Source organism: Vanacampus margaritifer, chromosome 1 (genome assembly GCF_051991255.1).
Source record: "Vanacampus margaritifer isolate UIUO_Vmar chromosome 1, RoL_Vmar_1.0, whole genome shotgun sequence".
Lineage (NCBI taxonomy): Eukaryota > Metazoa > Chordata > Actinopteri > Syngnathiformes > Syngnathidae > Vanacampus > Vanacampus margaritifer.
Window position 1 is genome coordinate 47550053 of NC_135432.1, and position 72089 is coordinate 47622141.

Here is a 72089-nt window from a genome sequence, read left to right on the forward strand (position 1 = left end):
GATATCGATAATGACTTGGTATCAATAATATCGATATTTGGATCAATCCGCCCACCACTAATGGGGGTTGTCAAGCACGCTAGAGTGGTAATGAGGGCATGCGTAGCTGACTACTTTGACAGTTTTGTTTCATGTTATTTTTCATTGTGCTATATGTAAAATGTGAAGAAATACGTAGATTGAATCAACACTATATGTATATTATATGCCAGTGACGTGCTGTGAGGTTCAGTATTGGAGTTAGATTTACAAATTGATGAGCCAAATAGAAAACTATCAGAAAGCTAAAATATCCATCCATCCATTTTCTTGACCGCTTTTCCTCACATGGGTCGCGGGGTGCTGGAGCCTATCCCAGCTGGCTTCGGGCAGTAGGCGGGGTACACCCTGAACTGGTTGCCAGCCAATCGCAGGGCACACAGAGACGAACAACCATACTCACAATCACACCTATGGACAATTTGGAGTGTTCAATTAACCTGCCATGCATGTCTTTGGAATGTGGGAGGAAACCGGAGTACCTGGCGAAAACCCACGCAAGCACGGGGAGAACATGCAAACTCCACCCAGGAAGGCCGAAGCCCGGACTCAATCTCACGTCCTCTGCACTGGGAGGTGGACGTGCTAACCAGTCAGCCACCGTGCTGCCCAAGCTAAAATATTTTAAACACAAACCATTCATCACCATATTTTCCATACTATAAGTCTAAAAAACTGAGTAAAAAATGCCTCGGAGTTTGAACTCATTTTCGGAGTTCGAACACCCAAGCAAAGCAAGCTAAGCCGAACGTACCTTGAAAACGGGTAGTCGAGTGAAGACGAGAGAAGCCGAGCAATGCCGAATGCTCACGTTGCGGTAGTTGAGACGATGAACTGCTCAGTTCCAGTCAGATCGTGAATACTCCCGGAGATGCTCCATACATTCGCGAGTGCATTTGGATTTTTCCACGACAATTTTCTTCGCCATGAGCCCAAAGAAAGACAACAGTGCCAGTGGCAGCAAAGAAAAACATACAGTGCTACGAACCACAGTGGAATTAGGAAGGAGATTATCACGCCATTGTAACTATTGTGACTACTTCTGTAAATACTGGCACGAGGAGAGGATGTTGTCACTTGTTTCATAGTCTGATCTGATTTTAGATCAGGTTTAGAATATTTTATTCAACTGTACTTGTAGGTGAGTTATCCATTAGAATAAAATAAATAAATAAACAACTCACTTTCCTGCAAAAATTCTTATTATCTTCTGCTTCAAAAGTAATCAAAATTATCTTTATTGGCCAAGTATTTAAAAACACAAGGAATTTGTTTCCTTGTTATTTACATTTTATAAAAATACAAGGACACTGTGGCAATGTTATACTTGTTGTCTGGGCTTATCCGGCAGTTGCATTGGTCACACTAAGATGGTCTTTTTGGTTCCCTACCTTGTTAGCCATGCTCTGAACCTCATTTTTTATAGCAGAGCATAAATGTCTTAATCTCAAGGTAAAATGAACCAATCTATTGCACCATACATACTCGAGCCATAGCTGTATAAACATAATGTGAGCTGTTGAACTTGGACTGTGAAGAGCAGCAATACAGATGTAACATAATGAAATGATGACATTTAAAAGGTGGCTCGATGGCTTTTTGTTGTTGTGTGTTTCAAGCAACTAGCGTGAAGTTTAACTTGAAACAATCACATTGTTTTCTTTATGATGTTGCATGTGTTCTTTTCCCACAATTTGCTGTCAAATGTGTTGTCATGATACTGTTATTGCCATTCGTACTTTGAAAGACATAACCAGTAAGGTTTTTATTGGCCCTCAGCACCAAATGAGCATCATATATCTGCTGTAGTTGATGGGGTTGTTAATCAGTAGCAATGACTCATTGATATGTTGGCTGCTTGCTAGAATTCCACATCCATTACAATATCAACATGCTTCCATTTCCCCACGACCTCTTGGTGTTTTCATCTGTTCAACCATGAAGGACAGTGCAACAAATGATGAGGAGAGTGAAAAGTGTGTTGCAACATATATCAGGCTAAAATTCCTTCTTTTCTGAGCAAGAATGTAACTTGTAGAGTGAGATGAAACCACTGCTGTCTGGTCTCCAACTAGTTGAGCCCAAGTAACATACTGTTGTGCTTTTGCTGTATATCTCACATCAGTGTTTACAGAACTTCAGACCTCAACAATGTCTTCGAGCCATGTTTTGCATTTACTGTACAGTTGTTGAAAATGGGCCATAAAACGATTCCCCCGACAGGAATTCATCACTCCCAATGAACTGTACTTTGAGTTTATATTGTTTTATATTTAATGAGGGATGTCAACAAATTCCTCTGGGCTCTAATTTTTCAAGAATTTACTTCTAAGGCTACTGAAGTCTAAAGACATAAACATTACTTGTCTAAAAATATTTAGGCCCCCACTGGGAGGTTTCCTGAGGTCATCTGTCAGAACAAGTACAACAGATTCTGGGGAAGAACTCAATGTGCCACTCTGGACTCAATACTTCAAATTGTTCTTTCATTTTTCAAATTAATCCAATTTACATTTGGGTACAGAGGTCATAAAAATGTCACCCATTTAGTACAAATTAATTAATATGAGAAGTGCAGAATGGGGAAAAAGTACATAATGAAATAAAAGTTAAAGCAGCATTATTTGTCACATGTACAGGTCCAGAAAAAATTGTTTCTGCATCCTTGAGGCAATATGGGCAGCAGCTGAGTTGTGACTGATTGGGGACCAAATCCAGATCTTGCCGTGGTCAAGGGAATTGACTGAAAAGCACCCTTTATAGTTCTGGTTGGGAAAATTCAGTATGTGTCCTTTAACATGGCATTGTCATCTTCGTTAGAAACCACTTACAAGATGAAGGGGGAAAAAAGTCTCCTCACCATGATTCAGTCCTAACATGTCATTGATTAGTAGGGGTGGGAATCTTTCACTGTCTCACGACTCGATTCCTATTTTTGTGTCTGCGATTTGATTCAGAATCATATTTCGGTTCAGAAACGATTTTTGATTCAAAATTATTTGATTGACAATGATTTCTGGTTCAGTTTATAGATGTGCAAATAATTGTCATGATCTACTCCAGTCTGACCCGCTAATGCTAATTAGCATGGTACTCGCGGCACTATATGCTCTTCCTACACTGCAAAAAAAACAAAACTTTTATTGGCATAACATGATAGTGACCTTTTTCCTTCTACTCTCTAATGTGGCTACAACTTAACAGTGTATCAGAACGCGTGGAACCACACTGCCCCTAAGTGGCCAAATCGTGTACAATATGAACAGCGCTCCCAATAAAGGCACACGCAAACAAGGGCAAGAAACAATTTAAATAAAATAAATTTTGGGACATTTAAAATTGATTCAGAATCATACTAAATGAAACTAGTGATTCTTATGAGAATTGATTTTTTGACACACCCCTATTGATGACTTATTTGTGTGTAGTGCTTTACTTTATGGTTGAATATGGGCAACCAGTTCAGGGTGTACCCCGCCTACTGCCCGAAGCCAGCTGGGATAGGTTCCAGCGCCCCTCGCGACCCTTGTGACGACAATGAAAATGGATGGATGGATGAATTTGGGCATGAAGCGGTGAGAATGAGAGTGATCCATGTACGCTGTAACTTATCATGGTAAGATTTCCTACAGGTGTGTGTCTTGTTGCATGCCATGTTGTCTTTTGTGCGTATGTTACGCTATGAGTAAGAATCCTGCACTACACACTGTTAGATCTTGCTCCACCCCTCACTAAGATTTGAAATCGGTGCTCAAAGGGGGTGTTGCCTGGAGGAACGTTGGGTTGCGAATGGGGGCGTTGAGCGTGGTCTGGCTGTGATTGACAGCAGCAACTCTCTAAAGCCTGGTTTATACTTCTGCGTTTGCTCTTGCGTTAATGACCGGCGTACATCACGTGATCGACGCCAGTCATTAATGACAAGTACTGCGTCGCTCGTGGCGGGGTGCTGCGCACACGTCTTTAAATCTTGTACGCCTTAGATGGCGGGACGTAGCATCGCTCGTGATTGGTCAATTCGATGCCGTACTCAGCTTTTCTTTTTTTTTCTCTCCCCCCCGGATAGTTTCCGTGAAGGCAACTGTGTTTGTAAGCGCAGGTGGCGCAAATCCACTTCCCACCCGGGAGAATTGTGGGGCCCACCCGTTCAAGTGGGGCCATTTTTTGGGCCCCACAAGCTTAGACCTCTTTTTGAGAGTCAAGACTTGGTTTTAGAGTTTAGGTTTGAATTGGGTTATGGTTGAAGTTTGGGTAAGGAATAGGAGATGGCAATATTTTTTTATGGTTGGGGTTAGGAGAAAGGGCTAGGAAATGCATTATGTCAATGAGATGGCCCCACAAAGATAGTGTGACAAGGAAAAAACCTGTATTCACAGCACAGAGCTGTTGTGTTTTAGCGAGTGCCGGCAGCAACAAATTGGCATTAAATAATTGCCATGATGATGAGCCAACTCTCCCACCAGCTGTGTTTCTTGTTCCTGAAACGAAAAACAACAAATTGGTTCTAAAATGCTGAGGAATCTGCACTTTGTGGCGTCCTAACCAATGGCAGCCGTAGCGACACCCCGACTTGGAGTGAAACTGCAGCAAAACCTGATGTGTATTGTGATGTGTATTGGGCATGTGTGAAGAAGGCAAACGCACGAGCTGGGCGCCGCCGTAATGTCTCCGCCGTAGCCCGACGCAGAAGCATAACGAGGCCTTTAGAAGGCGTTTAAGGAGGCGTGTACGAGACTGAGCCGGTGAGTGGCATAGGCAATTACGTCACGGTCCACAAGTGACGTAGTCGGCCACTTCTTGTGTAATGAAACACGGTTTTTACCCCAAATTCAAGCTTTCAACAAACATGCACTAAAATGTCAAAACAATGACCAGAACATGTAGACACGATTAGTAGACACTAGATACCAGTTTATACAGTTTATCAGCAAAAAAAAGCAATCAAATATATTTGTTGTGAAGAATGAGCTGTAATTTTAGTGCCCTTGAGTAAATCTGCAGTAAAATACTGTATATTTGAATCTCTAAACTTACTCACCGTGGGTTTTTAAAAATCTTGCTCAGAAAACAAGTGTAGTTCTTTCGACAGCTGTGGAGATAACAAAGCTCAAGTCCAAATCTTGAGCAACGCCTTACCTCCAGCAAAGCCAATGATCGCAACTAAACTCCAACAGACAACCCAAACAATATAGAATTATGCATAGAAACAAAATGTAGACAACAAGTTGGAGTATACTAATAGTTTCAATATTTCCCTCAAACAATATACATTTTGAATGTCTGTATTCATTTGTCGGAGTGTGGCTTACCCCTGATAAAGTCCGCAAAATCATCATAGTCATGTGCAATACTTACTACACAACAGTTTCAAAAAACAAACATACTGATACTTTTTCATACTGATACCGAAACGAGTACTCAACCCTTTGGTACTCACTGATACAGATTCCAAGTACCGATACCACTACTACTTTTGATTAGGGCTTCGTATTGATAGATATTATAACATTTTTAGTACTTCATTTTATTTTATTAACCATTGTTACACATTATTAACATTTTAATTCTTTATATTAACCTTGTCGAAATGTTTTGTGTCCTGTGCAGAGCAGATGGTGTTGATTTCGGTATAATCTGACCTTAAACTGGGTCATACTATTTAGTCTAAAAAAGTTCCTTCTCAGCGCTTTGTGCGAAAACACATTTGGTCCTTGAGAACAGAATCTGTTTTGAACACCCACACCTAACTCTGTTTTTGCCATCGCTCACGGAAAAGTACCAGAGAGTATGTTTTGTCTACAAATGAAAGAGAGGAGGTCTTTTTAACTATAAGAAACCGTTGTGCACGCGGAAGAGCTACATTTGACGCTCTGAATCCCACCTGTTTAAGTGATGATTAGAGGCAGTTATTTGTCCAGAGATTCTCTGTTTTTTATTAAATCATTTTTGCAAAAGGTGTATTTTTCTTACATTAAATCTATCTTCATTTTTGGAACACGCAAAGAGGACAAAATTCTAGATTCCTCTTTGAAGAAGTGTGATGAAGGATGAAATGGAAAATATTTCATAATTCTAAATCAATAATTGCAAATATAAATTAAAAAGATTCAGAATTGTCTTAAAGTCCAATAAGTCAGGTCTTTCATAAATGTAAGAAAATACTTTTAAATTCATGTGAAATAGTAAATTTCAAGAAAACAATAAGATACAAAATATGTCCTCTAAAATTAAATGTTCTTATACATTTATGGGAAAATTAGATATTAAAATAATCGATTCATGGTTTGATGAATAGATATAAGGCTCAAAAAGGAAAATTGATTCAATATCGATTGTTTGATTTTTAAAACCCAGCCCTACTTTTGATGCATAAAATTTCTCAAAAAACAATGACGGATCGTTTTAAATAAAGACTTATCCCAATATAGCAAATGTCCTTAAAATGGCATCAAATTAATAGCATTTTTTTATTATACAGCTATCATAGCGCTGGACTGTATTTTGTCTTGAACCTTGAATTGGAAGGAAATGTTAATAACTGGACCTCAGTGACTTTTAATTAAATCACCTGTCCTAGACTTTCTTTTGACAACAAGAAATAGTATCCAAGCGATCATGTTGTGTCTCCTGGAAGTCTACCATTTTATTTCGGTTGTGAAGTTTTGTAATGATTCACAAATCACAGTGTGATTCATAATGATATGAATGATAATGATACAGTTGGATAGAAAGTGGAGTAAAAATAGCACATTGAACAGTTAGCGTCCTGTTTTTTGTGGTGACCTATAAATGTTGTCCATTTATAATAGGGATAGACCGATGATCGGCCGGGCTGATTATCGGTGCCGATATTCAGCATTTTAACGAATATCTGCATCGGCCATTTTGAAGAATCATATGGCCGATAAAAGATCTTTTTTTTTTTTAAGTGTTAACTTCAGGGAACTAATTTGAATTAATTTTTTTTAAGATTCTGCTCACCCTGGGAACTCTCTGCACCTTCTGTTTTTGTTTGAAATTAAAACTAAGACAAGCAAAAATTTAATACTTCAGTTATTTTTACATTTTGGAATACTTTATTTACTGTAGAAAACAACTGTTTAAAGTAGCACTAAGGAACTTTTTACTTTTTGTTGGAATTTGAAAACAAAGATGTTTATTGACTAAGATTTTTTTTTTAACTCCAATATTTTACAAACACTAAAAGTTGTTCAATAAATATATGCTTTTATAGTAATTAAGAGCTGGAGTTTGTATTTTTTCAAAATTTTGATGCCAATATTTTCCCTTTTAGTGAACATGAATATTGGCTCCAAATATTGGTATTGGCGTCCTTTGACTACAAATAATCTGTATCGGCCCTGAAAACATCATATCGGTCTATCTCTAATTTATAACACAAATGGTATGCATAGGTGTAAAAGTCTCTATGTAGCTGAGATGTAGGTCAATCACCAAAAGGGGTTGATAGTTCATACTTGTTCCAGCTGCATGTAGAAGGAAATGTGTCCTGGGAATGCTTAACTCAAAGTGTTCAACTCCACCGCGGACACAGTCCTATTCCTTTTTCTTCACCTCCATACGGAGCAGCGGCCTCCATTTATCACAGCCAGCCTTGGCCCAGGGCTAGTGACACACTGGGACTATGCTTGTCATCTAGACCATATATTATGTCAGTTAAAGCAGATTTTTTTTTTATTAGCTAGATGATAGATAGTTTTTTTTTTTCTCTCCATGAGAGAAAACGCAAGTTTGAACGTGGGAATGCGCAGACTCTCCTTATTGCCTGGTTTGGAGGATTAGGAGTTTCAATGTGTTGAAACGCAGAAAGATTAGCGCCAAGTGTATCCAGTTTCTGAGAATGATTTTTACTCAAACATATGACTTGTCTTCCTCAGAAATAAAGACATACAGAGGTGAGTCTTTGGTGGTAAAAGCTTTTGAGGTGAGGGGTGAGCATTTATTGTAACGCCCGATTTACACTGACTGTGGAACGGCCGCAGTGCGTTTTCCGTACGGCGTTGCGTCACCTGTCCGTGTCCGGAAATCTGCACACGCCAGACCACATGATCACGGGAGTTCACGCTGGAGAGTTGAGTTCACGCGATGACAACCGTGCATATAGAGTCCTATTGATAAACATTAGCCACGCTTGCCTGTTGTCACATCGATATGCTTTTGGACATTTTTTTTGTGACTTCTACCATGTACGTTTTGTCTGTAAATAGTGTTATTTTGTCATGTTTAATTTAATCTGAGCTCGTTTTTTTGTCTTAAATGTCCGACTCATGTCATACTATGTAGTTAGCTAGCTTCCCACCCCAACAAAATGAGTTCGCATATGATTTTATTTTGAGATATACCGAACCTACCTTTATGCCGACGCTCGACTTCCTGTCCGGCTCATGTAATTTCTACAGCTTAATGAAAATCCGCAAGCGTTCCGTATGCGGCATAGGGAAAAAATAAGAACGCTTGCGGAAACCTTCCACAGCGCCGCATCCCTTCCGCACCGCATACGCAACGCACTGCAGCTGGTGTGAATTGGCACGCAGACTCGAATGCTTTCTGCTCCTTGCGACGTCAGTACGGAAAATGCACCGCGTCCGTTCTGCAGTCAGTATAAGTTGGCCATAAGAGTTTAAGAATACACAAATAAACATTTCATGTTGTCGCCACTAATTCCATGGATCATAACTGTTTGTTCTTTTTCTTGTGCTCTGCTACTTTCACTGCTTCTACACATTAATGAGGGGACTTTGTATTAAATATTAACAAAAGCAAATACTAAACAGTCTTGTGTCGAACCATCATAACATTTAAATTTTCTTTATGAGACCAAAAGCATTTGAGATATAGCATCCAATGATAAGTTATTGTTAAAGTACTTATCACAGGCCACACCAAATGGCAAATAATCTTTTAATTTACATAAATTATTAAATCCCATTTTCTAGTGCAGTAAGATGATCTTATTTAAGCAAGAAAATACCACAAGGAGCAAGAATAAATTCCCCAATCTTTGTCTGATGCCTCAGAAGATGAATTGTAAGCTTAATTTGATCTTCAGTGCTGAGGCTGATTTCAACTGTTGAGAGGTCAATCTTCCTGAACTTTTAAAGGGTTCAATTCTCAGATGATGGCTTTACCTGCAATTGGAATTGACTTTTCACTGATATTTTAACAGTTCCTGAAAGTTATTTGTTAGTTAGTTAGTTAGTTTTTTGGGGAGTCAGGGGGCTAGATTTGGTCTCACGACAAGTAAATTTACTCATGAACTGCATTTTTTAGTATTTTGTATGTAGATTCTTTCAAATTTGATGGGTGGGATTTAACATGTCCTCCACACACAACACTGGATTATAGCCATAGGCTAATTTCCATCCGTTGTCCCCAGGCAGATCACAGAAACAGAAACAAAACATCAAGGAGAAAAAGGACAATATACAGCATTGCACTCCACATGTTAGAACAGAGATGTAGCACGTTTGTTTTGTTTTTGTGTTTTTTTCTATTTATATTTAAAAAGAATATCGTTTGTATGTGATGTACATTTGAGACAGGCGAACTTTACGAGCTTACTTAAAGGCAACAAGCAAAGCTAGCGATGAATTGTGGGTAATGGAGTGCAGTGCGCTCTGTGTGTAGCTAGTACTTGCTTTTGCTTCGTTGGTGCTACTGTTGTGTGAGAATGATGAGCGGAAAGACTGTAATAGTGACCGGCGCTAATAGCGGCATCGGAAACGCCACAACGGCGGGCATTGTGAAACTCGGCGGCCGGGTTATAATGGCCTGCAGGGACGTAAACAGTGCCGAGGAGACTGCGAGGGAGATTCGACGAGAGACTTGTGCAGACAGCGAACTCTTAGTTGCCAAAGAGCTGGACCTTGCTTCACTTGCATCTATACGCACTTTCTGCCAAAGCATAAATGAGGTATTTTCCGCGGAAATCCGTCTTTTTCTTAGCTTGTAGCTTCAAAATATACAGAAATAAATACAAAGTAGACAGTGGGTATTTTGCCGTGACAGGCAACCCTCCTCCTAGCACTATTTTTTTTTTGTGTGCCGTGAACGGCTCTGATTGGTCAATCGCCGGGTCACTGGGCGTGATTCCTGCTTCGCTTCATGTGTTTCAGTGTCTTTTGACGAGGTTTTCGTTTTGTCTAGCCGCAGAAAATGGGCTGCTATATCGGCAGTACCAGCCTAGCCATAACCGTCAGAGCATAGGCTAATATTTTTATTTAATTTATTTATTCCATAGCATACTATGGAGGACCAAAAATCCCTAAATAAATAAATGAATAAAAGTGAAAATAAAAACGGAGGTAAAAAATAATTCAATAAATACAATATATATATATATATATATAAATTAAAAAAATAGATATATGCATAAATAAATAAAAAATATTAAAAATAAATACAAAAATAAATGTGGAAATGAATACAAAATAAATAACTATATAAGTAGATTTAAATATCAATGAAGAGGACCAAAATGCCTAAATAACGAAATAAATAAAAGTGAAAATAAAAACTAATATAAAAATATAATTCAATAAATACAAATATATATATATATATATATATATATATATATATATATATATATATATATATATATATATATATATAAATGGAAATTAAAAGCAACCAAAATATATATATATATATATATATATATATATATATATATATATATATATATATATATATATATATATATATATATATATATATATAAATAAAAGTAAAAATAAATCCAAAATAAATGTGGAAATAAATATATAAGTAGATTTAAATATCAATCAAGAGGACCAAATATGCCTAAATAAATAAAAGGGAAAATAAAAACGGATATAAAAATATAATTCAATAAATGCAAAAAATATATATATATAAATGGAAATACATATATATATGTATATGTGTATATATATATATATATATGTGTATATGTATATGTGTATATATATATATATGTGTGTATGTATATATATGTGTGTATATATATATGTATATATGTGTGTATATATATATATATATATATACACACATATATACATATATATATACACACATATATGTATGTGTATATATATATATATATGTGTGTGTATATGTATACATATATGTATACATATATATATGTATGTATACATATATATGTATGTATATATATATATGTGTATATATATGTATGTATGTGTATATATATGTATGTATGTATGTATATATATGTATGTATGTATGTATACATATATGTATGTATGTATACATATATGTATGTATACATATATGTATGTATGTATACATATATATGTCTGTATGTATACATATATATATGTATACATATATGTATGTATGTATACATATATATATGTCTGTATGTATACATATATATATGTATACATATATGTATGTATGTATATATGTATGTATGTATATATATATATATATATATGTATATATGTATATATATGTGTGTGTATATATATATGTATATGTATATATATGTGTGTGTATATATATATGTATGTGTTAGAAAAACAACCAAATTGTGACAATTTGGCCAACACCAGAACTATAAAAAGATCTCCAGCTGAGCTAGCCATGAGCCATCAAAACAAAAGCCTTTGAGGCAAGAGTTTGTAATGTAAATTTGAATCCTGTTCAGGCAACTTAAAGTGAGAAAAACAACTCAAGCAGATGTAAATTAAGATACTGCAGCGGAGGACTTTTAGGGTCAGGAAGAGAAGAAAATCTTTTTTTTTTTTAAACAACCCCATTGCAGGTCACAAATCTTCCAAATATCTGCCATCTCAACTAGTAAAAGAAACGAGTTATAATCAGAAAAACAAAACAAAATCCCTACTTTAAACCAACCAAAAAGTATTCTTAAAATGCTAACTAACCTCACCTCTTCTACAGAGTAGTGGGGGCTTTGTAAAAACACAGCAGGCAACTTTGCAGATCATGATCCAATTAAAAATCAGTGCTGCGACCTAAATCAAAAATTTAACCAGCAAATTCGCCGTAAGTGTTCCATATCTGAGTCCACTCTGAGAAGCCAGTTATAAAAGAGAAATGGGAAAAAACTAGAAGGCCAAATTCAACAAGCATCAAACAACGGAAAATATAGTATTTAAAGATTAGAATAAATTTTATACTTCCCTAATTCACATAAGCTGTTCTCAATTTCCGAAACTGCGTTGCTATAGATCACATCTCCTTTCTGACATAGTACAGAGTGCAAATGTCTACAAACAGAATACAACATACGACCTCAGGCACCAAACTCAGATGATTCTAGAACTTTGAGTCCACAACCGGAGTTCATATTCCTTCCTGTCCTTGTCGATAGCAGTTTATGCAGGGCAAAGTTCAAAGTGGGCACTGGGCTTTGTGTACTGGAGTTCTCAGGAAAAGTTCATCATGGCAGAATCGATGATAATCCTGTCTGCTCAAAAAGTTGCTGGACATTCTGCTCAAACAATGCATAAGAGTCATTGAACAGTCACAGGACAAGCGGATTTACAGTGTACCATCCTTTTCGCAGTCCGTGTGGTCACTTCCCCCCCGAAAGTGACCATTGTTCAGTTCGCCTTCCACTCTGAACATCAAGCATAGCAGGAGAATGCTGTTCATTCCATTTCCAGCACTTTTTGGTTGAGTCACCCAAGTGAAACACCTTTCAGTCAAAGATTGAACCTGCCTGAAACATTTATACACTCGGAACAGACAGAGGGAGATGAGATCATAGCAAGAGAACACTGCTTGTTGTCATTCAATTTCCAAGAAAAAATAAAATAAAAAATTCCCCCAAAATATTTTGTTTTTCAAACCCCTAATTTTTTCATTTTGTGGTTTTATTTGAATTTGATCACTACACTATAGCAAGTAGTAGTACTATATTTACGCATATGTCTACCATAGACATCTTCATTACGTGTTACCTAAAATTTAAGAAACATGTGACAGCTGTCAGTCACCCTGGCCACTTGGATGGAAGTCCTTTCCAGACTTCTAGAATGGGACTCAGATAAAGACAAAGGTTAAATCATTTTCACACCTACGAATAAGTTATCAGAGATGCAGGGGAAATATAAAAATCAAAAATGAAAAGTCTATTTCAATTAAAATTTGGTTTTATTACTTATTCAACTATATTACACAGATCTGATTTTAAAAATAATATGATAGTGGCCTGTAGTTAACACCTCGACCTCTATATCCTTCCGCATAACAGGAACAATTTGATTTTAACAGATTAGCCTTAGAAGACCCCTGCTATTCACACACACAACAGACTACAAGTCTCCCAAATGGAGACAATGGGAGAGAGGACTAAACTTATCACACCCCCTGTCCTTTTTATTTAGTTTAATTTAATTTTAACAGACAACAGTACAAATCACCACCTTCTTAAAACAGCAGCTCACGGCCCCCATCCTTTCAAAATATGCAGATTTCCTGCTTACCATTCTTTTCACCCTTTTTTTTTCACACACTTAAAAATCACTGTCTTAAACAAACTTACACTTCCATTCACTTAACTTCTGCACTTTTCTCATCTCCACAAAGGCAGTGAGGAGAAACAGACCAAATGGCCATTTTGATTTCTAAAATCTCGCTAGAACATCACACAACACACCTTTCCCATAATTAAAAATTGTTGGCATCACATCCACTGGGGAGGGAAAGGCCGCCCTCAGTTCCCGAAACAACACCTCCGCGATCTCCGCCAGGGGCGTTTCTCTCCCCAGCTGGCGGGTGCCAGCTGCCCCCTTGACCTGCTCTCCTCACTATCGCCCCTCCTCTCTTCCTCACTCAGCGCTCTGAGCATCTGCCGCTGCTCACGTAACATCACCTCACCTTCCTCATCACTCTCCACTTCCCCCTCGCGGTGATCAGCGTTGCTGGGCGTTGCCTGCCCCCGTCTCTGTGTCCCTGTCACCATTTTCTCTAGCATCCCTCTTTCCTCAGTCTGCACCTTATGTCCATCAAACAACTTCCCCTGTGCCTTCTCCCTTATCAGCTTCGGAGTCCTCTTATTCCCTGCACTAGTGGTGCCCCCGTCTCCTGCTAACACCGCCCCTGACGTGCGCACGGGCGACTCACTCCCCCGCAGCCTTTTCCTCTCATTATTCACAGCCTGTTCGATCAACTGTATTGTTGCTGGCGTCATCCGTGACCCGTCATCTTCCACATCTAAAACCATTCTGCCCCCCAAAGTGACTACGGGGGCCATCACTGACGCCGTCGGATACGGAGGGGGCGCAAATACATACTGTCCCGAGCTCGGCAACTGTGGATAAACGCCTCTAAAACATTCCGCCTTTTCTCCCTTATCAATCACTTCATCCTCTTTCTTTTCCTCTTTCTTTTCCTCTCTTATCGCTGCCAGCGCAGTCGCAATAGTCGCCAATTGGTGAATGCCCCGTCTATCTTTCTCTACATCTTCAACTTCTTTTCCAAGTTTATGACGCTTTCGCCATCCGACTCGGCTCTGTTCCTCCTCCATATCTTGAATATTTGCCAACATTCTGCTTTCCTTTTTCTGTAACTGCCATGTCCCATGTTCCAGGTTCTCCGCGAAACAATTCATCCTTCTTTAATTTCCGAAACAACTTCTGACACCGGTCTCTTTCCTTCTTAATTCTCTTACTTTCTATTCCACTAATCAACTGTGATTCCAGCTTAGCGTAATGACCATTAATCTCCGACCAGACTTCAGGGGACCCGAGACCCTCATCACACTTTCTCTTCTCTGCCATCCTTAAATCCACTTGCGCGTGTCCTAATCACTTCTCCTGCAGTTCAATTTTAGTTTTTACATTCACACCGCTTCCACACTGATACGTAAATCCCAGATTTTAAACCGTATCGATACGTAAATCCCAGATTTTAAACCGTATCTAACCACGAATAGTTCCAAACTATTCTAGTAGGTAAATCCCAGATTTTATACCCTACTAATGTCCACACTGTTACACTTTTACGCCATTCCGCTCCTCCTTTCTCTTATAATTTAGCGTTGCCAATGTGCAGAATTTGAAAAGGAATCTGCTTACCTTATTTGACTGTGGATCCAAGAGAAAAGACGGTCGGAGGTATGGCTTCTTTATCAGGTCGTCACCTGGTGTGGACGTGGATCCCAGATCCCCGAGTCCCAGACTCTTGTGTTTTTTCTCGAAGTCCCAGACTTCTTTTTTACCTCTCTTGCATCACGTCGGGGTCACCATAAATTGTTGGAATTTATTTCTATATTAATATAAACTTAAGTTAATAATCGGACTCCAATTTGTGACCTTACCAAACTATCACCCATCCAACAATAGCATGCTCGTTCTGCAATAGAAAGGTATCAGGAAGCCGGCATTTTCACACATGAGTGGATTTATTCCTAACACTCAAATCTAATACATAACAGCTGGGGTCCCGGGTCCCTATCAATACAATTCTATACGTCTCTGTCTCAAGCAGCCAACGTAGTCTCATCCGAGTTGCCCCAGTGAATAGTTATACTACACAATATTTAAATGACACAGAAACAAAGGCATCCTGACATTATTCTATTGGCTATGTGTTTTCTGCAGTTTAACTTTAGCTTGCTTTTCATTGGCCGATCTTCATCCGCAGCGTCACTGGGTGGCTTCTCCTGTTTTGTACTTTTCTGCCCAGGTGTAAAACAAATGTGGTTTACAACCTACTCTGACCTTATCGCGGCTCTGCATCTCCCCCTGCAATTAGCATCCTTTGTTCTGCAACATTCCATTCCTAAAACCCCCACTTGCACAAACTCTTAGATTCCTTTAGTGTATATATATATGTGTGTGTATACGTATATATATAGATATGTATACATATATGTATGTATGTATACATATATATATGTATGTATGTATACATATATATATTTTCCCTTCTTCAACCTGCTATCCTGGAGCTTATTTAAGAGCCCCGAACAAGGAGCTCAAACGTCTCTACATTTAGCCTGCAGCCCAGATGTAGAGAATGTCCAGGGCAAGTTCTTTTCAGACTGTCGGCCTCAGGTTCTTCTTGTCAAGGCCAACGACTGCGAGGTTGCCAGTAAATTGTGGGACATAAGTGAAGTCCTGGTTGGAATTGTTAAATGATTTTAAGGATGTGCCAATAATGACAAATTCTTTCCACACAAATGTTCTTATTATATATTTTTTATTATATGTTGTTATTATTACTTCTTCCCTTAATTAATAAAATATTTTGTTTTGCCATCATATGAATTATTCATATCGCCTTCATGTACATCAGATGTGAATAATCTAACACGGATTGCAATTTTTACGTTTTACTGCTTTGTTTAAAAAGCAATATGTAAGAAGCTGCTTGATAATGGAAAAAATGATTATGACGATTATTTTGGTAATAATTGAAATCACGGTTATTCAAATGATTATATTTTGGTACAAAACAAGAAAATGTTTAAACATTTAAAAATATTAAGACACTATAAATATTAGGGCTGGGTTTAAGATATTGATATATCGAATCTATATCGCGTTTCATAGCCCAACATTAATTCGCCAAACCCTGTATCGATACTTTTAATTCAGCTTTTTCCGGTAAATTCATGTGCCCGAGGCAAGCACTTACTTGTTCAAAACCTCGTGTGAGCATTGTTCAAATGTGCTCTTATGTTATTCAGAATACCCCAAAAGGAGCCCAGTGTTTACAAAGAAAGGAAAAAGCTCAAGCATGAGCTGCTCCGAGCTGCTGATTGCTATGTAAATGACTACGTTTTAATGCAAGCGGATCGCATTGCGGGTCTCCCTCTCGAAAATTGCACACATGCAAACACACACTATTTAAACGGTTGCACTATGGAAAAGCTTTTCTTTTTGCAGTAGTTTTAAATGGCTTACTTTAACTGAAATTCACATTAGAGCCAAAAGTAGAGTCCTGATCGTTTACTGTGCCTTTTGCTGCTCTAAATAGTAAATAAGTCATACTACACTATAACTTACACAAGACTACGGACTACTTCTTCTACTTCCATTTGATGGTCGTCAAATACTTTTGGTTCATTAGCACCCCCTTCTTCAGCATAGATACCTATGGCTTTGGAGAAGGCCACTGGCGGTAATGCATGACTACTACTACTTTCTTATCGTGGTTGGCAGGTGCTTTTGGTCTATTACTGCCACATTATTAAACGGAGTGCATGCATGTGGCAGTAATTAAACTGTACTGTAAATAAAAGAAAAAGTGAAAGACTGAACACAAATACCCCCGAAAGAGGTATGGTAAGAAATTGGGCATACAAACACAAAATGTGGATGCATAATTATGCACTATGACTGTGTCTCTTATGTCAATTTGTTTTTATTTAGTAATTAACCACTGGAACCTTAGCATAAAAACTGTCACAGGAATGTGAATGTCGTGATTTGCCAGAGTGTTTTTGCCACTTTATTTACATAGCGCTGTAGTTGTAATTGATTTCAATTATTATTTGTTTTGATCAGGTCATGTTCAATAAAATATACATGATTAATGTAACTACATTGGATTCAATTATAAATATAAATATTCATATTTTTTTACGAATGCTCCAAGCAAGAGAAATAAGTTTCTACTATTTGCAACATTGGTAATTCTGAGAATGTCTTCTAAATAAAAGTACAATTGGTACTGCATGAAATCCTTAACTGAATTGAAAATCGTGAATCGAATCGGGCCATTCTGAATCAAATTGATTTTGGACATCTGAGTCGCTACTCAGGCCCTAATAAGTATGTAAGTTCCTTATGGACCAAACAAAATGTATTAAGTTAGCCATTTTAAAATAAAAGTACAAATTTAAACTCAAAATTAATAATCTAGTATTTTTGTTTACGATTATGCCGGATTTTTAATTGTGGAGTGTAATAATTGAAATTGTAATTGAATTTCAATTAACTCAATCACTACCAGCCATTTTCGCTGAAGCAACCCCCTTTGCTCCCTGCTGTTTTACTAGATTTTGACAGATTATGCAAGGTCCACAGAGCATTGTGTTATAGTGCTATAAAAACATGGAACTTACTAAAATAAAGATTTGAGTCTCTTCTTTCATCAGAATTTTTTTAAATTTCTATCTGTTTCCGTTTTGCAGCAATTAGCATTAGAATATAGCGAAGTTTCATCATTATTCAAAACAGTGGGGAAAAGAGCTTTTTGCAACATGGCGCTGGTTGATCTCTTATACTCTGCTGCCACCTAGTGGCCGTTTTTGTAATAACTACCATTGCTTCAAGCATTCTCTTCAGTTATGAGGCTGCATCCAAGCCTTCTGTATGCGCTAGCATTAAAAAAAAAACATAAATACGTTTTGGGGAGCAATTGCACAGCCCTATGTGAGATAAAAAAACTTAGGAACGTTATTCTCACTTCCACCCTTTATTTGTGTGCAGAGCACAGGTCAGAGTTTAGGTTACAGTGGACATAAAAAGTCCCCACACCCATGTTCAAATGCCATTTTTTGTGATGTGAAAAATAACCCCAAATAATTTCAAAACTGTGTCAACCGTTAATGTGACATGTTTTAGTCTTTTTTAAAGGTGCATTGCAGAGTTTAAAAGGTTAATGTTAAAGTTATTTCGACATAACACATGCTCCACCAATGCCCAGTTGAGTACAAAGAGCCCTGACATTTTAACTGTGACTGTGCCTATCAGGACATAGTAGTGTGTTAGCTAGCGTACGATATAATTGGGATGGAAACTGAAAAAAACAAGAGGAGGCAAAGGCCAAATGCCTGGTCCGACTCCAGTTTATTTGAGTGCACATGCTCGCATGCGCACCATGCACAAAATTGACAACGTGGCTCAGAGGTCAGTGGTCGTCTCCCAATGCAAAGGTTGTGGGTTCGATCCCATGCCATTGTTACCACACCGAAGTATCCTTGAGCAAGATACTGAACCCCTTGTTGTTCCTGATGCTGCGTGCGTCATCAGTAGGTGAATGAGTAGTCGAATGTAAAGCGCTTTAAGGGCCTTGTAAAGGTGGAAAAGTACTATATAAATGAAGTACTATTTACCATGTTTGACTCTTTATTCGGTGATGAGCTTTGTTTGCGTCAAACATACCTTTTGGAGTTACAGCCAAAACGTTCAACCGTGGTCTCATTGGACCAGAATAAATATTGTTTCGCATATTTTTATATATTTTGTCTCATCTGTTCTACTAGACACAAATATATGTGTGTATATAATATAATATACTTTTATGAACACAAGTACTGTATACAATAGGGGTGTGCCCAAAAATTTATTCTGATAAGAATCGCAATTCTCATTTTGTACGATTCAGAATTGATTTTAAATGACCCAAAATTGATTTTATTTAAATTATTTTATACTGTCTTGCCCTTGTTTGTGTGTGCCTGAATTGGGAGCGCTGTTCATGTTGTACACAATTTGGCCACTTAGGGGTAGTGTGGTTCCGAGCATTCTGATACATTGCTAAGTTGTAGCCACATTAGAGAGTAGAAGGAAAAAGTCACGATCAAGTAATGCCAATAAAAGGCTTTTGGGGTTTTGTTTTTGCAGCGTAGGAAGAGCATATGTTGGTGAGTAATGTTAACCATGCTCCTCTGTATACATTCCTGAAGCGCTTCGTATGAATAGCCGTTCTTTTGAGTGGTAAAAGTGCCGTGAGAAGCGCGCTAATTAGCAATTGCGAGTCAAACTGGAGTAGATCATGACGATTCTTTGCAAAACTATAAATTGAATCAAAAATCATTGTCAATCAAATAATTTTGAATCAAAAATCGTTCTGAATCGAATCGCAGACCCAAAAATAGGAATCGAATCATGAGACAAAGATTCCCACCCCTAGTATACAGTACAGTGGAAAAAGTTCTTACTTTCTTTTGTGTGTGTGTGTATAGTGTACATATTATATAAAATATACTGTATATGATATGTATACATATACAAAGTACAACTTTAGAACTTATGTACAACAACAAATCATTTCCACACATCATGTTGTGTTGGAAGGAATTCTGCACACATTCTAATAAGAGCAGGGATGCCATTTGCCTGTGCATTGGGTGAAAGAGGTGAGCGTGAACAAGCTGAGAAGAGAGAGCCCATTAATCATCTGGAAGAGTTTAGTGTAAAGTAGCAAGAGAGTTGTGCGGGGCCCAGGGGCCTTCCGCTTACTGCTTGCTTGGCCAGAGGGATTTGTTTACTTTAACCAATTCAAACGGTCAGGAGAAGACCAGACAAGGACTGGACCTGTTCTTCACAGTCCCTCAGAACAACTAGCTAGCACTCGCCAATGCCTCCCCCGCAATTCTTTATCTTCTGCTGTCTGTTGTCTTTTTTTTTCTTTTTTTTACAGTTCAAAAAGTGAACAAGCATATTTCCTTACAATGTTGTGTTTCAGATTATGCCAGGTCAAGGTTCTATGGAGGTCAGGCTCCGCCAATCACACCAAAGTGCTCAAGCCTAAATGTTCTTTATAAGGAGGCAGAGCTCAGAACAAGAACATTTTGTTGAATAAAAAAAAATCTGAAGACAATTTATTGTTGGGTCTGCGAAACTGCGTTTTTACATCATACATCAAATGTCATAAAAAAAGTCATGGCAACACTTTTTTTTATGTTGTTCGTGTGGCCACCATAGAAGTGAGTCGGTGATGAAAAATATGACAACTAAAAAACTTTTTTGTGGTGTGGGAAAAAGTTACATACACCATCACATCCTGGCTGTACAGTCGACAACTGTATGGCTAAAGTGTCTCAAGGGAATTAAACCTGCTATTGTTTTTACATTTTTATTATTAATGGCCATTCAGTTATTTTTACACTTCTTTTAAGAGCACAATGCAGTCTCCACTTTTTCCTTCCCAATTATTCTACAGTCTATCACACATTTTAAGTTTCCAAGTCAGAAAAGCTGTGCAGTTTGGAGATAATTGCCCCGTAGATTAAACACAATGGAAAACGAATTGAGGGATACCCATTGAGTGTATCTAAACACTCATCTCCAGCCAATCTTTAATGTGATGAGACTGATTGAGAAAATGACAGCAGGGGCAAAGATTTGTTTCTGCTTTTTTTGTTGTTGTCAAAAGATTTCTGCAGATTAATAAAAATTGACAATGTTACCGCCACTACTTTGTGCATAGCAGATATATTGAGCAGAGAACTCATGGCCTTTTTTTCTTTTTGAGGATACTGGATCCACCTGGCTGATTGGACTGTGACCCTCAGAAGTTACTCGTTGTTAATATCACAAGGAATAGTGTAGACGTTTGTGCCGCCCGCCCACTCCCTTTGCTCTCAAAGAATTGTCTGCAGAACATCACTGAATCTGCATCTGGCAGTGTGCCCTGACCCTCATACTTCCTGATATGTGTGAAAAATGACTTTCTTCTCTTCCTGTGAACGTTTCACAGCACTGTGGACTATGTTAACATCCTTCTTTTATGTCTCTCACACGCACGTGCACACACGCTCACATCACATACCTCACTCCATGTCTACAAAACGTGTTGGGGAATTCCAAGAGATGAAATTTATTGCTAAAAGACCTGAGAGCAGGAGAGATGGTCAAGGCCTTGTTTGAAAAGTTGTGTTCTGGCTCTCTCTGTTGTTGTAAATAGGAACAGGAATTGTGGGAAAATGTATCAAGGATTAATGACTTGAGAAGTGAACATCTCATGTTAAAAAAATACAATAAAAACAAAATATAAAATAAATAAAAATTCCAGCTGGGTCACCAATGGTGTAGTGCAGCGGTCACCAACATGGTAGGAGCCCCACAATTATCCTATTGATTATTCTATTGAATAAATTAGTAGTAAAAAAATCATTATTATTATTATTTTGTTAATCCACTAAGGTTGAATTGAGTAGATATAAGTACTCAGAATTTATTATCTTCTATGAATATTATGTATTATTAAACACCAACAAAATTAGCCTTTGCTAAACGGGTAGCAATTGTGATTAGCATTAGCGCGCTGGCGAGTACCACTTCAGGTAAACAAACACTAACTACCATTTACTTTACACATACATCATGATATCTACATTACACATGTAATAGTGTCTTAAAAGTCACTTACGGACGATGCTTCAACATCATTCCATGAGTAAACAAGGGTAGAGCTAGCTGTTAGCTACACGAGCAGGGCTGGACTGGGACTCATTTTCAGCCCTGGAGTTTCAGGGCTCAGACCGGCCCACTTTACTTAACATTTTAATGAACATACACAATTTTACAGTTTGTGTATCAATGTAAAATAGATGAGCATTCCCTTCAATGATATCCATATTGCATTTGATCAAAATGGTAATTTACAATTGAATGCTCTTACAAGAGCGCAGTCTTTGTTTATTTAAACAAGTATGTGAACATAAAAGGCTGAGCTCAGAACAAGAACATTTTGTTGAAAAAAAAAAAATCAGAAGACAATTTATTGTTGGATTTCAAAACAAATGTGTGGGCTGTACGGATGGCAGAAATGGAACATTGAAACGATCAAATCATTTGAAACGATTGATTCACAAAAAGAATCGATCTTTTGGAACATTCGAAGCATCTCCCCACAGTGACATCTGGTGGCCAAGTTTAAAATATTACAATCAAACAGTAGATCAGTGTTGCCAGCTCCCCAGTAAGGAAACTAACTATTGGCTGTCTGTCATCACCTAATTTACACAACTGGCAATCGGCCTATAATTGTAATGGACGCCATAAGAGAGAGAAATAATATACAAAAACGGAATAACCCCCACCCCGTCAAAATAAGCATAGAAGTACAAATGAGCTTTTTGTTGCTGATACTTGGTTTGTTTTTAATTTTGCCTCTCAATATGACTTAAATGCTTTTAATGAAAGCTCCAGTGTTATCACATTTAATCCAAAACTACATTTCAACAGGCTACATTTCAATGGCTTTTTTTTCCTTTGCGACAGGGCATCAAGTTTTGACAGAAAGTATTAGAGAGGAAAAAGAGTGACCTGCAAAAACATGATAACCTTAGCAGGAATTGAACTCTGATTACAGACCTTATTCTCAGTCCATTGTCCAAGCGTGTTACCACTAAACCAACCACCGCGTTCTAAACCATCAAGAGGATGTTGAAATTTTATCATGTAGGGCGATGAATCAGTGGCAATTTTAATAATAATAATGCATTGGCTTTATATAGCGCTTTTCTAGACACTCAAATACGCTTTACAGAGTAACGGATACATTATTCATGCACTCACACATTCACACTGTGGTGGCGGTAAGCTACTTAAATAGCCACACCTGCCCTGTGGCAGGCTGACGGAAGTGTGGCTGCCAGTGTGCGCCTACGGCCCCTCCGACCACCACCATTCACATCAACATTCGCACCTTCCATACACCAGTGTGAGTAGCACTGGAGGTAATGTGTGTGAAGTGCCTTGCCCAAGTACACGACGACACATGACTTGGGGAGAGCGGGGATCGAACAGCAAACCTTCTGGTTACTGAGCGACCATCTCTACACTCTGATCCACGGCCACCACGGTGTATTTTACATACGAAGTATACTTAGGTTGAATGTATTTCAGATTTAAGACATTAATATAATGCAATGGTCGGATTTTATTTAATTTTAGAAAAAGCACTTGTTGAAACAATGTGACGTTTGGAGGCGTAATGGAACGCAAAAGGCAACTGTGACATGAATGACAAGTTCCGCCTGGGTTCCGATACGTAGGTTTTTTTTTTTTTTTGCCGAGCAATGGACACACAAGAGCGCCACTTGTGCGGATTTCACGAGCAGCTTATGTCAAATAAAACAAATGTTTAAAAATCTAAGTCACTATTGCCACCATTAGAATGACTGTAGTTGTTACAAGCTGCGCTTTCAGACAAACTCCAAGTCAGAAACGAGTCAGAAAGCCGCTCGGCGTTACTGCACGAACAGAAGAAATAAAGATCAGATCACAGCCGTTATTCCAATACACTGCATACATCTGCAAAAAAAAAGTCAGTGTATAAAACATGGACGGCCCAAATATGGTTCCGGCAGAGCTTTGAGGCAACAAATTTAATTTCAACCAAGTCGACTTGTCCGACTTGGTTGAATTTTTTTCCCCAGCCCTATTCACAAGTGTGTATCTTAGTGGTAGCCCTTTGTATTAATCAGCAGAGGTGGCAAAACCAGGTCCAGAAAGTAAAAATCCTGCCACAGTTTTGGCTTTAGCCCCAGGTGCTAGCTAGCTAGCTAGCTAGCTCCTTATCTAGCTCCCCGGGTGCTTGTTTACCTGCTAGGGAGCTAGCTAGCCTGCCACAGTTTGGCTTTAGCCTCAAGTGCTAGCTAGCTAGCTCCCCGGCTACTTGTTGACCTGCTAGGGAGCTAGCTAGGCTAGTACGAGGGGCTAAAGCCAAACTGTGGCAGGGTTATTACTTTCTGGACCTGGATTTGCCATCTCTGTTAATCAGTACCCAATAATTAGCTTTTAGCTTCAAAAGGTTGGTCACGTACCCCAGATGAAGTGGTTCACTCGCCCGACAGTGTGGTTTCAGTTACCACTCAGTGTTGGTGTTGAGTGTTAATTATTGATGACAGTTCTTTTAAGTGAACTGAATCTTTAGAATCAGTTCATTAAAAATAATTGTTCAAAAGATTCGTTCATCGACATCTACGCACCGCTCCCAACCACACCGCCAACCCTCGACCCCCGCCGGCACGGACTTAAAAAAAAGTGTTAATATTATGTTGCTATATTTGTTGAGTGTGTTTCTATCAAAAACAAAAGTACATTCACTCACTGAATCATTCTTAAACCGGAATTGGCAACACTTTCACTCACTGACTCGTTCACTCATACGTTCGTGAACCGGAAATGGCAACACGTTCACTCACTAACTCGTTCACTCGCTGATCCGCGTAGGCTAACGCCAATAGCATGGCAGTACGTTCACCTGTGTCTGACATCACCTGTGTCTGACACTGGCTGCTGATAAGTCGTTCGCGAAGATGTCAACAAACTGCTTTTTGCATTCTAAAAAAGAACAGTTCACAAATACAGTTCACAACATCATCCTTTGCCCACACAAACAGCCATAGCAACAGGACCCCCCCCCCCACCACCACCACCACCACACACACACACACACACACACACACACACACACACACACACACACACACACACACACACACACACACACACACACACACACACACACACACACACACACACACTCTCTTGAGCTTAAAGTTATAAAGAACCAAGAACAAACTGCTAACATATAGTGAGCAGAGCGAAGAGCCCATAAAACAGTGCGCATGGATAAGCCACCAACAATTGCTGGCCCTCCATAGCCAGGGTACAGATGAAGATCTTGGAGGCTGAAAAACTGCACCAACAAATTACTGATAAAGCCAGAATGGTGCCAATGATACCTCTGTGGAAACACAAAAAAAAAACATAACTTACCACAACAATGATCTTTGTAATGTGTCAGAAGTATGATGCTTGAAATATGTATCAAAATGTATGCCCTTTATATCATCTGATAGAAGTGTATTAATTTCTACTTTGTATAACAAATGTGCTATTTTCCTAAAGGAAGAATGTGGAAAGTGTGGAATGGAGGACAGAAAATAAATAAAGTATTCATAGATTCAGAGAGAACTAATGAAAACTTACTGCAAGGAATAGATTACTGCAAATGTAGCTAGAACAAGCAGGGGCAGAAGGCAGTAGCCCAGGACACTGGCCACACAGCTACAGGACACTGACGTAGAACTCATCAGACTCAGCAGGATGTGCATCACAATGCAGCCTGTAGCACTGATGCCATATATGTAGCCAAATTGGGCTTTACCTGCCTGCAAATGGGAGCGCAATGGAATTTGCAAAAATCGCACACGCCTGTGGGCAAAATGTGGACTGGTGACACTTACCATCATTAAAGTGATCCCCAAGGCAACATAAAACAAAAAAGGACCAGTCAAATCTGCCTCATTCATAATGCTGCCATCTGCAGGTTTAAAAGGGTTCAACACTGTCATGGTCTTCTGCCAGATGTGATCAAAATTGATGCCAAGTTCTGGAAAAAAGGATCATGTCATTATTGGTATATATACTATATATTTGTATATAATATATATATATAATATATATATATATATTTGTATATATATATTTGTTGTAAAAAATAAATAAAATAAAAACAGCCAAACTGACCTCTTATTTGTAATAATAATAATAATAATAATCTATTAGATTTTCAGCAATGCACCAGGTTGATTTCAGTCTATACAATCTATACATTAGATTATATTTACGCATGCTTACAAACAGCAAGTCAATGTGTTTTTAAGTGTTTTGTAAGTTAACTCTAATTGAAGTGCGAACAAAAATAAATTGCCTTTAAATGTCATTCAGTGAAATCCAGAAAGGCTGTCATTATCATTAATAATAATAATAATAATAATAATAATAATAATAATAATAATAATATCCGAGACCATGGTCCTCAGTCGGAAAAGGATGGGAGTTTAAGTATCTTGGGGTCTTGTTCACGAGTGAGGGCAGGTTGGAGCGGGAGATCGATAGGCGGATCGGTGCAGCGTCTGCAGTGATGCGGACCCTATATTGGTCCGTTGTGGTGAAGAAGGAGCTGAGCCGAAAGGCAAAGCTCTCGATTTACTGGTCGATCTACGTTCCTACCCTCACCTATGGTCACTAGCTGTGGGTGGTAACCGAAAGAACAAGATCCCGGATGCATGCGGCCGAAATGAGTTTCCTCCACAGGGTGTCCGGGCTCTCCCTTAGAGATAGGCTGAGAAGCTCGGTCATCCGGGAGGGACTCAGGGTCGAGCCGCGGCTCCTCCACATTGAGAGGAGCCAGTTGAGGTGGCTCGGGCATCTGGTTCGGATGGAGAGGTGTTCCGGGCATCTCCCACCGGCGGGAGGCCCCGGGGACAACCCAGGACACGTTGGAGAGACTATGTCTCTCGGCTGGCCTGGGAATGCTTTGGCGTCCTGCCGGATATGCTGGTTGAAGTTGCTGGGGAGAGGGAAGTCTGGGTTTCCCTCCTAAAGCTGCTGTCCCCGCAACACGACCCTGGATAAGCGGTAGCAAATAGATGGATGGATGGATAATAATAAAGATGTCATGTTTGGGTTCTGTTTTTCTTTGAGTGTCTCCCTTGGTCTTGTTAAGTGTAATCCTGCCCTTCCTCGTGTCAATCAATCAGTGCCCTCAGCCACTTGCCCCAGATATGTCTTGTTGTGTTATTAGCGTGTGTGTGTATTTAGTCTCCTGTCTCCCCTCTGTCTGTGCCGGTTCATTGTCGTTTTCCTCCCGTCATGCTGCCAGTTTTTTTGCCTTGTTGTCCTCCCCATGTTTTGTTTTACTGCCGTTTGGAGTTTGCTTTTGTTTTGAATAATTAAATTCCTTTTTTTGGTCCATCACCTCTGCCTCCTTGCCCTGCTTCCCTGCGTTTGGGTCCTCCACCAAACTTTACCCCTTGACAAAAGATAATTAGGGGTGTCGGGCGATTACATTTTTTAATCATAATTAATCGCTTTACTTCAATAGTTAACTCACGATTAATCACAAATTTTACATCTGTTCTAAAGGTACAATAAAATGTACAGTAAAAATATTTTTTTCCCCAAGTTTTCATACTCTTGTTAACATAAGAGTAGGGAAAAAATAAACTAATAGAAATATGGCTGCATCTTTTAGTCAGTGATACAATAATTTCACAAAATTCATAAAATTTAGTTAAAATTATAAAGATGTACTGTAAAGTTTGATATTGATTAGTGTTGGTCATTTTTTCTGCCACTAAATAGCACAATTGCATTTGTAACACGTTGACAGCTCAGTGCATTTTTCTTTTCATATTAAGAGCAATCTTTAACATGAAATAACTTGTGAAATTTTACACATTTTTAAAATTGTAAAATACAGTCTCCACAAATATAAGCATTATTTATTAATTTAATTATTTATTAAATGAATGTATTACTGTTACATTTTGATGTGGACGTGGCTTTCCAAGTAAGGGGTGGTCATTAATTGCGCGTTAAAAAAATTGTGGCATAAAAGGAATTTGAAACTAACTCAAAATTAATGCTCTAATTTTGACACCCCTAATAATAATATATTGTGTGTGTTTAAAAAATAAATAAATAAATAATCAAGGATCAGCTGTTAAGAAAATGGATGGATGGAAGTACTTATGTTAAGTGTTGTTTTTATTTTATTTTTCATCCATCCATTTTCTTGACCGCTTTTCCTCACAAGGGTCACGGGGGTGCTGGAGCCTATCCCAGCTGGCTTCGGGCAGTAGGCAGGGTACACCCTGAACTGGTTGCCAGCCAATCACAGGGCACACAGAGACAAACAACCATACTCACAATCACACCTATGGACAATTTGGAGTGTTCAATTAACCTGCCATGCATGTCTTTGGAATGTGGGAGGAAACCGGAGTACCCGGTGAAAACCCACGCAAGCACGGGGAGAACATGCAAACTCCACCCAGGAAGGCCGAAGCCCGGACTCAATCTCACGTCCTCAGCACTGGGAGGCGGACGTGCTAACCAGTCAGCCACCGTGCTGCCCTTTATTTTTCATAAATACTCCATATACATTGCTGTTAAAATTGGACTTCCAGTAAAGTATTGGCAAAACCAGTTGTCATTTTTATAAGTGGGTTTTCTGCATTTGTTGAATATATACTAAGAAAGTAACTTCTAAATTCAAATCTAAACTAGCTACTTTTAAAATCACATAATCAGTAAAGTTACTTTTTACAAAGTAACTGGTAGGAAACTGCTTGTACCGTAAGGTGTGAATTCCAGGTGTTTTTTTAAAATTTGTAGCTGACCTTAGGTTTTCATTTTAAAAAACTTGTTTGTTTGTTTTTTTACCAGTGACTTTAGCATATTTCTGGTTTGCTTAGCAAAAGTTCTTTTTTTTAAATTGATAAATAATATTGATTTGCATAGTCTTGTTTTGTTTTTTTCAGTTTCAGATTTTTGTCTTTTGAATTTGAGTTTCTTTCTGCATGATGAGTTGGATTAGTTTGCCATTTTCTGTTTTACCATGACAGATTCCTGTCCCGTATTTTGTTATACAGTACCTTGGTAAAACAAACAAACAAACATTTTTTTTTAATTTTACTAATTGTGATTGCTGAATCATTATGTTAGTCCATCCATCCATCCATCCATCATCTAGCGCTTATCTGAGATTGGGTCGCGGGGGCAGCAGGGCCCCCAGAAGAAGAGGCCCAGACTTCCCTCCCCAGCAACTTCAACCAGCTCATCCGACGGGATCCCAAGGCGTTCCCATGCCAGCCGAAAGACATAGTCTCTCCAGCGTGTCTTGGGTCGTCCCTATGGCCTCCCGCCGGTGGGACATGCCCGGAACACCTCTCCAGGGAGAGGTCCAGGATCCCGAGCCACCTCAACGGGTTCCTCTCAACGCGGAGGTGTAGCGGCTCGACACTGAGTCCCTCTCAGATGACCGAGTTTCTCACCCTATCTCTAAGGGAGAGCCCGGATACCCTGTGGAGGAAACTCATTTCGGCCGCTTGTATCCGGGATCTTGTTCTTTTGGTCACGACCCACAGCTCGTGACCATAGGTGAGGGTAGGAACGTAGATCGACCGGTAAATCGAGAGCTTTGCCTTTCGGCTCAGCTCTTTCTTTACCACAACGGACCTATACAGAGTCCGCATCACTGCAGACGCTGCACTGATCCGCCTGTCGATCTCTCGCTCCAACCTACCCTCACTCGTGAACAAGACCCCGATACCTGAACTCCTCCACTTGAGGCAGGATCTCATCCCGACCCGGAGAGGGCACCCCACCCTTTTCCGACTGAGGATTGTGGTCTTGGATTTGGAGGTGCTGATTTTCATCCCAACCGCTTCACACTCGGCTGCGAACCGCTCCAGCGAGAGTTGGAGATCACGGCTTGAAGAAGCCAACAGCACCACATCATCTGCAAAAAGCAGAGATGCAATGTTGAGGCCACCAAACCGGACCCCCTCAACACCTTGGCTGCACCTAGACATTCTGTCCATAGAAGTTATAAACCAAATCGGTGACTTTCACTGGAAACTAATTCGACTTACTACCGGCAATGTGGACCAAACTCTGACATCGGTCGTACAGCCCGTATCAGAGGGCTCGGTACCCCGTACTCCCGAAGCACCCCCCACAGGACTCCCCGAGGGACACGGTCAAACGTCTTCTCCAAGTCCACAAAGCACATGTGGACTGGTTGGGCGAACTCCCATGCACCCTTGTCCTGGTCCACTGTTCCACGGCTGGGACGAAAACCAGGCTGCTCCTCCTGATTACGAGCTTCGACTTCCCGACGGACCCTCCTCTCCAGCACCCCTGAATAGACCTTAGCAGGGAGGCTGAGGAGTAGTTGGAACACACCCTCTGGACCCTCTTCTTAAAAAGGGGGACCACCACCCCGGTCTGCCGTTCCAGAGGCACTGTTCCCGATGTCCACGCGATGTTGCAGAGGTGTGTCAACCAAAACAGCCCCACAACATCCAGAGCCTTTAGGAACTCCGGGCGGATCTCATCCACTCCTGGGGCCTTGCCACCGAGGAGCTTTCCAACCACCTCAGAGTCCCCAGACCCTGCTTCCTCAAAGGAAGACGTGTCGGTGGAATTGAGGAGGTCTTCGAAGTATTCTTCCCACTGATTAATGACGTCCCGAGTCGAGGTCAGCAGCACCCCATCTCCACTATATACAGTGTTAACTCTTTCACTGCCAGACGTTTTCAGAAACGGGTTGTCCCCACTGCCAGCCGATTTAAGCATTTTGAGTGATCTTTCAAGGTCCACAGAAAATGTTGTGTTTGGACTATGGAAACACACATACTACCAAATGAAAGATTGGACTCTCAGCTTTCATCAGAAAAAAAAGTTTGTTTCTACCTTATTCCGTTCTTCAGTAATCAACAATAGAAAATGGTTACTTTCACCGAAATGCTCTCTTTTGAAACAAAAAACGGAGAAAAAGAGCTTTTTGTGAAACGATGTTATTTCATGCACTCTAGTGAATTGTACACTTCTTTTTGTCCATGAATGATGCCACAAACACCTAAATAATGCTTTACTTCTGTAAAACGCTTTCACCAACAATGAAAAAGTGTTTTTTGATTGCAAAATACGTTTATTTCCATTCAACAGTGTAACAATTTGACAAAACAATTTCGCAAACTATTTCCAAATGTGTGCAACTGTGGTACTACTTACAATTATGTGGATGTTTCAAATACAGTTTTTCCTTTTGTAACGCTCCCCTGCGTGCAAGGAGACGCCGCTGGACTCGTACAACAGTTTACTTTCACTTTCACATTGGTCCGTTTTGCGTGCAAACGTTACACTTTCTTGACGGCCTTTTTTTCCGGGGAATAAAAAGCAAGTAGCAGACTGTACACACTCCTCCGATGAATATGCATTGGACTCGGGGCACTCTCCGTCGTCCGATCGAACGTCCGCCTGTGCGTGCTCGGTTGCGCTCCGCGTTACGACACCGTCATAGCCGCCGCGTCAGCGGTTCCAATTTCGCCGTCAAGCTCGGATTCACCTTCATCATCATCGAGTATGATCACCGTCGTCATCAATGCACTATTTTAGCGTTGGTCGATGCCTTTCGTCTTGTAAGTGTAGAGCTGCTTGCAAACGCTCGCCATTGCCCGTTCCCTCCTCCATCTAGCTCCATCTAACGTCTTCTACTGCCGCGTCAATGCTTTCCAACCACGGAGTCACCCTCATCTTCATCATCTATGATGATCATCGTCAACAATGTGCTTTTTCAGCGATGCTTTTGGTCTTTGAAAAAAACGTCTCGGGTGTGAGATCCTCGCGACCGGCCGCCATTTTTCCTTTGTCTTCCATTCTCATCTCCTGCTCGACGCTCTAGCTCCGCCTCTACTGACGCCCACCCGATCTTGTCAAAAGAGAGTCATCGCTGCCCTCTAGGGGCCAAAAATAGTCCTTAGGCACAACAGACAGACTTGAAACTTTGACCAGACATGCGGGAGGGTTTCCTCTACCCGTTTCAAAAAAAAAAAAAAAAATCATTGGATGACGTCTTTTGACGTCATTGGCAGTGAAGCGTAGGTTTTTACTTGACGTCTTTAAACGTCAGTGGCAGTGAAAGAGTTAATGGCACACGGCTTTCCTCTTCTGAGACGGATGGTGGACCAGAATTTCTTCGAAGCCTTTCGGAAGTCGTTTTCCATGGCCTCACTGAAATCCTCCCATGTCCGAGTTTCCAGAATTTCTTCGAAGCCTTTCGGAAGTCGTTTTCCATGGCCTCACTGAAATCCTCCCATGTCCGAGTTTCCAGAATTTCTTCGAAGCCTTTCGGAAGTCGTTTTCCATGGCCTTACTGAAATCCTCCCATGTCCGAGTTTTTGCCTCAGCGACCACAAAAGCTGCATTCCGTTTGGCCACCCAGTACCCGTCAGCTGCCTCCAGAATCCCACAGGCCAAAAAGGCCCAATAAGACTCCTCCTTCAGCTTGACGGCATCCCTTACCGCTGGTGTCAGAACCAGCAGGTTCGAGGATTGCCGTTACGACAGGCACCAACCACCTTACGGCCACAGCTCCGATCAGCCGCCTCAACAATGGAGGCGTGGAAAACGGCCCACTCGGACTCAATGTCCCCTGCCTCCCTCGGGACAAAGGAGAAGTTCTGCCAGAGGTGGGTGTTGAAACTCTTTCTGACAAGGGATTCTGCCAGACGTTCCCAGCAGACCCTCAGACCATTTGGGTCTGCCAGGTCGGACCAGCATCTTACCCCGCCATCGGAGCCAACACACCACCAGGTGGTGATCAGTTCACAGCTCCACCCCTCTCCTCACCCGAGTGTCCAACACATGTGGCCGCAAATCCAATGGCACAACTACAAAGTCGATCATCGAACTGCGGCCTAGGGTGTCCTGGTGCCAAGTGCACATACGGACACCCTTGGTGTTTGTTATAGACAGTCCGTGGCGAGCACAGAAGTCCAATAACAAAACACCGCTCGGGTTCTGATCGGGGGGGCTTCCTCCCAATCACGCCCTTCCAGGTCTCACTGTCGTGAGCGTTGAAGTCTCCCAGCAGAACGAGGGAATCCCCAGAGGGAGCGCTCTCCAGCACATCCTCCAAGGACTCCAGAAAGGGTGGGTACTCTGAGCTGCTGTCCGGTGCATAAGCACAAACAACTGTCAGGATCCGTCCCCCGACCCGAAGGCGGAGAGAGGTTACCCTCTCGTCCACTGGGGTAAACCCCAACGTACAGGCGCCTAGCCGGGGCGCAATAAATATGCCCACACCTGCTCTGCGCCTCTCACCGCAGGCAACTCCAGAGTGGAAGAGAGTCCAGCCCCTCTCGAGAGGATTGGTACCAGAACCCAAACTGTGTGTGGAGGCAAGTCCGACTATATCTAGTCGGAACTTCTCGGCCTTGCACACCAGCTCGGGCTCCTTCCCTGCCAGAAAGTTGACATTCCATATTGAAAATGAATAACCTACTAGTGTATTGACATGGGTAATAAGGGGTAGGACTAGATAATTTCTTGTGCTTCTTCCTTTTCCCTTTGAACATGTAAACTGTGCTGAATTGTGACAACTATTGATGGTCATTTTCTTTCTTTAAGTTCTTGCTTTTTTATATCTAATGCTTATATGTTCAATCAATCAATCAATCAACCCCAAAAAATTATGTTTTTACCTTCAAGAAGGGGGAGCTCCTCTTCAGAAGAATCAGGCCTTACGTTATGGGCAGTTCCAGGAGGTTGTGTAGGTTGGTAGAATTGCTCATTGTATAGCTGCTCCATCGTAGGATCCACAACATATACTAATGATACCCCTGTTCCACTGAAAAAGAAACACAAGAGCAACATTAAAATCCTACAACTCTCATGAATGTTGTAAGCAAAGAACTGGAAGATATTGCAAAATAGTTCAAAATCAGTGAACTTTCTCTCAATATTAAGAAATAAATTTTATTTTATCCATCCATCTTCTTAACCGCTTGTCCTCACAAGGGTCGTGGGGGGCGCTGAAGCCTATCCCAGCTGGCTTCAGGCAGTAGGCGGGGTACACCCTGAACTGGTTGCCAGCCAATCGCAGGGCACACAGAGCACACACCCTCCACACTCACAATCACACCTATGGACAATTTGGAGTGTTCAATTAACCTGCCATGCATGTCTTTGTAATGTGGGAGGAAACCGGAGTACCCAGAGAAAACCCACGTTAGGACGGGGAGAACATGCAAACTGCACCCAGGAAGGCCGAAGCCCAGACTCAATCTCACGTCCTCTGCACTGGGAGGCGACGTGCTAACCAGTCAGTCACCGTGCCGCCCCATTTTATTTTATTTGGTCAAAATTATAAAAATTATCTTGCAAATATTCCTGTACTCATTGATAATATGCCAATAACTAAAGTCAAATCAAGCCACTTTCTTGGTGTACTTAGCGATGAAACCTGATGACCTGGAAACCTCAAATTTCATTATTCAACAATTCACCCCTTCCTTAGTTATTGTAATATCGCTTGGGCCAGTACTCATCCAACTAAATTGGGACCAATTCTCTGCCTGCAAAAGTCTGCTGTTATTACTTGTTCTGCACGCAGGAGCCATTGTTTACCATTATTCCACAAACTTAATATCTATCAAATCAACAAACTCAATTTGTATTTGGTTCATTGAACAGAACACTCCACCATCATCAACGTTCCTTTTTTTAATCTTTTTTTTTTTACTGCAAATAATCAAGAATCACAGCTATCCAACACGAGCAGCTCTTCAGCTTCGCCTTGTCCCCCCCTCCCCCCAAAAATAAAAATCACGGACCACTTCATCCCAATTTATAATAACATACAGAGGCGCCTTGATATGGAATTATCTTCCTCCTAGCCCGGTAAAATTTTCCTCAAGATCATTTAAGAAGTCTATTAAAAACATATTGCTGAATAAATAATCCATAATTGTACTTTCTGAATCATTGTTTTTGCATTTGTTTCCTATCTTATGTTTGTTAGCTTTGATTGCTTATGTTTGTTTGCTCTGACTGCTCTTAAAAACTGACCTAAGGGAGCCCTTCTAGTCAAGCTCCTTGAGGGTTTTTTCGAGTTTTCCTGGCATGACCAATTTTTTTCTTTTCTTTTTTAACCCAAATGTGTTACAACTACATTTGATTTGTTGTGTTTATAAGTATTTTTAATATGTGCCTAAATAAATGAAATGAAAAAAGAAAAAAAAATCTGGATGAAATCTTTTTTTTTTTATTGTACTGGAATTATGTCGTAAATTAGCTCTATCCCAGTTGAGGGGATGCATTATACTGTAACTGATTTGTAGGCTCCATTAATTGCAACTAGAATTGCAATTGCAATGAATAACTGTAGCTTTCCTTTGCATTCCTTTTGCAGGTTACTATGCATGAAAAATAAATAAATAAATCTAACTGCAAAAATGAAAGTGATATGTAGTCACAAAGATTAATAAAATGTTATAATAAATAATAAATACAAATATTAATAAACAAAACAATTAATAAAATGTTCAATGATTGAACATTTAATTAATCTAAACAGATCTGATGAACTTCAATCTGTTTAAACTTGCAAGCATTGAGGGCTAATTTCAAATTAAAAGCTAATGTTATTGTACATTTACACTATGGTCCCCGGCAGCAAAGGTCATTTGCCGAAAATGTAGTGTGCCGAGGGATTTTGTCTTTTGTTTCCTGTGCATTCAAGTTTCGTCAAGTTTTCTCCCTGTCAACACAGAATCGGTGTAAAAGCTGCTGCATCTTCATTTTTGTGATGGGGAAAGTCTAGTTAAATGTATTTGGCAATTTGGCAGACCGCACTGTGCTTTGTTGGGAGTTCTGGTGGACCAAAGGCATTTGCCATTACATGCCCAACTAACCCTTTGGTGACAGAAAGTAAACTAGACCTTAGAGCAGCTAAAAGCAGGTCTAAGTTTTGGCACAGGTGGTGTAACGCAATTTTGGTGGATTTGAGTAAACCATAGGCAAACAGATTCAGCACTCTACTGATATGTGTAGTTGATATCATTGCATTTTAATCATAAATATGACGACAGCATGCATCGAACCCTCTGAATTATTAAAAAAAAAAATCTATTCATTAAACGTGTTATTATTATCATCACCTACATATTTTTAAAAGCACCACATTGACGGCGGGACAACTACTGTGTGCGTGCGCGCGGGCTTATATCACATCATGGGGACCATTTTCTGGGTTTTTACTATCATTGTGGGGACCACGTGTCCTTGTGGGGACATTTAGGTGGACCCAATGAGTCCAAACCTCTTTTTGAGGGTCAAAACTTGCTTTGATGACTTTTCATCATCTGCAAGTGGAGAATTTCTTCCAGGTCCTGATAAGCATACTTTGCGTTAGGGGTGTGAATTACCTAGTACCTTGCGATTCGGTGTAGTTGATGTCATTGCATTTTAATCATAAATATGACGACAGCATGCATCGAACCCTCTGAATTATTTAAAAAAAAAAATCAATTCATTAAACGTGTTATTATTATCATCACCTACATATTTTTAAAAGCACCACATTGACGGCGGGACAACTACTGTGTGCGTGCGCGCGGGTTTATATCACATCATGGGGACCATTTTCTGGGTTTTTACTATCATTGTGGGGACCACGTGTCCTTGTGGGGACATTTAGGTGGACCCCATGAGTCCAAACCTCTTTTTGAGGGTCAAAACTTGCTTTGATGACTTTTCATCATCTGCAAGTGGAGAATTTCATCCAGGTCCTGATAAGCATACTTTGCGTTAGGGGTGTGAATTACCTAGTACCTTGCGATTCGATCTGTATCACGGTTCATAGGTCAGTAAACTTGTACATTTAGACTGTAAGATTAGTATAAAAATGTACTTCAGGCTTATAACTGTGAGCCACTGTATTTAAAAAACAGGTTGCAATCTGTTTCATGTTTGAACAGCATTGAAATCAAATTTTAAGGCTTAATGCTCCATTAATACAACATTCTTCCATGCTTAAAGTGTGAACCCTAACTCTAATTACAGTTTTTCTCTATAGGTTTGGCACATTTTTCGAAACTGAGATGACATTTTCAAAATACCATGGACAAATCCCAAAACTACCTTAAAATTGCCCCGCGACCCTTGTGAGGACAAGCGGTTAAGAAAATGGATGTAAGAAAATGGATGGATGTACCTTACAATTGGTCTCAACTGAATGGCATTTCTCATTGCTTTCATCAAATTGCCAATGTCTTAATACATGTCTCAATTGTTTCAGTGGATCTGTTACAGTCTACAGTTAGCACAATATGCCCACATTTAGCACATTTTCCAAATGGATAGATCTTGCTGATCTAACTGGATCAGTTGTTTTTCAGTCTACTAGCTGTCCTCTCCTAAACATGTCAGCAGGATTTCAGCGTGTAAGTCATAATATGCAAAATCATCTGTTCAATTATCAAAATTGTTCAAGCATGTCACAGGGAATCAGTGTAGAGGATGGTTGAGACATTCACACCGTTTTTTTTCCTAGCAGCAATGCAAGGGAAAATATCGGCTCCGACGTGGATGAAGACCTGAAGGCTGAACCTGGGGCTGCGTCGGCAGACGTGGCTCGGAGACCTGGGGCTCCGACGGCCGACGTGGCTCGGGGACCTGAGGCTCCGACGGCCGACGTGGCTCGGGGACCTGAGGCTCCGACGGCCGACGTGGTTCGGGGACTTTGGACATCGGCTGACGTGGTTCGGGGACTTTGGACTTCGGCTGACGTGGTTCGGGGACTTTGGACTTCGGCTGACGTGGTTCGGGGACTTTGGACTTCGGCTGACGTGGTTCGGGGACTTTGGACTTCGGCTGACGTGGTTCGGGGACTTTGGACTTCGGCTGACGTGGTTCGGGGACTTTGGACATCGGCTGACGTGGTTCGGGGACTTTGGACATTGGCTGACCTGGCACGATAGGGACTTGAGGCTGCGGAGCCGGAGCCTCATCAGCCTGCCACCATGGGGAGTGAGGAGCAATAGGGAGACTATAACCCGAGGATACCGAGAGTGAAGGATCGTGACGTAAACTAACGGGAGTGGGTAAGGAACCAGGTAAAGGGGAAACTATGTCATGACGTGGCGGTAACGGTGGGCTATGAGGTGCACGCGATGGGGACCGGTGTGGTGAACACGGCGGAGACCCAGGTGAGGAGGGGTGACATGACCCGGTGTCAAAATAATCCCTAAATGAAAACTGTGAAGAAAACATGTGGGGAACTAAACTGGTGAAAAAGTCCAATTCGGAGTCAGATTCGGAACTGTAATCCGTAAGTGCATTAATGGGAAAGGGACCTTCATCTTCATCATCGGAGATGTCAGAGTCTAAAAAACATTGAGGCGATAAAATGGTGTCGTAGGGCAGAGACTTGAGTGCGTTTTGCTGATCGTGTAAAAGGGGAAGAGAAGACAAATACCGTGAAAAGGAGCTTACTTGGATGGAATGGGATTGGATGGCAGGCTGATGGTGCTTCCGTGTCGACCGACGACGAGCCGGTCGCTTACGGAAGCTTCCCGCTGGGTCTGATCTTGGTCGGTTCATTCTGTCAACAAAGTGGGGCTTTAGGACCCAGATGCGGGAAGGCAGAGCAAGGAGGCAGAGGTGCAGTCCAAAAGAGGTTTTAATTTCAAATCAAAAAAAAGCTAACTTCAAAGTACAAAACAAATGGAACTAACAAAACCTGAAGCAAAACATGAAAAAAACAACTAAGGCGAGACTAACAACATGACATGGATCCGGATAAGGCAAAGAGGTCAGCGTGACGTGGCGAAAGACTTACGAACGTGGCAACAGCAAAAAATGAACCGACACAGACAGGGGGGAGACAACCGACTAAATACACCAACACTAATGACATGACAAGACACACCTGGCTGAGGGCACTGATTGGATGACACATGAGGGTAATGGGGAAAGGTGGACACAATCAAGGTTGACACAGACACCACACGAGGAAGGGCAAGTGACCAGAAACGAGAGGAGTCAGACTTTTCACACTAAAACAGGAAATGACAAGACAAGGGGAAAACATGACAGGGAGTAAACAAGACTGAAAGTAAACATGACAAGACCTTTGGCCAAACAAAGAGCAGTGTATGGATGGTCAAGAGGGGGAAGGTGACGATAGTAACTACACAGTAAATTCTGTAGAGTAAATTTGACCCTATTTTGAGTGGGACCAAATAGACTCAGTTTTGTCACGGTGGGGTTGGAGGACCCAAATGCATGGAGGTAGGAGAACCACGGCAGGGATGCATGTAATACTGAAAACGCTTTATTTAACAAAAACCCTACCAGGGGTACTGGGTGAACAAAACCAACAAAGATCTGAGAAGACCAAAAATCGAAGTAACAACAAAACACAAGAGTGGTGACAGCGACAATGATCCAACCAAGACTGTACAAAACCAGGGAACTAAATACAAGCCAACTGACGAGACAACGATAGACACCTGGACAAGACACAAGTGGCTGGGGGAGATGACTGGATGACACAAGGGAACAGGATGACGAGTACAGGTGCAAACAAAACCTTACAAGTCAGACAGGACACCAATCATAACAAGTTTAGAGTAATATTTACACTTGGAAGAGAGTAAAATAAAGAATTGACCAAAAAAATAAAAGTCACTGAAGGGTTGAGGAACTTCAGGTTGGGACGGCTGCAATACCACCTGAGCTACGCCACTTCTACTGTTTGCTTAATTCCAAGATGTTTTTGGTCTCGGAGTTATGAAGATTCCAGCTGACACGAGCGATATACTTAGTACAGTAACAAACAGCAGGAGCTCTGTTGCTCAGGGCGTCGATTGGCTGCCTCCAAAGCTGAAGGTCATAAGTTTGTTCCTCAACCCATGAGTGACTTTTACTTATTTATTTTTCACATTTTTATTTTACATTCTTCCAAGTGTACAGTAAATATTACTCTAAAACTGAGTCTATTTGGTCCCACTCTAAATAGAGTCAAATTTACTCGACAGAATTTACTGTGTAGTGAAACTGTTACAGTAGTTGGTTCTTCTTTTACGCTGTGCGCTAGGTATAATTTTAGTTATTAGTTTTTCATGAATATACAGATTTCGGCTTACACTTTCTATTGTTACACTCTAATGTGTAAGTAACTTTGCGTCAATAAAAAGTGTTGCAATTTCCTTGACTGTGTGGAGTATGTCAAACCACAAACTTTTTTTTTTTTTCTTTTTTTTTCTTGGGAGATCTCAGTATTGATCATTTGAAATGTCATCATCATTGTTCTCCCTTTTTTTTATTTTTTTTTTATTTTGTATGTGTGTTTGTGCGTGTGTGCGTGCGTGTGTGTGTGCGTGTGTGCGTGCGTGTGTGTGTGCGTGTGTGCGTGCGTGCGTGAGAAAAAAATAAAAAATAAATAAATAAGAATTCCCATACCGTTCACCTAAACCGAACACTTCAAAATCCAGCCAGAGTCGTGGGGCCGCCAGGAGACCCGAAGGGGGACCAAAGAAAAGAAAGAAAAGCGAAGCCCAGCACCGACCAGACACCACCCACCGGGCCACTAACCTTCACCAACCCCAGAGACATCCAAACTCCAACAAATCAGGGAAACCTCAAGGGCCCAAAGGAGAAACTGAGGAAAGGTAGAAAGGACAGACGAAGCAGAGTGAGATCCACAGACACCAGCCTCCACCGAATCAATGACCTGAGGGAGAAACAAATTGTGTCTGAGTCTCGATAGATGCTGGTGTGGTGGTTCTAGCATGCATGAAAATCTCCACCAAAGAGGGGAGCCGTCGACCCCCGCCAGGACAGAGCAAGCGCAACACCTCAGGGCCCCCCAGGCCGCGGCCGCGCCAAAGGACGACCCCCGGGCCCCGCAGGGGCCACCGGCCGGAGAGCAAACCCCGGAGCAGGAGCGCCCCCCACCCCAACGCGGCCCGCGCCCCCAACCCAACGCAGCAGGACGGGGCACTGCAGGCCCACCAGGCACCCCACCGGCCCATAACCCCCGCTCCCCTCGCGACCCCCCCACCCCCGCCACCCACCCCAACCGCCCCCAGGTCCCCAAATCCCCAGACGCCCCCCCCCACCCCAGCACCCCCCACCCCGGCACCCCCACCACCACCCCCCACCAACCAAGCCGCCCCGCCCCCACCCCCACCAACCGACAGCCCCCCAGCCCCCGACCCCAGACCCCGGGGACACACCGCACCCAGGCATCCGCGCCGAAGAGGTGGCCGGGCAGCTGAGCGGAGAGGGCACCCGCGCCCACCCCACCACGCGGAGGGACGGAACACCAGGGGCAGAAGGGGAGATGGGGGCACCGGAGGACGGGCGGCATCCACCAAACCACAAACTTTGAAAACTGCTCTTGTAAAATTCCCCCCCCCCCTCAGTTTTATATATAATTGTATTTTGTTGGCGGCACCTCTGCTGTTGTGACAAAACATCTAATGATTTTGACCTGCAATGCTCACAGAATGCCAAAGGGACGATGCATTTTGGGGGCACTGACTACTTGTATGACATAGAAATTTGATTTTGACACATAGGTAAGCTGTTTTGGGAGAGATATGAGCTTTTGCAGATGATCCATCGTGTTGTGCAAAATCATCCAAGTTACTTTTGGCAAAAGCACTAAGTGAATGCAGATGAGCCAAAGCAATTAAGAAGGATCTTTGCAGTTGTGACAGTACTTATTGACTCTTTGTTTGGGAAAGGAACTTGGAGTGAAGCATGAGTGAGCAGTTTTGGGATAGATATGTGCTTTTTCTAATGAACTGATGATTGTGCACAAATGTAAGTCTGTTTGGCCAAATGAACTTGCAGTTTTGAAAATATCATTTCAGTTTCAAGAAACAAAGCCCATTTATACCTGCCCGTGTCTACAAATATACTAAAAGAAAGAAAACTCCACACATGCGTACTTTTAGACTGCACTTTACGCTTGAGTTGCACTGGGCATGAAAATAGGGCCCATATACACAAAGTGAAATTGACAGACAGACAGACAGACAGACAGATAGATAGATACTGAAGACATTTAACATTTTCTAAGCATATTTTTACTGTTTATGAATTTACTTATAGTATATAGATGCCATTTAACTGATAATGTTTGTGTGAAATATATTGGACATATAACTGTAGTGTAATGAATAACACTTTTCACTCCCTTCCAGCTGGTGAGACAGGAATGCACATGGGAGGCATGCATGTTCTCAAGTTGATAACACTGTGGGTCTTAGGGAGTCTAGGTCGCAGGGTCGTACCTGTCTAGTCATATATTTCCGGCTCTGGACGAAACTGGAGTAAACATGTCAATGAATCACTTGTCTGTTTATTATAATTGCTAACCCTTTGTCCAGCCTCAGAGGAGGAGTATGCTTTTTTCCTCTATAAAGCGACTGTGTGTTTTTCATATGGACACACTCGAGGCTTAACATCACCTTTGAATGTAAGCATGTCTTGTGTCTTTTAGGAGCTCCTAAAATAAATCTTTTGCAAAAGAAGCTTCTTCATCAGATCTCATTTTTCAATTATTTTTGAACACGCAAAGATTACACTTAATATAGTAATCAACTAATACCTTCAATAGATAGATAGATAGATAGATAGATAGATAGATAGATAGATTTGTGGGGGGGTTTGATACAAAAACTTAAGATCAATAGCGTAAGTTTAGGGAGGATTCTCTTGGGATAATTTCATTGCTACGGTTCTGTTTTTGCTGCTCATATGGTATGACAAATGAAATAAATATGCTGAATCTTAAATTAATGTCCTGTACATTCTAAAAACAACCTTTCAGAAAAAAAACTCACCTTTCTGTTTTTGCAGCATACAGCAGTAACAAGGTAGAAGGCCACTTCTCTGTTACTTCACTAGTTGTGTGGCAGCATTGAGGAATCAACTGTAGTGTGAGGTTTCCTGCAAAGCAAGCTATTAATATCTTGCTATTTATGGATTTGCACAACTGTCCTTGTCCTGCCTTGTGTTTTCAACAAAATAATACTGAAATACATACAGTTATATCTCAAGGAGGTAAATTACATTAGATGTATTGCTGTTTCTTTTGATTTAATGTGATCTAACCATTTCTAGGTTTAAAACATCAGCAAACATCTGATTAGCTGTCATAGTCATCCATGCATTATTATGCATTACACGATAATATGTAATCTAACAATTAAACCCATTATCTCAATATACATTATCCCAAATTGATGTAGGTTTTACTCATGAACTCCTTAACTTTGACGTAAACATCAATAAAATCGTCAGTGACTACTCAGTTATCCATTTGACAAAACCTTAAACGTTCATAACAGTTTCATTATTGCAATTATGGAAAACTGCATTTACACCAGTTAAATATTCGCCATCAGACTTATTGCATGAAGTTAAGATGCTGTTGTGGCGTCGCGGTGCGCCAATTGCGCAGCTTTGACTTTCCTCAAGTCTTTCTCAAAAGGCGGAAAGAAAACAAGCAGGTCATGTGACTTTGTGCGCGTGACCACCGTTGACGTTTGTGTTGGTGACAGTAGACGGTGTGCGTTTCTACAGTTTGCACAGTTATTGCAGTTTTTAATTTCTTTCCAGAGGACAGGTATGTGGGGTCGTTTCGTGTTTCTCCAAGCGGTTTTGCTCAGTTACGTTAGATATTCAGTATTCACCTCGTATATCTTATAATCATCACGGAGCAAACTCGCGCTAGTTAGCTTGCACGTTAGTGTCCATTGATGTTTACAAACTTAACCTTGCGTCATTTTCTTGTTTGTTTTAACGAACATCGGGTGTATTAAGTGTTTTGTTCCTATTGCCAACAGAATTGAATGACACGTGAGAAGACTAGCCACCATGGCTGATGTGAGTATACTATTGCTGCATTCAGGGCCGGACTGGCAGTTATTTTCAGCCCTGGAATTTCATGGCTCAGACTGGCCCACTTCAGTTTACAGTGTTTTAATGAAAATGTATATTTCATATGTATTACTGTATCAATCTAAAATAGATTAAACATTCGAATAAGTAACCAACGTCAATAGTGTAGATGCCACGGACTTCCGGGTTTCACACATCAGCGTAGTACAAAACTCGTTTTCACGATTAAGCACATTTTCAACAATTCGATTTTTAAAATGACAATGTATCGAATTAATTGGATTTATTGCCCAGCCCAACAGTGATGTGGTTTTAAAATGAGATGTGCGTCGATTATGTCTATAGCAACTCTGGACAAAATGGTACATTGGGAGCATTGTGAAGCTGGTCTTAAATTTAATTTCAAATGGAATCGATACGTTTTGAATTTAACTTGCCTTAAGCAGTAGGAGTCTTTGCAAGCAAATTTTAAAAACAACCAATTCCATTAATTCTCAGTAGACTGTGTCTGTAGTTAAGTTTGGGAGAGATTCAACTTGTAGCATTGTTATACGTACAGTATGTCATCAGTTTTCAGGATTTTAAACGGCCTATATTTCAAGGCCACAAACGGCTACAAATGGCTACCTAGTTTGCTCTGCGGTATAAGTGTAAATCACCATCCAGCACTTTTAGTTTCTGCCTTACTTGCTGTTTTTCACTTGATTGTTCTGAAGTCGGTATTTTTTTCATAGAAATATTTACTATAATTTTGACTTTACTACTTGATTAGCATAAGTTAGTGATAAAAGTTCATAGTAAGCATACAAATTTGGGTACGTTTCTGAGACATGTTCCTATGTAAATTTTTTTTTTAATGTCTTCATCTAACATTTTTCTTTTGCAGGATTTAAAAAGATACCTGTACAAACAGTTGCAAAGGTATGTATAAAATATGATGTAAAATTATTTTGTTACTGTATATAGTTCAGATCATTAGGTGAAGACATTTGTAAAAATAGTGGAGCCTCGGTCCATAAACTTATTAGTTCGAAAACTTGTTTGCCATCCATGATGTTTGCAATTTTCCCTAAGCTAAAATGAATGGAAATATAACTAATCCGTTCTATGCCAGAGGTGCCAGACTGCTCCAATAGCAAAATCAGATTGACTCTTTACTTGTGTGGGAGTTATACTGAGAGCTAATTTAGAGATAACAACAACAAAAAAAAGCTAAGTAAAAAATAATTATCTGCATGTGAATTACATGACAGATGGGTCTAATAACACAGCATGTGTGTTTTGCATGGATGATGTGTTTGTTGTCAACTAAATATTTGTCAAAGTTTATTCTAACCAATTCATTTGTAAACGGTTTGTTCATGATCTGAGATTCCACTGCAGGGTTCTACATTAACAATAGCCCATGGTCACTATGTGACTGGGCCAGTAGATATTCCTTAAATAAATACAATGGAAGTCAGCACATTATTGCTTTTTAAATATTTAATATTCAATATTTTGAGTTTAATTCACTTAAACTGATCAGTCATGATTGATCTTTTACCGCGCTGGGCCCATTTTTGTGTCTGCTTAAATCCTTCCATAAGGAATGGCTTGAATAAGATATAAAACATAAAAAGCTAAATGCCAAATATTCTATTACTTCGGTTCGGTCTGAACGTAGCATTAAACCCTGCACTGTACCCCGCAAACAAAAGCGCGAGACCAGCTTAGCGTCGCAATATTTATGGTTCGGTCTGAACGTAGCATTAAACCCTGCACTGTAATCTGTTTTGTGCTTTCATGTAGTGTTGAAGGTCTTCACGCAATTGTGGTCACAGACAGAGATGGAGTTCCTGTTGTTAAAGGTATTGAAGCAATATGGTACCATTTGGACACTGTTTTATAATGGGCCAAAATTAGGAATCTGTGTGTTACTTAAAGGGGAAGTACTAATTGATGTCCAATACTTCAGTGAAAGTAAAAGTGTGCAGATCCTGAAATGTCATGAAGTACAAAAGTAAAGACTGAACTGTCAATTATGTAAAGAACCTGCTTTGATCATTTGGCACAGCAAAAAATCAAAAACACTCCAAATCATGTGTTGACTTGTTTCTTGGTAAAATACCCCAAATTGCAAATTGTCTTCACTTTCACTAAACGTTGCGATATTGCAAGTGTTTTTTATTACCAACCTCTCTTTTAAAATTATTAGAAAATTAGCATACCAGACAATCTTTTACAAGCTTATCTCAAAATTAGTTATGCAACAATTTGTTATCAATGTGATAAGGCAATCATACATTTATATGGTTTCAGTCATAATGGCCCACCAAGGGAAACCATAAATGCGATGTGGCACGTGACAAAAACGAGTTTGCCACTCGATTTACCAAGTTTTAATCTGAGAAGAAAAAAATCACTTTAACACAATCAGTTTGCCCAGCCCTGGTCTAAATTGTCCCCAGATGTGACTAATGGGGTTTCCATGCACCAATTTTTATTTGAATTTTCAAAAAATGTGAAAATAAAACAGAATGGAAACGCTAGAAATTCGAAATAGGGTCCAAAATTCACTAAAAAGTTTTTATGCTTGGAGGGAGTTGATTTTGTAGCGTATCAAAAAAAGGAAAAGGCGAATTTTGGCAATGGAAACAGGTTTTGTGAATAACCACTGGCAAGACCTGATGCAAGTCACACGTTTTGACCAGATATTACATCACATGTACGTTTATAGCCATGTCGGACGATAAAGTAAGGTATGTTTGGGGGGACGACGAAACAGAAATCTATTTGGAATTAATTAAAGAACCGAATATTAATGCAGTTTTAGAAAACAGTAAAGAAACGCTACGATTTATCAAAAATTACAAAAGAAAACTCGTACGACGTCATCGCACGGCACAGTTTCTTCCTGTTCTTGTTCTTCTTTTAAATTACTGGTGGACCCCATCTATATGGTGTATACCGCCACCTACAGCGGCAGAGTCTTATCGCAATACTCGCAAAAGAAGAACAGATGGAAACGGGCATAAGCATGTCCGTTTTGCGCATTTTCCCAATATTTGCTTAAAATTTTTGAAACATTGGGATGGAAACCTGACAATGGTGAGTGTGAAGGGTTGTTCGTCTGTGTGTGCCCTGCGGTTGGCTGGCATTCACCCTTGTGAGGATAAAATCTGCTCAACTCGGAATTTCTCAGATAATGGATGCATGAATTTATTTGAAATTAAATTCTACTATCTGCAATTTGAATTGCAATTGTATATATCTATCAGATTTCTAATATTAGCTGTGCTGTAGTTTTTGTGTGTGTGTGTGTTTTTTTTTTAATTCCTTGGGTTTACTTGAACTTTTGTTAGTTTTAGTAAGTACAGGTAACATTTGATTGCGGTTATTGTTGCTAAAGGCAACAAGACTAATTATTAAATCCAAAGATTGCCTTACTTTTTTTCTCCCATCTTTACATGTTGTTCTCAAAATTTGAAAACGTGTGTAGCAGTGCATGTTCTGCCTTATGTGATAGAGATAATATATTCCTACATTCTTCCTGCAGTTGCCAATGACAACGTACCAGTCCATGCGCTGAGACCAGGCTTCCTGTCCACGTTTGCTCTGGCAACAGATCAAGGCAGCAAGCTGGGCCTCTCCAAAAACAAGAGTATTATCTGCTACTACAACAGCTACCAGGTCAAACTGCAGACAGCGTTTAAATATTGTTTAGCTTAGGCTTTACATGATCAGGATTTTTGGAGCTGATCAGAGACTTAAGAAAAAAACATCCGATCACCGAACCGATATGAAGGTGGAGCAATATGTCTATTTAAATAACTTGTTAATTGACTGTATGTTAAAAACAAAATTGGCTTTATGCGATCAGTTTTAGGGTCAATCAGCGAGTTTGAAAAATTATACTCGATCTCCAATTCAATCAGAAGATGGAGAAATATATCTATTTAAACTTTTCTATTGCTATTATATATTTTTTTACAGTAGCCTATTATATTATTATTCTATTTATAGTATATAATTATTAGTGCTGTCAGGTGTTTAAAAAAAAATCTAATGAATTACATATTTGTAATTAATGAATCGATTTTAATCTAATATCTGCTAAAGGTCCCCAAATAAAGAATCTGAATTCTAGGAAATTCTTTTTTACACAAGGTACAAACCACTGCGTTCTTCTTAACTCATTCAAACCCTAAAATGTGTAAATATGTTTTTTTTTTCTTTTTCTTTTTTCTTTCACTCCTACTAAATTATTTATACAGTTTTTATGTTTACTTATGCAAGAGCATACAGAAGGCTTGGATGCATCTTCTGACAGGAAGAGGTAGCTTTAAAGCATTGGTAGTTATAACAAAAAACGGCCATCAGGTGGCAGCAGAGTATAAGAGGTTCAGCCAGGGCCATGTTGCAACAAGATCCTTTTCCCAGTATTTTCAACAAGAGTGTGAATAATGATGAAACTTGGCTATATTCTAATGCTAATTGCTGCAAAACTTTCCTGCAGGGTCTAAAAAAGTTTAAAATTTCGAAACTTAATTTTTAGGCCTTAAATGTCTTTTAAAAACACCCATATTTTTATACCAGGCCTAAAATGTAATATACCCTAAGTCTTAAATTCTTATATCCGCTCCATCCATTTTGAGAACTTTCTGTAGGGAAAAAAATGTGCCTGTTGCATTGTTGTTTTTACTGTCTGCGTGCTGAAAAAGTCAACACCAAAAGCGAAGGGGGGCATTTGAGGCGGTGCGTTTGTTTTTTAGTCAATATAGTTCGGACAGGCGGGTAGTTCATAGCGGTTAGCTAAGCTACACCGTTACATTCGGATCAAGGCAGATAAAAGCCTTCAATCGCCGCAAATAGTTTTCAATTGGGTCTGTGCCTGTAGCGGACATTGAGTTTGACGATCTGTGCAGCATTCTCAGCAATTAGTCTTGTATTTGTCTTTATTCACTTTGATTCGAAGTTAGCACATGTCACTATCTCTTCACTTCGTGGCTTTCTTTTTCGGCTGTCTATGAAGTACGTCCTTATGTGGGTGCAACTCAGTGAGCCACCAAGTGTTCAGTCGGACACACTACAGTTTGTATGGAGAACTGTAAAATGGGAGCTACTCTGGCACACTGTTGTATTGAATTTAATTATTTGCACAATGTGACTTTTATAGCCACTAGATATTTTACTTTTATTTTATGTATGTATTTAGTTTATAAAATGTATTTTATTGTATATTGTACAGGGTGTCTCGACACCAATAAAAATATAAATGGCCCTAGAAAATTGATCAATAAATGTGATGAAATCAACACTTTAATATATAGTATATAATGTTTTACAGTTATGTTTTACTAATTGTGAATTACTTGATCTCTTATTAGGAATCATTACATTATTATCTTATTTTTTTCTCTCTTATTACAGTTATCTTTTTTGTTTTTGTTTTTTCTTTTGCTAAGTGGTGCCATGCTTGCAATGATGAATGGCTTGCAATGATGCGTGACAAGCTCTAGTGATTGTGCTGTGTTGTCGTTTGTTCAATCATTGACATTGCATCATCAAAGAAAGAAAGCAATTTTCAACACTCGAGTTTGGAGAATCCTTTGTAAAATAAATAAATAATACACACTTGGGAATGATTAATAGTAATGATTTTTTGAGAAAAAAAAGTTAAATTGACCAAATTCTGATAGAGGTATCGGTACAAGGCTAGCGATATACAGGGCCAGTGCTGGTTCTGGCAGGGCCACCACCCAAAAAGGCTTAACCCTTAGCTGCATTAGCTAAAGCATTATTGCACCGCGACCACTTGATTACAATGTTGAAACTTTTTTTTCCCTGAGAGGAGTTTTGCTGTAGTGGAAGTGGCTGCGACAAGTGAAGCAAAACAAAGCCCCTCTCTCCGGTGTACACTCCGTGCCTGTGTACACTCCGGCAGTGAAACGCTAGTGAGTAAAGCGAGACGAAACACTCCCTTCGCTATTCGTGGTAATGTAGCATTATAATTAGGTGGCCCAGTGTGTCCACTACCGCATACTGTACCTTTCAAGTTTTCATCTCCACCGACTTTATGCAGTTAGTCAGAATGGGGACTGTCAGCGTGTTTCTGTAAAATGGATTAGTGTTAGTTTAACAAGAATTGGCTTGAACGTTTTCTAGCTGGAGGAAGTAGCAGGCGATAGGCACTCGGCTTGTTGCAAAGTAAGCAAAAAATATATATAAAGTTGGAGACTTTGGGCGTGAAGGCCCTCGAGTCACACGCGAAACCCAGAAAGAACCAGCTTGCTATGACTTGAAGTTGGTCTAAAAAATTTCTCATAATGATCTAAAAAGGTCTAAAAATTAACTTGGTGATTCCTGCAAGAACCCTGGGAAACAAATAGAAATAACCTTCTTTTTTTTCTGATAAAAGAAGAGACTCTAATTTTTCTTTTGGTAGGTTCCATGTTTTTATAGCAATCGAACACAATATTCTGTGGGCCTTACAAAATCTGTCAAAATCCAGTAAAACAGCCAGGAGTGAAGGTGGTTGCTTCAGTGAAGATGGCTTGGAGTGAAAGAGTTAATAGTCCCATCTTTGTTCTTATTCTAAATAAACTTGCCGTTCAAAGGTCCAAGTAAGCTTGCCTCGCTCTCCCGTCGCACTCGCGTGTCACCATGTCTGTTGTCGCCCTGCTTTCGACTAATGGCGCAAGTATTTGAAATTAGGAAATTAATTGCCATTAGGAAGTGACGTGCTACTGCAGCCTACGAGTCACTTAATGGGCCAAATTTCAAATGCTTGCGCAGATTTCACTTCACATTCATGGAACCTAACTGAATAAATCCACAGTTGTCATTAGCATCCATAAGGCAAGGGTCATTGTTGAGTTGTGCAAAAGGGCCGCCAACTCCCCTATTGGTATTGAAATTAGAAAGGCCAAAAGGTAGACCTGATCACACCTGTGTTTGGATGTTAATCCAAAACTATCTAAAACACTTGGAGGCAGTTATTGCCTCATTTGCAAATAAATGGTGGGACTAATCCAGCCACTGGGCTGCCCTTTGGGTATTCTATGTAGAAAAGTCAAATGGCTTGGCTGTGGGACTTCTAGCTGTAATTATGTTCATTTTCATACTGTGTTAATTTGTAGCATTAATTAATATAATTAACTCATTCATTCAAAGATTAGAGTCTCTTCTTCCATCAGGAAAAAAGTGTATTTCTATCTGTTTCCGTTTTGCAGCAATTAGCATTAGAATATAGCTAAGTTTCATCATTATTCACAAATCTTTTGAAAACACTGGGGAAAAACAGCCCTGGCTGATCTCTTATACTCTGCTGTCACCTGCTGGCCGTTTTTTTGTAATACCTACCATTGCTTTAAGCTACCTCTTTAGGTCAGAAGCTACATCAAAGCCATCTGTATGCTCTAGCATAAAAAAAACATTTGAGAAAAAAAAGGATAAAAAATAAGTTTTTGGGAGTGAAGGACAAAGTATTAAAAAACGTATTTATTAGTGGGTTTGAATGAGTCAACGCGTTAAACTAACAGTCCTAGTATTTATACAGTCTCACTTCTGCCATAGCAATAATCCACATAATTGACAGCCATTGAAATGCATCAGAGAAAAAATATACTCCCAAGATTACGAAAATAAAATAAAAACACAGAAAAACCTTTAATTAGAGCCCCAAATATGACAAGCCGAAAAGAAGATGATCCTAAACATGCATTGTTTACAAATATTTTAGCATTCTCCTATAAGGAATCAAGTTAGACATTTCACCCAAAAAAGAAGCCATCTACTTTTCTGATGTCCTCGTAGATTATGGTTTGACATGTTTGGTGTCTCTGTGTTGAACAGATTGTGCAGTTCAACCGCTTACCTCTTGTCATCAGTTTCATTGCTAGCAGCAGTGCCAACACAGGTAAACAACAGTTAAGCTTCTCTTGTGCATTTTATTGATCGAGTTTTTTCCTCTTGTAGTGAGATGTGATTCTCCTGTTGTTTTCTCAGGTCTCATCATGAGTTTGGAAAAGGAGTTGGCTCCACTAATAAATGAGCTGAGGCAGGTAGTAGAAGTGACATAAAGTTCGTCTCACCATCAAAGCCTCAGGGATTCGCTGAGGGCAAAACTCTCCCGTGCCGTGTTGTTTGCATCTTACACTCACTTCAATCACAATTTAACACTCTGTGCTGTGTTGGAATCAATTGTTTTATGTTTCATCTGATACTGGAAGTCTGAATAAATTCTTGATTTTAATACATAAAAAGTTAACTGTTTTTTTTCCCCCCCTTTGAAGGATTTGATGCACAGTTAAAAGTGTACTTGTGGTGCTCTGAAGGAAAAATACATACAGAATGTGTTTTTAGTTAAACTAGTTGTATTTAAGCAAGCTTATAATTATGGAGGAAAAAAACTGCCAAAATTAAAAAAATAAATTACTAAATAAATAAAATATAAAACAAGATTTAAAAAAATACAAATAAATGTGAAAATAAATAGAATTAAATATCAAGTCAATAAATAAAAACGCTCTGCTCTCACATTTATTTATTTCATGCTGCAGATGCTCTGTCAGGTCAAACTGTTATTCTAATGAGGGGGCGGCTCTAAGCGTGTCTTTGGTTGGGTTCCGCTGTTGCAAACTGCCTTTCAGTGGTCGAGAGAGCGGGTCGGCGAACAAGGAAGTCTTGCCGGCTTGCATGGAGAGCTCTAGCAATGGATGACTCTCGCTCACTCTAAAGCAGGAGTAGGCAAGTTCAATCCTAGAGAGCCGCAGTCAACACCTGGGGTGGAGGCAGGAGACACCGAAAACATGCAAGACTGCGGCTCTCTAGGGCCAAACTTGCCTATCCCTGCTCTAGGCAGTTTGCAACAGCGGAGCCCAACCCAAGACACGCTTAGGACCGCTACCTCATTTGAATAACATTTCGACCTGACAGAGCGTCTACAGCATGAAATAAACAAATGTGAGAGCAGAGCGATTTATTTATTGATTGATATTTAATTCTATTTGTGTATTTATTTTTGTATTTATTTTTTGAATCTCATTTTTTATTGTTTTAATTTTTATTTATTTAGGGATATATATATATAATTTCCATTTTCATTTATTTTTGGAATAATATTTTTTTATATCCGTTTTTATTTTCACTTTTATTCATTTATTTGGTCACTTATTTATTTTTAGTTTTGTCAGTTTTGGTCCTCCATATATAATATCTCTCTGAAGACCTCTAATACGTGCAGCTGTACTTACCTGTAAGGAGCGAAGTCGTGACGTCACCATGTTGAAAGTCATCTTTGCTCAGCCGTCTCCCAATCCAATACAGCATTTTTTGACGAATCCGAGTCTCTTCTCGCTACTGTACGCACATGTAATCGCTTACCGTATGCAAGCTGGAAGCATCTCTGTTGAGTCAGGTTATATCCATGATGTTTCAATTAAATAATAATAAATATACGAGTCTAGATGACTAATTTACATCCATCGCGAAGCGATCTGGCATTTCACTCTGTAGTAACTCGTCTGTGAGTGACAGCCTGTCAACGTGTTCACCTCACATCCACCCCAACATGGCGATGAGCATTAAAAGTTAACCAGCAGAATTGTTTTGGCAAATACAAGACTAGACACAAAAATATGAACACCAGATATTATATCAAACTTTACAATATTGCTCCATTTCCCCATCAATACCTTCAAAAGGGGGCATTGGCGGTACACTTTAAGGTAGAAACGCTCAATCCTGGTACAACACGTTGATGCAGAGGAAGTATACCATCAATAACTCAACATTTCACAGTAGCTTTATTTATTTTGGTTCTGCATAATATGCATAAAATGATACCTTACAATTACCAGTGATAAACTTACCAATATAAGTCCATATTGGTGCCCTTTTGGTGATATGTCAGACTCATTTGGGACAGTGTTTAGAAATGTACTGTATGTACATGCATTTACAAAGGTCCATTTTTAAAGAAAAAAAAATGTTATTTTTCTTAGTCAAGTTTATTTATATAGCCCTTAATCATAAAAGAGTCTCAAAGGGCTTCACATGCCCACAGTTGTCAAATATTAACGACATCCCCTGATCGAACCCCAAATGGCAAGGAAAATCTTAAGAAAATAAAACCCGATTTAAAAAATATAATAATAATAATAGTTTAAATGTGTCCAGATGGAACTGCTTTTCCCTGCCGCACCTCATTTGTCTCTGTTCGCTCGCTTCCTCCCTCTGTGTGCTCCTACTGCCGCCACTTCTCCACCCATGCCGTCTGTGACTAATTGACAATAAGCAAAGTCAACATTGCGTTTGCGCATACATGAAAATCAAGTTTAAAAAAAAAAAAGTTTGCTACTAAAGAAATAGCCATCATTGTAATTTTGAATGATAGAGATAAGTGTGCTGAAATTGGGGGATGTGCCCACCCTGGATTAGAAACTGTTTTGAGAGGCTTCGCCAACCATCCTTCTTCCCGTTACCATGGGCAGGCCATACTGGTCTGTGCCCACCCACCAAAATGATTGTGCCCCTCCATTTGACCCATGGATCTCTAAAAAATTAACTTTTATATATTGTATTTTTCATAGTAACTAATTTTGTGTGTTAAAATACTAATGCTGAGTTCTTTATCACTAAGACATTAACTGTACCCACAGTTTAGTAATCTGTTCCCACAGTTCAGCACGTCAATAAGAAACAAAGAAGAACACTCGAATATATAGATACAAGTTTGATTTATTTAAGACGATCATATTGATATTTTAAAATAAGTTTCTCGTGGAAAAATGCGTACACTTCATTCTTATTTTTTTCGTTATGGAGTTTTCTTGTACAATTTCAGTTTTCACAGCGGCAAAAGTGATGTTGGGCAAATGCTTCAGATGTGTGCAATGTACTCTACGATCCATCTTGCTTCTAGCGCTTAATAAACTGTCCGGAAGCTGAGATTCACAGTGATGACCGTTTTCCCGGTTTTTGTGAAGAAGGTCCATTCGGACAGCTAGCTCACTACTTTTGCCTCGTTGCTTATCACTTGACCACCGTACCTGACATGATGCAGCGGCTGCATGTTTCCCTGTGTTATCTTGTTTAGGAAGAGAGTTGTTAGGGTTGGTGGTTCAAAGTGGAGCCCAGGGACCAAACTGGGTGGCAAATCAGCTAGCTGCTGGATAGCAAAAAAATGGGCTGGAAGTCCACAGGTAACTTACTTTATTAATAAAGGAAAAAAAACGCTTCTTGGCGCTACCACGCGTCATGATCTAGCGAACAATTCTGCACACGACCAACCGCTCAGGTCCACGGTATAAAATACCATGAAGGCAAAAATAAAAAGTGCTGCATAGGCATAACAAAGAGGCGCCACTGCATTTTATGAGTTTTTTATTTGATGGAACACATCAGTACTGGCTGAACCAACCATCAAGTACGCCTGCTCAGCATGTACTTTTATTGCAATTCTAAACTCTGCACTGATTTTTGGCTCACCCAGGCCAGTATTACACGACTTGTTGGATACATGCAGACCACCGAACACCAAGGCTGGAGGCACGACAGAAGTCCTCGTCTTCCTCTTTTGGTTGGCCAGTGGCACCATAGACTGTGTCTTTGCCAGGGCGTCTGACATACCTTGGTCTACAGTCCATGATGTGATCCACAGAGTTTCCAACCAGGTCCTTCAGCTAGACAAGTAATTCGCTTCCCAACCAAGGAGAAACTGCCCCAAATCGCAGCTGGTTTTTAGGATCTCGCTGGATCTGCTGCGGGTGACTTGACGGCTGCCACATTCGGATCAAGCCCCCTCGTGAAAACGGACAACTTCACAGAAAATTGTTTCATTCAATTCAATGGGATTACCTGAGCATGTTTATTGGTTTGTTAGCTACCCCGGATCTGTCCACGAATCCCGTGTTAAGGAACAGCCCTCTATTTGTCCACAGCCTCTATCCCCCAAATGGACTCATCACCTTTGGTGATGGTGGGCATCCTTGCATCCATCGGCCCATCACTCTTCTCACCCCATACAGGGAGCCTGTAAGAAGCACCGTGGAAGCCCGGTTTAAACGACATCATGCAAGAGAAAGATCTGTTGTAGAAAGAGCTTTTGGGATGATGAAGGCAAGATGGTGTTCAGTTTTTTTTTTAAGCACTTGAGATGCAACCCACCTTAACCGTCCACGTGGCTGCCTGTTGTTCCATCCTCCACAACATCTGCATCAGCAATGGTTATCTGTGGGAAGTAGTGGAAGAGGAGCCAGGAGCATGACCACCACCTAAAGTGCAGAGAGGAGCTGCATGGACAGATGGCAGCTGCACGTTCCATCTCGATGGTCAGGGCCCCAGCTCTTCAGGACCATTATTATTAGCTAAATGTTTTTATTTGTTCCTTAGTGGAGAGAGTGTAAATGTTTACCATCCATCCATCCATCTTCTAACGCTTGTCCGAGTTTGAGTCGTGGGGGCAGCAGCTTTAGGAGAGATGCCCAGACTTCCCTCTCCCCAGCCACTTCAACCAGCTCCTCCGGCGGGATCCCAAGGTGTTCCTGAGCCAGTCGAGAAACTCTCCAGCGTGTCCTGGGTCATCTCCGGGGCCTCCCGCCAGTGGGACATGCTCGGGACACCTTTTCAGGGAGGCTTCCAGGAGGCATCCGAACCAGATGCCTGAGCCACCTCAGCTGGCTCCTCTCAACACGGAGGAGTAGCGGCTCGTCCGTGAGTCCCTCCCGGATGACCGAACTTCTCACCCTATCTCTAAGGGAGAGCCCGGACACCCTGCGGAGGAAACTTATTTTGAGAGTTTTTAATGACAAAAACAGACTCAACTTGTAGAAAATGCCTCACTATGAATAATTTTGTTTTTCTTTTAAATTAAGCTTTTTTTAATAACTCGTATTATTTTGATCTAAAAGTATATGAATTTTAATTCACGTGGCAGTTTTATTTTAAAGGTTGTATTTTGTTAATTACTCGAACACAAGGACACAAATTATTCTCTTGTGACCATTACTGTATATATCTCTATCTATCCTCATTTCTGAGTATTGTAAAACACAGAAATGCATTGTTTTGTATTTTTTTTGTTTTGTATGTGCGTTGAGTATTTGCGTATGTGTTTGTCTGTGTGTGTGTGCGTGCGTGTGAGTGTGTACTCATTAATTCACCTAAAACCTATTAAAAATCCCATAACTTTCACCTAAACCGAATACTTCAGAATCCAGCTAGAGTCGTGAGGTTGTCAGGTGACCCGAGGAAGGAGCAAAGAAAAGAAAGGAAAGTGAAATCCAGCACCGACCAGACATCACCTACTACCCACCGGGTTACCAACCAGAGTCTTTCACCAACCCCAGAAACATCTAAATTCCAACAAATTAGGGAGACCCCAAGAGACCAAAGGAGAGACTGAGGAAAGGAAGGAAGGATAGATGAAGCAGAGTGAGATCCACAGACATCCACCTCCACCGATTCCACGACCAGAGGAAGAAGCAGATTGTGTTATAATTTCGATAGATGCTGGTGTGGTGGATCCGGCATGCATGAAAACCTCCACCAAAGAGGGGAGCTGTCGACCTCGGCCAGGACAGAGCAAGCAAAACCCCCCAGGGCCTCCCAGGCCACGGCAGCGCCAAGGCACAATCCCCAGGCCCCTCAGGTGCCACCAGCCGGAGAGCAAACCCAGGAGTCAGGAGCGCCCCCAACACGGCCCGCGCCCCCAGCCCAATGCAGCAGAACGGGGCACGCCACCGGCCCCGGACACCAGGGAGAGCACCGCAACGCAGCACCCCCAAGAGACCCAGAGAACGGCCAAGACGCAGCCGCCACCCAGCAGCCAACAGAGGGGCAGAGCCGCCCACGCTCAGCCAGGGGGGGCCAGCACCTATAGAGTTAACCCACTGGCATGCAGTGATTCCAAATATTAACCCTTAGTGCCCATTGGAAGTGAATCTTGAGGAGTGGTGACTGTAAGGTGTCATTTGATGTAGTCTGCTCGATCTTGCTGGCAGCAACTGGGTTCCTGACTATAAAAACACAACCATTAGTTACAAATTGCCAAATACAGAAACAGCAATGTAAGTTATCGCGATGTGGTGGCTCTTGCTAACAGGCAGAATTAAGTAAGCAGATTTAAATGAAAAGATTCTATATACGTAGACCATGATTCTATACATTTTCATATTTGGTTTTTATTCGCAGATATTTTTTCCATTGAAATGTGATTTATGAGGAGGTTAGACCATTGGTCGATATTCAGAGTGTGTTTATTTTTCCAGTTAACAAGAATTGTTTTTTTTTGCGATAGTAAGGGCTACAAGTGTAGATTGAAATTGTTTACGTGGTAAGTCAGTTGTTGTTAGGTCACCTAGCAAACATAAGTTTGGAGATAAGGGTATCTATCCTGCAGTCCAAGATAGCGGAAAGTGTTTCTAAGACTTTAGTCCAGAAATAAATAACCGGAGTGCATAACCAAATGTCTGTAGTGTTTTGTAAACACTGGAGACAAATGTCGGAGTCTGAGAGTCCCATTTTCTTGATCATATATTGAGTAATATATGTTCTATGAATAATTTTAGATTGGATAAGTTGTAAATTTATGTTTTGTCATTTTAAATACGTTATCACAAACTTGAATCCAAAAGTCATATTCCGGAGCTATAGATAAGTCTGTCTCCCATTTCGAGATGGGTAAATACATTTTATCAGTATACGAAAGTAACATATTTTTGAGAGTTTTTTGTTGTTGTCGGAAAGAGCTTGGTAATATCTTTAGCTAAAACAGGCGGTTGGACCGTACCCCGAAGTGTTGGAATTTGTTTCTTTATCATATTTTTAACTTGCAGATAATGTAAAAAATTTAAGTTTTTAATTTTGTATTTTTGGAGCAAGGATGTATTTGATATAAACATATTAACTGAGAAAAGATGGTGGAGATGTGTAATTCCTTTCTGCTCCCCCACACCTAAATAAAACGATTGGTTGTTATGATGAAAGTCGGGGTTATGCCATAGGGGAGAAAGCCCGCAATCGATGTTTTAATAAAGAGTAAATCTAAAAGTCTGAGGTTATTACAATCCTTCTGTTCTAGTTCCAGCCAACAGTTAGTATCTCTGTTGGGTTGTGCCCATAGAATGATATATTGTAGCTGGTTAGCTATATAGTAGTGCATAACATTTGGTGCCTCTAGATCTCCTTTGGATTTACTTTTCTGAAGCGTAGATAGACTAATCTTTGCTTCTTTTTTTATTCCAGTAAAATTTTGTAATGGCCGAGTCCAACAACTGGAACCAGTTACACGTAGGTTTAAATGGAATCATTGAGGAAAAAATAGTTTATTTGGGGTAAAACTTTAATTTTAATGGTGGCTATTCGTCCTATTAGAGAAATGGGAAGATTATTCCAGCGCTCCAAGTCACTATAAATGCTATCCAGAAGTGGAGTAAAGTTTAAATGAATTAAATCAGTTAATTTAGGTGAGATTTTTATGCCTAAGTATTTAAAATTATCTATAGGAAATGAGTAGTGTGGGTCCTGGCTTGCAGGGTGAATTTTCTGTAATAGGTAGTAGTGTTGATTTTGTCCAGTTAATAGAATAATCTGATAAATGTGAGAATTTAGTTATTAAGTTAAATACTTCCCCTAACAAAATAGCAGGCTTTTCTAAATAAAGTAAAATATAATCTGCATATAGATTAATTTTGTGTTCTGTTACCCCAGAGTTATTTCCTTGAACCCTTCTTTCCTGGCGTATAGCTAATGCAAGCGGCTCAATAAATATTGCAAAGAATAAAGGGGACAGTGGGCATCCCTGTCTTGTGCCTCTCTGTAGAGTAAAACTCTGAGATATAATCCCATTAGTAGTAACTGTAGCTTTACTAGAATCATATAATACTGACACCCAGTGAATAAATGACTTCCCAATGCCAAATTTATTTAAAACAGCAAAGAGGACCAGTTAACTTTGTCAAAAGCTTTTTCTGCATCCAATGATATAATAACTGCCTTTTTATCTTGCCGCTGTGACATGCTAATAAGGTTAAAGAGCCTCCTAATATTATTATTAGAGTGATGACCTTTAATAAAGCCTGTTTGGTCGCTATGAATGATTGTCGCGATTACTGTTTCTAGTCTAGATGCAAAAGCCTTAGCGATAATTTTAATATCAGTGTTAATTAGGGAAATCGGACGGTAACTTGATGGAAGGGTGGGGTCTTTTTCTGGCTTTAATAAAAGTTTAATTGCTGCTGTATTCATATGTGGGGGTATGTAACCATTAGTTTTAATTTCTGTTACCACTCTTAAGAATAGTGGAGCAAGCATTAACCAGAAGTGCTTAAAAAATATAGCCGGATAACCATCCGGGCCAGGTGCTCTGCCATTCGGCATACTATCGAGAGCACTGTACAGCTCGTTTATAGTAAGTGGCGCATCTAACATATCTTTATAATCAGTAGTTAACTGAGGTATATTTAAGCTACTGAGGAATGCCTCAATATGCTCAGGGTTAGGCTTGTTAGTTTCTGAGTATAGGTTGCGATAATAGTTGTAAAAAATGTGATTAATTTCTTCTGGTGATTGTGTGCATTCACCAGTTGTCCCTTTTAATAGCCGTTTTAAGAGATTTTTCCCGATTGCGTTGAAGTTGGTTTGCAAGAAATTTACCTGGTTTGTTATTACATTCAAAGTTGTTGTATCTCAATTGTTGTATTATAAACTCTGTCTTTTTAGATAGCATATCGTCTAACTGGATTTTTGTATTTTGTAAGTCAGTCCATATTTGGTTATTTGGGTTTATTGCGTACTCATCCATCAGTTGTTTAATTTTATCTTTGAAGTCTTTTTCTAATTTTTGATCCTGTTTCTTTTTATAAGATGAATATGATATAATTTTACCTCTAATTACTGCTTTCCCAGCTTTCCAGAGAAGAGATGGAGATAAGTCTGGAGAGTCATTTATTTCCAAAAAGTCTGCCCACTCTCTTCTTATAATTTTGTCAAACTCTGCGTCATTTGGCAGTGAGATGTTAAAACGCCATGTCGGTGGTGGTTTAAAGGTATAATCAACTTGTAGGGTAAGGGAGACTGGTGCATGGTCGCTAATAATAATAATAGGATGTATTTTTGTAACAGTTTTATAATGTATCGGCCCTCTGGGTCTGTTACTGTATCATTTATAGTAAAAAAATAAATTCTTATGTATGAGTATACAGACTCCTCTTTGTCAGGGGCAGAGTACACTTGACTAAAATTCTTATCAATAAGTCATTTTTCTTCTGATTTTTGTAGGTGGGTTTCTTGAAGGAGACAAATATCTGCTTTTAATTTTAAAAGATAGTCTAAATTTTTTATTCTTTTTGCCTGTGAGCAAGCGCCACAAACATTCCAGGAAACCAGAACTAATTTATGCATACAAACAATATAGACTCAGTCCTGTGTATATATATCTGTATAGGCTATTTGTTAATATTGGCATGTTATAGGATAGAATCAAAGTGGTTAGGTGGTTTATGTAATTTGTGTAAAATATGAGGTAATGTGTAAATTAATAGTAAAAACGGTGAAAAAATGGGGAGGGAGGTGAAAGTGAAGGAAATTAACGGGGTATTAATCATATAACAATACACCAGTAACTGGTAACCTAAGCGAGAATTTTTGTTTAAATATATTTTAGATATAGTTATGTATTAATATTATATTTGTAATATAGCCTAAACATAATGGGTATTCATATTTTAGATTTTATAACCACATATACAGTACAGTCCCTGACAAAAGTCTTGTCGCTTATCCATTTTGTAGAAACACCAGCTTATAACCTGACTTTTAATTAACCCATTGGTTTTGGAAATGGCTCATATAAAAGCTAAAACCCTCCCAAATGATGTTTAATATACAAAAATAAATTTGCTTCACTGAAGAAATTTTGATCATTTAATGAACACAGAAAGGTCAGATTTTGGCAAGACAAAAGTTTTGTCGCCTACAAAAAGTCATGTGAAAATGGAACAAATAATTGACTTCAAATACAATAAAAAGTTACATAACATCAGAGAATGAAGTAGTGGTGCTGTGAGATCCATATCTAATATCTTGTATGACTTCCATGAGCTTGAAGGACTGCATCTATGCGGTTCGGCAATGATTCATACAAGTAATCAGGAATAGCAAAGAAAGCAGTCTTACATGCCTCCCAGAGTTCATCAAGATTCTTTGGTTTGGTCTTCCATGCTTCCTCTTTCATTCTACCCCAGACATACGATACGATATACTTTTATTTTCCCCGTGGGGAACTTTTTCCTGGACTCTGTCCAGCTGCAGTTTACAGTAAGAAAAACAACAGAATAGAGAGAGATAATTAAAATAAATAAGAATTGCAGCAATAAGTAGAAGTCTTCACAGAAGTATACATGTGTAGAGAAGTACATACATGAGGACTGTACACACCCATATACACACACACTCCTATATATATATATTGCACCACTTAGTTAATGTCGGTTATTAAGCAGTTTAATGGATGTCGGCAGGAATGAGTTATTGTAGCGGTTCAGCCTGGCTCTGGGGGCCCTGAATCTCCTGCCGGAAGGCAATAGCTGGGACTCATGATGCAGAGTGTGAGTCGGGTCATTAACAATTTTCTGTGCCAGTCCGGTGACGTACCGCTCATAAAGCATCTGTAGGGAAGGATGATTCCTGACCCCCATGATCTTCATGGCAGTCCGCACCAGACCGGCAATCTGTGACCTTGACTGCACAGTCAGGTTGCCGTACCAGGCCGCAATGCCGTATCTGATGATACTTTCCAATGCAGCCCGGTAGAACAACAGCATGATCCTCTGCTCCACTCCATAGATCCTAAGTCTGCATAGGAAATAGAGACGCTGTTGGAGTTTGGAGCAGAGACTTCCAACGTGTACCCTCCAGCTGAGTGTGTTGTCGATGTGGACCCCCAGATACCTGTATGAACCCACCTGGCTGATGTGGTTGTTTTTAATGACGACTGGCCTGTGGTCACCAACAGTTTTTGGATCAAATATCACCTCCTCTGTCTTCCCCACATTGAGCACAAGATGATTCTGGTCACACCACTGGACAAATTTCTCTATTTCTTAGAAATAGTCCAGTGGGCTACCGCCGGCCTGCAGCAAGCTGACGATAGCTGTGTCATCAGAGAACTTAATGATAAAGTTCTCAGGGTGTGATGTCACACAATCATTTGTGTACAATGTGAAGAGGACCGGGGAGCTGACGCAGCCCTGTGGGGCGCCTGTGCTTATCAATCTGGGTTCCGAGAGGGAGCTGTTGACCCTGACTTGCTGTGTGCGCTGTGTCAGGAAGGAGTGATACCACCTTGAGATGTACGGGTTCACATTCATCTCTTTCAGTTTACCCAAAAGCAGGTGCGGCTGCATTGTGTTGAACGCTGAGCTAAAGTCAACGAACAACACATGTGCATAAGCTTTAGGGACGTCCAGATGTTTGCTGACCAGATGTGTGATGCTGTTGATAGCATCGTCAGTGCCGCGACCCCGCTTGTAGGCAAACTGAAGGGAGTCTAAGTGTGCATCCACCTCCCCCCTGAGCAAAGTCACCATCAGCCTCTCAAAACACTTCATAACAATGGAAGTTAGAGCCACAGGCCTGAAGTCATTATTGACCACAGGACATTGTTTTTTAGGAACCGGGGTGATTACTGATTTTTTCCAGAGACTGGGAATGGAGTGTGACTCCACAGATCTCTGGAAGATTGGCTGCCATGCCGCTGTGAGCTCCTCTGCACAGGATTTTAGCAGAAAGGCAGATATCCCATCCGGTCCTGAGGCCTTTTTTGTGCAGACAGACCTAAAAGCAGATTGGACATCATGGGGATGAATCACCAGCCTTGAGTCCTGCTCATTCACTGAAATGGACCTCAGGACCTCCCCACATTCAGAGGAGAAGTCCTGGGTTTCCAATCTTAAATAAGTCATTCAGCTCCCTTGCCTTCTGGAGGTCATTTAGGGTGCTGAGACCTTTTTGAGCAGGAGTCAAGTTGGTGATCCTCCTCATGGTGTCCCACATTTTCTTAGAGTTGTTAGCAGCAAAGTGTTGTTCTATAGTCTCTTTGTGCTTCCTTTTTGCTTCTTTAAGCATGTGTTTGAGTTCTTTTTGAACCAGTTTGAGCTGGGCTCTGTCCTGGTTCTTAAATGCCCTTTTTTTGCGGTTAATACAGTCTTTAACCTCCTTAGTAATGTACGGTTTGTTGTTGGGGTAAACAGTTATTTCCTTTGTTGGTATGATGTTGTCCACACAGAATTGAATATAGTCAGTTACAGTCACAGCAGCAGTATCCATATCCAGCCCATCAAAGGTATTCCACTCCGTGCATAGGAAACATCCTTTAAGGGTCTCAATGTTGTCTTGAGACCAGATTTTAACAGTCTTTCTTTGTGGTTTGCTGCGTTTGAGAGCTGTTTTGTAGGTGGGGACGAGGTGAATTGTGTTGTGGTCTGAGTTGGAGAAGGGGGGGCGGGCTCTACTCACATATGCGTTCTTCACGTTCCCGAAGCATTTGTCCAGGACTCTGTCTCCCCTTGTTCCACATTTTACATACTGATGAAAACCCGGAAGAGACAGCTCCAATTTGCAGTGGTTGAGGTCCCCTAAGATGAAAACCGGGGCCTCCGTGCACCGTCGCAGTTGTTGTTGAACGCAGTCAGAGATGAAGGCAGCGGCGCTGGCGGCGTTCCCGCTGGGCGGAACGTACACGGCGCAGAGGTAAATGTTTCCAAACTCCCTCGGCAGGTAGCCCGGCCTCAGACTTAGGCAGAGAAGCTCCACGTCGGGGGTGCAGGTGATCTGCCGCACCACGTAATTCCGACACCAGTTTTCGTTAATGTAAATGCAGACGCCCCCACCTCTGCTTTTTCCCGACGCCTCAGTCCTGTCGGCGCGAATGAGTGAGAATCCCTCGATCTCACACAAAGCGTCTGGGATGTCGCTGTGGAGCCATGTCTCCGTGAACACCATGGCGCAGGCGTCCCGGTGCTCGCGGCAGGCTGAGGTGAGGCTCCTCAGCTCATCCAGCTTGCTCTTTAAGGACCTCACGTTGTCGAGCAGCAAGGACGGCAGCGCTGGTCTGCATCCTCTCCTCCGGAGCCTTTGGCGTGCTCCACCTCGTTGTCCTCTCCTCCGGCGAAGTATTCCCCGGTCTGCTCGCCGAATCTCCTCCGGCAGGTCGGGGGTGGTGTGTCGCCTGTTGAACGGAGGGCCCAGAGCGCGTCTCTGACGTATGACAACAAAGCCATGTCGTTCCTTTGATCTTGTTAGATTAGGCTCTGTTCGGAGCCCCGACGTGTGCTGTAACTCGCGTAGGAGTCGCGGACAGATTGGCTCATAATTTAAAAAAGTTAAAAATTAAAAGTTAAATAAGGAAAAGTTGGAAGAACTGCAGCTTTTCCACGGAGCCCGTGTCGCAGACGTGCTGCGCCAAACGTGACCGGAAGCGGAAGTCTGCTCATGCTCAATGATGTTCATGTCTGGCCAGTCTTGGAGCACCTTGATCTTCTTGGCCTTGAGGAACTTTGATGTAGAGATGGAAGTATGCGATGAGCGCCATCCTGCTGCAAAATTTGACCCCTTTTATGGTTGGGAATGTAAGAGGTAGCCAATACGTCTTGATATTTTAGGCTATTGATATTGCCTTCCGCCCTGCAAATATCTTGAAGGCCCCATACTGGATGTAACCCCAGACCATGATTTTTCCGCCACCAAACTTAACTGTTTTCTGGGCAGAAGGTGGATTTCTCTGATGAATCTTCGGTTGAATTACATCACAGCCACCACAAATATTGCAGAAGACCTACTGGAGCCTGCATGGATCCGAGATACACCCAGAAAACAGTTAAGTTTGGTGGCGGAAAAATCATGGTCTGGGGTTACTTTGTTAACTCAATCATTAGATGAATAAGGATGTGATAATGATTTCTTTGAACTTTGTTTGAACTCTGTCCTCTCTCTTTCCGTGAGAAAGGAATGTGTTAAAACGTTTCTGTTGATTTATCGGAAGGGTATGTTTAAAATACTGTCAGAGTTTCTGGTCATCAGGTCATCAAGTGGTAAAGTCTAAAAGTTCAAAGAGCAAAGCCTGTCAACATTAATTCTCCAAAGTCTGGAAGTAACTCTGTCAGAAACTTGTATCTGCTTTCTATCACAACTCTGCTAAGGATTCAAAGGAGGGCGGGGACAGGTCACAATGTAAAACCTTTTCTATAAAGATGCTGAAGATTTACTATTCAAACACACACTTGGAGCTTTTCACAAAATTTTGAGTGAGCTTGATTCTGTGTCTTTTAGAAGCTTCTAAAATAAAATAAAACTTGCAAGGAACTTCTTCATCGATCTCATTTCTGATTTAATTGAACACGCAAAAGATTACAAAAATACATGTAATTTTTCACGTTCAAGGTCCTCCACGCTGGGTGGTATTCCAAATCTGCGTGATGAAAGAGAGAGGAGAAAAGCCAAGTTATATGATGGTTAAATTCGGATTTGGTTTAGCATAATAGAGCTAGTCCTATTTTAGCAGCAGGGCGCCGCCATTTTGGGTATTCCCGGTCTCGCGATAGTCACAGCATCTCGCGATGGCCCCTCTTCCGTGTAAAAAGAGGTCTGAACTTGTGGGGACCACCAAAATGTCCCTACAATTTCAAGTCGGTCCCCACAATGGTAGGTAAACCTGGAAAAACACACGTGTATGGGCCCCACGATGTAGCAAAGACAAAAGCACGTGCACGCGTGCGCACACACACGTTTGTTTTACTATCTTTGTGTGGCCATCTCATTGACATGATTGCCTACCCCTATTTCTTACCCTAACTTCAACCATAACCCAATTCAAACTTAAACTCTAAAACCAAGTCTTGACCCTCAAACTTGTGGGGCCCACCAAAATGGCCTCAAATGGACGTGTGTGCCCCACAACTCTGTGAAATCCCGAAATGTTGGCCCCACTTTGTAACAATAACACACACACACACCTTTACCTTTTTTTTTATTCTGACTTCCAAACACATTTTGGTTTATAACAGAGAGCTGGTGGCATCACGCGGCGTCCAAATCTTTATACCGTACTTGGCTGGCTTGGAGGGGATGTACTGCTTGAATGAACGGAGACAAACTGCTCAGCTGCACAGACTTCCCTCCCCAAGTTGAAGAATTTCAAGTGGAGGATGTTCCACATCACACATAAGTCGCTGAGGGGGGACAGCTTGGTGTTGAAGTGGCGTCCTAGATAGCAAAATCTAACTGGGCCAGACCTGGGCCAGATGTACTGCAAAATGCGGCCCAAATTTGCAAAACGGATCTGACCTGGTGTGTTTTTAGAACAATGGGCCTGATGTGGTCCGGATTCGTTTCCCAGATCCAAACTGAGTCCGCGCTGGAACTGGCCCATATCTGGACCATACCTGGCCCAAATGATTTTCTCAAAAACTACATCCTGAACTGCTCTGGCCCACATCTGGAGCGTCAGTATTTTAATATTCATTCATTCGTTCGTTTCAAGGTACTTAATAAAAACACAATGACTGAATGGCAATGAATAGTTTTATTTAAAGTGACATTTATTTATAAACAGCAGCATTATGTGACATTGTAGACTCATTGCTACAGGTGAAAATAACAGGAAAAACAAGTTACTTTTAAAGTAATTAATCTCCAGTTTTTTTTCCTATTCACAAACAGGGCATTACTTTAAATTGACTGCATAAATTGCACAAGCTATATTTTTCAGTTACTTATTTGGTCCATAACATCACAAAAATGCAAAGTGCTGATCATTGTTTTCCAATGTAAAAGCAAATGTTTTGATTAAAAAAAAATTGGATTACATTTACTGTTGTGAAGCTCATATTCACAGCATTAAGCATTTAATAAATAAATAAAACATACATGAGAAATACATTATCACAAACAATTTTAAAATGTATTTATTTATTTAAGTTCATTGGTGCACTTGTGTCCATATCCGATTATGTTGCACAGGGGTCCGTTTGTCAAAGCGTGTTCAATAAACTGCGAGACTAAACCTGAACTGTGAGTTAAAATACCCTGAGATAGGAAATCCAATCCAATTACTTATTTATGCAGATACAAATAAGGTCCATAGAGATAAAAGAAAAAGGGACAAAAAAATGAAAATAATCAAATCAGTTTTGAGAGTCTCTCCATCTATTGCTTCCTCAAAGCAGATGTGTTACCTATGCACAATTGAGGATTTGTCAAACTCTGTATAATTGAGTTGTTTGACTCATCCAATTGCTGCATAAATTTAAATATCAAATGTCTTTGCAGTGCCTCACAGATAGGAATGTGAGCATTAACAAACAACTGGCTTGCACTCTACCATCTGGGCACCTTTAACAGTAGCCTAAAGGTGTCATTCTAGGCTCCATTGAGTCTACGGATGGTGCACCGCTTAAACTCCCACCACATGGGGGCCGTGTACAGTGGAGTACAATAGGCTTTAATAATGTTCGAAATTTATTATTTGAGGAGTAATAATACCCACATTTTCCTGGGGTGAGGGGGCAAAACCCCTCTCCGATGGTTTCTTCTTACTGAGCTGCCTTAGGAGTTTGATGTTGGTGATGATGGCAGCCGTGTTTAGGGCCAAGACTTCCTCTGGAGACTGATGAGGATCTGCAATGCAAGAAAAGCAAAAAGTAAAAAAAACACTCATTCTGGATTATTATTTTTTTGTAATCTTTAGGCCTTGCTAAATTTAAGAAGCCTATCTAAAAGGTAAAACAATTTTTGTTGCATTTTTTTTTTTTTACAGATTTATTTGTTAGTTTTTAACTACTGCTACACTTAATTTGTCATCAGTTCATTGATAAACTTTTTAACTCAAATTCCAGCTTGTTTGCAGTCAGCAGGTTGTAAAGTTACCTAAAAAATGAAATTTGTTTATATTCTCAGTACAGTGATGCCTTAAGATGTTTGCATTTTTGTAAGTTTGCTATCTTAATGCTAACATGTCATTTAAAATGGTATAAACATGCTAATAAATAACATCGTTAGTTGCAGTACTAAAAAATGGCTGTCGTGAATACTTTCTTCCGGAAGAAGCAGGAACATAGTGACCTACAAGAGTGGAGGTAGGAGTACACAGGTAGACTACATTTTGTGTAGACGGTGTAATCTGAAGGAGATCAGCGACTGCAAAGTAGTGGTAGGTGAGAGTGTAGCCAGACAGCATAGGATGGTACTGTGTAGGATGACTCTGGTGGTGAGGAAGACAAAGACGGCAAAGGCAGAGCAGAGGACGAAATGGTGGAAGCTGAAAAAGGAAAAGTGTTGTGTGATTTTCAGGAAGGAGTTGAGACAGGGTCTGGATGGTCAGGAGGTGCTTCCAGATGACTGGACAACTACAGCAAATGTGAACAGAGAGACAGGTAGGACAGTCCTTGGTGTGTCATTTGGAAGGAAAGGGGATAAGGAGACTTGATGGTGGAATGAGGAGGTGCAGAAGTGGATCCAGAGAAAGAGCTTAGCTAAGAAGAAGAAGTGGGACACTGAGAGGATGGAAGAAAGTAGACAGGAGTACAGGGAAATGCAGCGTAGGGTGAAAGTAGAAGTGGCAAAGGCCAAACAAGGGGCTTACGATGACTTGTATGCTAGGTTAGCTAGTAAGGAGGGAGAGACTGATCTATACAGGTTAGCAAGGCAAAGAGACAGAGATGGGAAGGATGTGCAACAGGTTAGGGTAATAAAGGATAGGGATGGAAGTATGTTGACAGATGCTAGTAGTGTGATGGAAAGAGTACTTTGAAGAGTTGATGAATGAGGAAAATGAAAGAGAACAAAGAGTAGAAGAGGCGACTGCGCCAGGAAGTAGCAAAGATTAGTAAAGTGAAGTGAAAATGGCATTGAAGAGGATGAAGCACTTGAAGAGGATGAAGAGTGAAAATTATTTGGCAGAAGGATGCCAATTCCAAATGCCAGGCAGAAGGTCTAGAGAAAGACCAAAGAGGAGGTTTATGGATGTAGTTAAAGAGGACATGAAGGTAGTTGGTGTGAGAGCAGAGGATGCAGAGCACAGGGTTAGATGGAGGCAACTGATTCGCTGTGGCGACCCCTGAAGGAAAAAGCCGAAAGGAAAAGAAGAAGAAGTTGCAGTACTACAAGTGCATCAACATGCACAATTTAGCAATACTCAGATATTCTTTATATAATATCACATTTCTGGAAATGTGCATGAGTGAACACTGAACTTTACTTATATAAATACAAACTATAATGTCAAAAGGTAAGCAGAGCTGCATTGTTAGCACGGATAACATAATGTGATAATGTTTTGCTTATTGGCCTAATTGTATTTTGACCATGTCATGTATTTGAGTGGTTTGGTGGCAACATGTTTCATCCATCAGTGATAATGCGATGGAATCTCTGTGGGCATTCACTTTAAAAAGAATAACAGCGATAGCTTCTCATCAATGACACATAATATGTCTCCTTTAGATTAGGCTGCTTTTTGGCCACAGTGATTTATGCATATTTATGACGGCGCAAGGAAAGAATATTTATTCATTTCACAATGTGAATGGGGCATGTGAGTGCTACCATTATTTTCCCTCAAAGACACCAGCGAGGACTTTCAAGTAGGAATATTTGGATTTTTTTTATGTTGCAGAAGATAGATTACTGATCGTCAGTTTAGACCACCAATTTTATTTCATTATTATTATTTTTAATTATTAAATGTAGCAAATATTGCCCGTCACCCTCAATTTTTCTATTTCATTTGCCTTTTTAAACATTTCCCCCTGGGCAATGTGTGTGCGTGTCCTAACTCTGTGTTTTCAGTTCAAAAGGACTCTGAGTTTCCCTCCAGCAGGGACTGGATTTCGTTTTACAACCCCCAGGAAACGTATACCACAGGTCTGACAGACCTGAAAGCCTGCTTAGCAAGCAAACTAGCGATAAGAATAAGTTTATCAGTCCCCAAGCCATCTTTTATGGTCTGGTCTATCCACAGGAATTAGCCATGAGTTTTTCTGAAATAATGCCCCTTTGGAAGTTAAATGGTACAACAGTGCCCTCCAGCGGTCACTATCGGTTATCCTCAAGAATCCTGCCGCTCATAATTAATCTGAAGTCTACATAATTCGGGACATACACGCACTCTATGTACTTGACTGACATCAAGTGACTCCTGTTGTTTATCTTTGTACACAACCTGTATGTCTATCTCAAATTAATGATGTGTGTTATTGCCGTAGCCACCTAAATTTAGCTAATTAGTAAGCTTAGTGGATTCAATAACTTTATGATCGCGGTAATGTTTGAAATGTGTTCAGAATGATAAATGAAGCATCTGGCTAGTCAATTCTGATCAAAAATTATCAAATGCTACCCCAAAAGCTTGGTCTCAGTCGACCAAGTCTGCTTCATGCGCACGGAAGAGGCGGGACCAAACTGCCGGCCTTATGGGACACAGTTTAAAAGCCAGCGCGCGAAGGAACTTCTCTCTCTTCCCCTCCTGCTCTCTTCCCCGCATGCTCTTCACCTCACGTTTGGCCCCATGAACTTTTCCTGATCATCACTAGAAACGTGGTCGCTGAGGGTGACCCCGTGGCTTCTTCCTTTGAGGCCCTGACTTGAGTCACAACGCGCGTCCCAAAGCATGCATCAAGCAAGGACTCGCAACTACCCTGCGCATCCCCAAGGCGCGTGTCTGTTCCAGCCGTGAGCCCGAGGCACCCCGCAGTAACCACACCAACTGACTGCGGCCTCTCAACCACGCAAGCACATCACCACCAACCGGGACGTGCGCCAGCCAAGGACCTGCCGCGGCCTCCACGCCATGCGCGCACCTCGCCAACAACCGGAGACCTGGTTCAGCATTCCAGCATTCAACCGGGGATCGACGCTCGTCGAGTCTCTCTCTCCCGTGCGACTGAACCTCTCCCGTGCGGCTGAACCAGACCGTAAATTGCACCTCCATTGCAATCTGACAATATACTACTGGTGCAACATAAAAGGATGGACAGGTCAAAACGCTTCCATATTTATCCCCCAGCTACCTTTTTCATTCCTTTTATCTTAGTTACTTAGGTTACATGTTTTCTT

The 72089-nt window shown here is 40.5% G+C and overlaps 3 protein-coding genes across 3 annotated transcripts in view; 1 reads left to right on the forward strand and 2 right to left on the reverse strand.

The window, feature by feature from the left end:
- Nucleotides 1-25242: 25242 nt before the first annotated feature.
- Nucleotides 25243-33887, reverse strand: LOC144044232 (protein YIPF5-like). The gene is made up of 4 exons (XM_077558546.1): nucleotides 33782-33887; nucleotides 25970-26115; nucleotides 25713-25894; nucleotides 25243-25467 (listed from the first exon to the last, which is right to left on the reverse strand). The coding sequence occupies exons 1-4, from the start codon at nucleotides 33885-33887 to the stop codon at nucleotides 25305-25307; spliced, it is 597 nt and encodes a 198-aa protein (XP_077414672.1). The 3' UTR covers nucleotides 25243-25304.
- Nucleotides 33888-43564: 9677 nt separating this feature from the next.
- On the forward strand, nucleotides 43565-52243 carry lamtor3 (late endosomal/lysosomal adaptor, MAPK and MTOR activator 3). Its single transcript, XM_077563198.1, has 7 exons — nucleotides 43565-43722; nucleotides 43943-43982; nucleotides 44884-44918; nucleotides 45789-45847; nucleotides 47536-47669; nucleotides 51834-51897; nucleotides 51987-52243. Exons 2-7 carry the CDS (start codon nucleotides 43974-43976, stop codon nucleotides 52058-52060), a joined length of 375 nt encoding a protein of 124 aa, XP_077419324.1. The 5' UTR covers nucleotides 43565-43722; nucleotides 43943-43973; the 3' UTR covers nucleotides 52061-52243.
- A 15342-nt stretch (nucleotides 52244-67585) lies between these two features.
- Nucleotides 67586-72089, reverse strand: part of LOC144044291 (uncharacterized) — a 13712-nt gene continuing 9208 nt past the window's right edge. Inside the window, exon 6 of the mRNA XM_077558656.1 lies at nucleotides 67586-68654. Coding sequence (XP_077414782.1) covers nucleotides 68479-68654 — 176 coding nt within the window. The 3' untranslated portion in view covers nucleotides 67586-68478. The remainder of the gene's footprint in view (nucleotides 68655-72089) is intronic.

What these genes read in the sequence shown, in the direction of transcription:
- LOC144044232 (XM_077558546.1), bottom strand. Translation starts at nt 33,887, where the DNA reads ATGGAGCAGCTATACAATGAGCAATTCTACCAACCTACACAACCTCCT. An exon ending in TGGGGATCACTTTAATGATG is followed by an intron (nt 25,895 to 25,969) that starts GTAAGTGTCACC and finishes TCCCATTTGCAG; the next exon opens with GCAGGTAAAGCCCAATTTGG. An exon ending in GCAGTAATCTATTCCTTGCA is followed by an intron (nt 25,468 to 25,712) that starts GTAAGTTTTCAT and finishes GTGTTTCCACAG; the next exon opens with AGGTATCATTGGCACCATTC.
- lamtor3 (XM_077563198.1), top strand. An exon ending in GCTACTACAACAGCTACCAG is followed by an intron (nt 47,670 to 51,833) that starts GTCAAACTGCAG and finishes TGTGTTGAACAG; the next exon opens with ATTGTGCAGTTCAACCGCTT. An exon ending in TAGCAGCAGTGCCAACACAG is followed by an intron (nt 51,898 to 51,986) that starts GTAAACAACAGT and finishes TTGTTTTCTCAG; the next exon opens with GTCTCATCATGAGTTTGGAA.